This window comes from Micropterus salmoides, unplaced genomic scaffold, assembly GCF_014851395.1.
Source record: "Micropterus salmoides isolate LMB-PRFRI ecotype aquatic unplaced genomic scaffold, ASM1485139v1 Ms_hic_scaffold_16, whole genome shotgun sequence".
NCBI lineage: Eukaryota > Metazoa > Chordata > Actinopteri > Centrarchiformes > Centrarchidae > Micropterus > Micropterus salmoides.
Window position 1 is genome coordinate 26,319,139 of NW_024040707.1, and position 57,487 is coordinate 26,376,625.

General features: G+C 41.0%; 2 protein-coding genes across 2 annotated transcripts; one reads left to right on the plus strand and one right to left on the minus strand.

Annotated features, from left to right (window-relative positions):
• The first annotated feature begins 6,678 nt into the window (after positions 1–6,678).
• On the plus strand, positions 6,679–42,036 carry snphb (syntaphilin b). Its single transcript, XM_038723129.1, is given in 7 exon segments — positions 6,679–7,022; positions 21,020–21,135; positions 28,855–29,034; positions 29,631–29,738; positions 30,407–30,556; positions 32,196–32,664; positions 32,667–42,036. Coding segments are annotated over 6 exon segments (2,475 nt in total). The 5' UTR covers positions 6,679–7,022; positions 21,020–21,085; the 3' UTR covers positions 34,185–42,036.
• Positions 41,609–57,095, minus strand: sdcbp2 (syndecan binding protein (syntenin) 2). Its single transcript, XM_038723130.1, has 9 exons — positions 56,941–57,095; positions 53,839–53,890; positions 53,222–53,318; positions 48,825–48,925; positions 47,285–47,449; positions 45,759–45,934; positions 44,339–44,510; positions 43,726–43,817; positions 41,609–43,342 (listed from the first exon to the last, which is right to left on the minus strand). The coding sequence occupies exons 2-9, from the start codon at positions 53,887–53,889 to the stop codon at positions 43,288–43,290; spliced, it is 909 nt and encodes a 302-aa protein (XP_038579058.1). The 5' UTR covers position 53,890; positions 56,941–57,095; the 3' UTR covers positions 41,609–43,287.
• Positions 57,096–57,487: the final 392 nt, after the last annotated feature.

Here is a 57,487-nt window from a genome sequence, read left to right on the forward strand (position 1 = left end):
AACAGGAGATATTTTACTTAAATTAGTTACTTTTCAAAAGCAGCAAACAACCAATAAATAGATACCCGTTGGTGAAATCCTTTTCTTTTTTCTCCTGATTGAGTAAAGATTATTAAAACCACTAATGTCTAGCTGTTTTGGTAAATAATTTTAAACCAAATGAAGGTATATATTTCTGGAGCTCAGTGGTAGTGGAATGGTTACAGCCAGCGCATGCTATAAAGTCTGTGATTTGTCCATAATGGTGCAGTGCTGTTTTAGCCTAACTACACACCAGGAGAAGAGATAATGTTGATGGTAATGATGGAAAAACAAGGCTTTCCTTAAGCAATGAGGCTTTGCAGCCAATCGTATAGCCAAAAGATTCATTACTCAAAGCTTCATTTAACACAGTGTTCAGTGTTCATTTAGAAACGAAAGTGTCCTCACTGTGTTTGGGCTTTTGTGATATTACCTCTCCTGGCTTGGATAAGTCTCTCACACAAGGGACACAGGAGGCTGATGTACACAAAAACTGTAGAGCCAAATAAAGAAAAAGATGAGAGTAAACATGTTTTTGCTTTTTCCTGTATTCAAGGGTGGCCCGGTAATTAAGTGCAACAAACCTCCAGCAGTGCTATCAGCAGTGGTGTTTGTGCTCCTTCTGCTCTGGTCCACTGTGCTGTCCAGATTTCTACTTAAAAAAAACATTTGATTGACACAGATTTAGGAAACACAAATATTTATTTAACAGCACAGTGACAGTTGGCAGGGTTTTTTTTTACTGAGATTTGTAGACAATAACAAAAAAAAGCACATAGTCAGCTTTATCCTTTAAATCAGAAATATTATTTATTTATTTCATTATTTTTACGGGATAACGCACAAATAAAATTGAAACTGAGTAAACTAGCAGTTAATTTGCATCTTTTCTCTGTTGTTTTGTGAGTTATGCACACATAATGGCAGCAGATGATAAACTAATTGCATTTTCCATGTTTTTGTTTGTATAAACAAATACAGTATTGTTCTATTGTTCTGTTGTCATCTTTTCTTACCCCTTGGCAGATTAACTATTTATTACATCTCTTTTTCTCTGCTTCATTTTGACACTGTCATATGTCTGTGTTGCATGGGATATAAAATAAATAAAGCAACCAAAAACAGTTTTCTGTCAGAGAATATAGGACCAGTTGTTGTAAAAAATGTTGTGTACATTTATTTGATGGAATATGCTGTTCCCCTCAGGGTTCCGATAAGGAGCACAATATGTTCCCTAAAGGCTACAGAACAGAATCCTTCAGACGCATATTACTGAGAAAAGAGGAACATAAAACCAGAGATGCCATCAGTGTATTGCAATAAGAACACAACAGAAAGCATAATGTGTGAGAGTGAAAGCTTGTCAGGGTATAAAAATCAGCTCATTGTCTTTATTAACGTGATGTTAAAGGGGCTATATGCAGCTTTCAGCGACCACTAACGGTGCAAAATTCCACACACGTAGACAGACTGATCGGGAGACAGCTTCACACAACATGCTGGAAACTCCGTTAAACTCCCACTGCAACATTACAGTAATATTTTCATCAGCTTGATGTTGAACTAATCCACGCTCGTTACATGATAATGTTATATTAACTGCATTGAGCTGATATCATACATTGGCTTCAGCTTGTTTGCCTGCTTTTCAGTAACTGTAATTTGTTAATCTTTCACCAGAGGCTCAGCAATGTCAGCACTGCTAAATGTATTGGATCATAACGAAACCCCCCCCCCCAACTGGTAGGCTACTACCAGCGGTGTGTCCTCTTTCTGAAGGTCTAATGTGCCCACACAGATCTCCCTTTCCCTGCCTCCTGCATGTTTGTACACCTCACACACTCAAAACAGTGCCAGAGCAGGCGCCCTCCATTTGTCTATGTTTTTTAAAAGCAGATGTTTTTTGCAACAAAAGACACAGACCTGTGAGTTGTGATCAAGTTTCTGCTAATATGACTGTTATTACTTAGCAGCAAACCAAAGATTGCTGGCGCTGTAATCTTTGATTAGACTGACAGCACAGCTGACATTAAACATTAAGCAACATTAAAAAACCACAGCGCTTTGCTCTTTTCTAAATTCAACCAAAAAAGGCATTGCTGTGCGCCTCGCGTTTTTGAACCTGCAAAGCGCTTTCTGTCTGATTGGGGCCTGATTCTTCTTTGTCGTTTTATAGCGGTTGGCATTACCGCCACCTACTGGATTAAACAGTGTAAAATATTTACAGTTAATTTTTTTGGATTTCAGATCCATGGTAATGTTATCTGGCTGCTCCTGCCTTGCATCACTATAGAATAGTGTAAACAAATCGCTCCACATTTGCTTTGTGTCATTAAATCCTTTCTTGCAGGCTAAAATCTACACTTTGACATAATAATATTGGTACACAGGATAGTAATGCGTTAGCTGGTGAAGAAATGTGGAAAGCTAAACAATAGTGTTTTTTCTCATTTGGCCTGATGGGCTTCAGCACATATAACTTTATTGTGCTGGAGTTGTTTTGAGGTATTAGCGGACTCCATTTTGGTAGCTGTAGTGTTGTCGTTGCAGTAGGCAAAAGGCTCGGGAGCGCACATGCAGAGAACCTAACCTGATTCCTTCACATAAGAAGCAGCATAGTGGCTGTTCCAAGCAACAGAGAAAACAGGCGTGCAGTTCATTTCTATGTGAGGTTACAGCCCTTTGACAAATATGCAGTAAAAAAGGGATTTATTGATAAGTGACTTCATTGGAAAAACTACATAATGCCCCTTTTAATGAGTTGTATGTATGATGTTTGAAATTTGTACTTTCTCCTTTCAGTCACTGTTTCCTGATTTGCCAAACAGTGAAACAGTGTGAATGACAACTATGACAGTGTAATCATAAAACCAATATGCCTCAGCAGGAGAAAAAGTAAATGGAAAAAAGGATATTTTTAAAAGGCTATTTCAGAAAGACATTCAGGAGCTGCATTTTCCTGTCTTAATATCTTTATACATTTAGAATCTTATTTATGCCTTTATATAATAATCATCTTACCGTTTTGCTTGAAATACGTTTTTCCATTGTTGTTTGTGTGGTCAATTATAATTCAGTCAAGGAAATCCAATTTATTTGTATACTTTCTAATTTCATCTTGCGTTAATTGAATACCACTCAGGAATACAAAGTGTAACATGAAGCCGTATGCTGCCACCTGAACTACTACATTGTGGCTTTTGGCTTCACTTTGTGGCATAAAAACAATACAGGACAAACAGCATGATGTAAAATGCACAAATACAGTAAAAATAAAAAACAAACAATCATAACAAATTGATAGATTTTTGCATTCAACTTTGTAATTGCATTTGGCAAGAAATACTTGCTGTACACACATTTTCAGTAGCTCTTACTTGGCTATAGCGCCTCCCTGAGGGTAAAAGCTGAGTAAAAGTGCGAGTGCAAAGAGTGGGAAGGATCTGGAAAGCTTTATTTCTTATATTTAATTATGTTTCTCACTTGATTTCATCTGGAGCGTCGCTGTAATTTTACTAGCTATATTTACTATTCAATTTCTGTTTATTCCTGACATTCAGATTTCCCATACCATGTGACCATAATGAAGAATAAAATCTTTTGCTCCAGATTCTTCTGCTCCATTTCCAGAGTTTGTTTACTAACATTAAAATAATTTAAATTCCCAAGTAAAAATCTGTCATTCATTCTTTGTGCAGTTAAGGTGGCCATAAATCACTTTTCCAAGATCTTTAAAACTACTGACACTTTCTCCAATGGATCTAGTGTTTGTCAGAGGTGTCAGTTTATCAGCGTGTCTGGTGTTGCTAGAAAACAACAAAGGGGATCAAAGTAGTAACTTGTGGTGCACCTGTGTTTAGATTGTCTCTGAGCCCACCTTTTACTTACAGAAAATCTCTTTTTAATTAGAATTAAAAGCTGAACCAAAATCAGTAAATGAGATTCTAGCATACATGTCTTTCTACAATGTTAACAAAGGTTAAATTTGCACATTTTTAATATATAAAATGACCAACAGCTGATGTTAAAAGCTTACTTAAAACTCTTTCCATACATTTGCAAAGAGATAAGTGCTATTGGCATACAATAATTTAAATTCAAATTAGCTTTATTGGCATGAATGTGTAACAACAATATTGCCAAAGCATCATACAAACTACATAAGAACAATCAACCCCATACATTTCATACAAGTACAATCATTTAACTGATTAGCTCAAAGTTGATAAAATGGACATGATGCAGATCATTTGGAGAAAGTAAAGATGTTGTGACCTCTGCAGGTGAACATTTAGCATTACAGTCCATCAATCCATTCATTTTTTTATTACTTGTTTACACAAATGTTACTAATGTACTGTCTATGACAGAGTGCGTCCTTAATATTTCCACTAGACCACAGCATTGAGAAGAAAAAGAACATACCCAGGCTGAGGTAGTCAAGTCAAGTCAATTTCATACAGTCCAGTATCACAATTTGCCTCAAGGGGCTTTACAATGTATACAACATCCGACATCCTCTGTGGGAAAATCCCCCTGAAAAAAACCCTTTTAACAGGAAGAAAATGGAAGCAAAATGTAGAATGTAAAACATAAGTGAAGAGAATGGACAAGTGAGCAGCTTCAGGTGTGGAGTCTGAGCCACACCGCCTCTCCACCACAGAGACCTGGAAAAAGAGCAGGCCACAAACACAGAAGAGGACATACAGTATGTAGCACACACAGTGACAAAGTAAATGTACTGTTCTCAGCAACTTTTTCAAATGTTTTACATAATTGTTTTTATTGTTAGATTTTCTGAACTACTGAGCAGGCTGTTTCCAGGATGGTCAACTGTACTGTAAATGTTTTGTTAATGAGATCTGTAGCTATGCAGGTCAAGTCAGGTTAACCTCTTAATGGTCCCACGTAATTAAAAGTAATGGGAGATTTATTTATTGGATGTCTTATTTCCTTTGGCCACCAATAACAAAAAACTTTTCCTTGATTCAAATGGCCATAGATATTTTTTTTATAATTTTGAGCTGCTACCAAACAGTTAAGAAGTTCATTTACAGAAAAATTTCACTTTCTGCACTGCTGAAGTGAATTAAAAGAGGCTGTTACATTACACATCTTTGTCTTTCTGTTTTCATGTATAATCAGAAATTCATGTTATAATGACAACTTCATTTACATGGCGCATTTCAAAAAGAAATCTTAGCAACAACCAAATCACGCTTCTCTGTCTGGCAATCTGATGGACAAGTCAGGGTTTGGCGGTTGCCAGGAGAACGGTACTTGCCTGACTGCATTGTGCCAAGTGTAAAGTTTGATGGAGGGGGGATTATGGTGTGGGGTTGTTTTCAGGGGTTGGGCTTGGCCCCTTAGTTCCAGTGAAAGGAACTGTTAATGCTTCAGCACACCAAGACATTTTGTACAATTTCATGCTCCCAACTGGAAACAGTTTGGGGATGGCCCCTTCCTGTTCAAACATGTCTGCGCACCAGTGCACAAAGCAAGGTCTATAAAGACATGGATGAGCGAGTTTGGTGTGGAGAACTTGACTGACCTGGACAGAGTCCTGACCTCAACCTGACAGAACACCTTTGGGATGAATTAGAGCGGCGACTGCGAGCCAAGCGTTCTCGTCCAACATCTGTGCCTGACCTCACAAATGCTCTTCTAGAAGAATGGTCAAAAATTCCCATGAACACACTCCTAAACCTTGTGGAAAGCCTTCCAAGAAGAGTTGAAGCAGTTATAGCTGAAAAAAGGGTGGACCAACTCCATATTAAACCCTACAAATTTCAGCTTCTGTGACCAGAATAAAGTGTGGCTATAACCGAATAAGTCATGTGTTCTGTGACTCCTGCTTTATGCTACACAATACATGTGGATACACTATCTACAAGTAAAGGCAGCACTGTTTTTTAGCTAGCTTTATGTCTCTAGGGATAGCAATGTTGGTCGATCTGTCTGTCTCTTGGTCAGCCTGCAGGTTCACCACTTTGGTCCATCCTGAAATAGCTCAACATCTCATCATATAATCATACAGACATTCATGGTTCCCAAAGAGTAATGACTTTGATGATCCCTTGACCTTTCCTCCCCTCCCTCAACAACTATTCCATTGATTGATATGACATTTTGTGCAGACATTACCGCCCTCCTAACCGTAATCAGTTTGGTGATCCTTTTGACTTTTCACCAAAATTCATATTTTTGATTTGTCCAGTCTGGTTTATGACCAAATTCCCACAAAACTAATGATAATCACATCTGCCTCAACTGAATTTGTGTTTAGAGCTAATAAGCAAATTAAGCTAAGGTAAACATGGTCATTGATATACCGGGTTAGCATCAGAATATTAGTATTGTCGTTGTGAATACATATCCTAACCTATTAGCCTACACACAGTCATAGTGATATCATTTGACTATGGTGAGCAATAGGAATTCATTTTACATATATTAACTCAGGATTTAAATCCCAATGTCATGCTTTAGTCATAACTATATGTTTTGTACCCTTATTATACAGTTTACCATGTTTGCTGTTTAGTCCACCTTTAAAAAAGTGCCCCTGTTTAGTTTTGACCCACCACCTTCATCCCTACAATAACAACAGTCACTTGTCTCTGTCACCCAGTTTTCTCTGTGGGGAGAACAGAGGCAGAGCACTGTAGCACTGAGCTATACAGTGTAGGCCACAGAGCCTTGATCAACAAACTGAGTGGTTTCCCTTTAAAAACAAATCCGACGTAACGTGACGCAGATGCTTCCATCCATATACCCTTGTGTCGCTCTTCACACGGTAGCCATCCAGCGCACCTCCTGCATCCCCCTGGCCCAGCCCCCCCTCCCTCTCCTCTCCTGTCCTCCCCTCGTCCCCGGGTGTGTGAGCCAGGATCACCGCGCCATCCAGCGGAGCTCTTGGCGAAGAACCGCAGGGCAACAATGAAAACCGGGGCGATGGAACCGCGAAAGGACTAACAGCGCTCCGGGAAAAGGGGGCACAGGTAAGTGAGGCCTGGGCGTGTCATTGAAATCATCAGTGCCATTGGCCGCGGCGCCTGTGGAGTAGAGTGCGTGTGGCTAAAGGACTAGGAATAACACATGAATGGAGTAACCGTGCGGGAAATGTGTGGAGCTCGGTGTTTAGCCTATTTGAAGCGGTGCGTATTCCGCAAGGCTCGGGCAATTTCCAGCTGTGTCTGTTTATTTTGGTGCAGCTGATGGAGGGATGCTGCGCAGTGCGCTCCGGCAGATGTTTGCGCGTCTTGAAATCCCATGTTTGAGTGTGTAACTCCCCACGGCCTTTGGGCGTCACATAGGCTACATGTTGTCCACCGGCGTCAGCGTCATAACGGCCTATTTATCGTACTTTTCGTGGTGGATAGGAAGGTATCCGACTGCTTCCCTGGCTTTGCATAGAGAAACAGCTCATTGTGTCTTAGAGCCAAAGTAAGGGACATCCATGTTTGTAGACAGCAAAGTCGTGACAGGTTGCCTGGCGCTGCTGTTTGACCTTGCAGCATTTCTGTTTTTCAGGAACGCACGTCCCAGCTGACAGATAACAGAGGCACATCTGTTTTTGTAAGGCTTTCAAATGTTGCGACTGAATTACTCTAATGGCATCAAAGCTTTATCCAATTTCCACGAGGCTGTATCGTGTTAGCTCAATGCTGATTACATTTTCAAACATTTTTCTTCCACATCAGCCTAGAAGCCTATTTCTTAATATAACACAACCCAAAGTCAGACATGAATGGTATAGGGCTGAGTTGGGTTGGATATTCTGTCAGATCTTCCAACCTTGGCACAAAAACACACAATTTATTTTGACAACTAATACTGACTTAGGGTCTTTAAATGTACTTCTCCTGTGCCCAAAAAACTATTGTCAGAATTAAGCATTTGGATACAACAAAGTGCACCACATACCAAGAGGCACTCTTAAATTAATACATATGAACATGGATGGCACAGACACGTAAAAAGGCCCCGACCCCAGACCAACATAGAAGCAAGACACTCAGACTGAAAAAGATGCTTTACTGTTGTTTTGTGGGTCTTGTAGTCATTTAGACCCATTTGTCCCATAGGCCAATTCAGTAATCGTCTCATGCACATGAGCCTTTATTTATTTGTGCCCACATACAGTATGTACAGTGTCTGAAATGCAAAAGTGAGGAGAGCAGAAACACAACATGCCTTGACTAAAGAGACAAAGCTCTGTGTTGTTGTCTTTGGTACCCGTCACTTTTGCCCTTTGCAGCATGGCCATCTTGTCAGCAGCAGGCTCCTCCATCCTGTCCCCCAGTATTCAGCCAATGGCAGCTCTCCTTCTGCTCACGTTCCACACAAGTGGCGGACTGACCGTCGGCATGGTAACTTGGCAGTAATTTTCACAGCATGGCGTTTGCTCAGATGCACTCGTGGTGGGAAAATCTCTGTACTGTGATAATTATAACCACAAACAGACTTATTGATCCTTAAGAGTGTAATGTCGCAGCAGTGTCCTCACATACTGTGCAACAGTTCATTTCAGTTCTTTGTTTGTGCAAAAGCTCCAAAATCAGGATTGTTTTTCCTCTTTAGTGCAGAGCATATAGCTCTCCATCTCATTTGGACTGTAGCTGAAGTGCTAATCACAACATTTAACTGCATGGTTGCTCTCGCTGCAGGGAAGGGAACAGCATTTTCATCTAAGTAGTTTAGCCTTTATGAGCGGCAGAACACGACACTTTCAATCTCAGTTGTACGTTAATTGGAGATTGTGTTACTAATAGCTGAGTAGCTGTGAGGGGAAAAGGACACGTGTGTGTGGGTGTACCAGACACAAATATTAGTAAGCTTAGTGTTTAGTTATCCTTCATTGTATATTGTATAGGACAGTGGTTCTCAAACTTTATGGCTTGTTATGTTTGTATGTCTAGGAGTTGTGAGCATGTCATTCAAAGGATGACCCTCCGTTCTCAGATTTTCTTTTTACTGAGGCCTGAGCAGGTCAAGCTTTTACTGTTAAAAAGATCAGAGAAAAGACATGTTCTGTGGAGTAGCAATTGTTTTTTAAATATATATTTTTCTGTGCCTCTTCACTTGTACTTTTGTGATGCACTGATATTAACAAACTAACAACAAAAATTGTTTTGTCCATGCTACGTTTTGTACAACCTTACCAGCAAATGTTTGAACCTGCATTAACAGATCTGACCTCGAAGCTATGTTTCTGACCACCTGATGACTTGTCATCTTTTAGCTCAGGTTTTGATCTCCAACTCCTGTGCCAACTGTGTCTGTTTGATGCTGAGCAGGTAGTGTACAGTCGAGTTGCAGCAATTAGTCCATTAATCGATTAGTTGATTGAAAGATAATTATTTGCCAAATATTTTTAATGTTAATTATTTCAGTAGTTTTTCAAGCAAGAATCTTAAACATTTGCTGCTTCCAACATCATAAATGTAACAATTGATCGTAGTCTTTGGGTTTTGGACTGTTGGTTGGATTAAAGAAGCAACTAGAAGACTTCACTTTGGGCTCTGGGAAATTGGTGCACCAGAAAACTGTCTTTGAGAGCCCCGAGAATGATTTGAAATATTAAAGTTGTGGGCCTGTAAACAAAAACAATGAGCTTACAGCTGTGATAAAGCTATGTAGTGCTGAGGGAAAGTGCAGTCAGTTGATGCTTCTCTGAGAGTTCGTCCCTACAAGCAACTCCTTGCACATACGAGTAGTCATGTGATCCATTGTTTATGTAAAATTATTGGTTATAGCCACTTTAAGCATTTTTCACCCTTTAACCTCAAATATCTGTTTTTATCTAGGACTTTTAAAGACCAGAAAAAGGACGGCTAAATTAAATGCTAATGATGCTCTGTGTCTGCTGGATGTGTAAATAGGTGACTGTTTCCTAACATGTTAGCCATATACTAAGAAGGTACGGTACTGTCTTTAACATAAAGAAAAGGATAGAATATGTATTAGTCAATCAGTGCATTCTCATCCAGAATGGAGCCTGATAGGCAGAGAGTGGAAGAGATTAATGTGTGTTTTGTCTTCAGTCTCCTCCCACATTTTATTAATGTGATTGTGAATATTGATTTGCTGTTTTTATCAATGCTCTTTGCTTGTCTTGTCTTGAGAAAAATAGTTCACACAGACTATTAGCATGATCACTTAGGCTGTAGCGCTCTGGCATGCTTTCAATCGCTGCTGCTTGGCTCACTGATGACAACCCCATGGTGAAAGATATTTTGAGCATTTGACCTGATTAAGTGCAGATAATCCAGAAGTTAAACTAACTCCATGTGCTTTTGTCAGAATTTGTAGCCTAATTTGGGCTAAATCTTGTCAAAATTGTAATAAAACAAATAAACAAGACGATCTAGACTCAAACCACAGTTAATAATTTTTTAAGTTTTAGTAAATATTGCTATATCAGATTCTCCTCTCCTTTTTTCCTTTCAACACTGTGTTGATTGATGGTCCAGTAAGAGCTGGCCCGTATCTTTATTGCTGATCTTAGCTAAGCTAGTCTGCATCTGCTGCAGAGTGACTCTGCAGGATTGGCCTGTGTACTAAAAACTGAAAACCTAAAGTCACTGTTTGTGCTCTTTACTGAACATTATTTTCAGCCCGCATTTAATGAGGAGAGATTAGATGAATGTCTGAGCATGCTGGACTCTTCTGTAGCGATACCCTACCTCACACTTATGTGTATTCATGGACTGCATGATTGTCCAAGAAGCAAGCTACAGAAGCTTGAAGTAAGTGTGTTGCGCTCCAGTCTGCTCTTGTGGCTTAAGTTTTCCATTAAATGTGTAGCCACTTTGGTGGCTTTTTGGGTAATTGACATATCAGCCTTCACCGCAAAACCTACATAAACCAGTATGCATTGCTCATGAACAGCTCAAAACCAAACTGACTGAGTGTTGGGGAGAGAGTATATTGTTGTGATATACACTGCTCAAAAAAATAAAGGGAAGACTTAAAGAACACAATGTAACTCCAAGTCAATCACACTCCTGTGAAATCAAACTGTCCACTTAGGAAGCAACACTGATTGACAATCAATTTCACATGCTGTTGTGCAAATGGAATAGACAACAGGTGGAAATTATAGGCAATTAGCAAGACACCCCCGATAAAGGAGTGGTTCTGCAGGTGGAGGCCACACACACTACTGAGCCTCATTTTGACTTGTTTTAAGGACATTACATCAAAGTTGGATCGGCCTGTAGTGTGGTTTTCCACTTTGATTTTGAGTGTGACTCCAAATCCAGACCTCCATGGGTTGATAAATTTGATTTCCATTGATAATTTTTGTGTGATTTTGTTGTCAGCACATTCAACTATGTAAAGAAAGGAGTATTTAATGAGATTATTTCATCCATTCAGATCTAGGATGTTATTTTAGTGTTCCCTTTATTTTTTTGAGCAGTGTATGTATGAGATCTTTATCATGTACTATGCAGTGTTTTTGCTTGCTTGACAAAGCTAGCTAACATCCACAGCTGTGCTATCTGTGCCTCTCTTGTTCTGGGTGGCAGTGATTGTATTTAATTATCTTTTCAAACCTTCACTTGTCAAACACATTGGCACAGTGAACGTCCACAGTGAAAATTACTGAAACGTTGTGACCGAGTGGGCAACTGGAGCTCAAATACAACCAGTCTGCTCTACCTGGCAGCTCTGTTTTTGTCATCCTGGCAGGGGACAGTACTATAAGAACACTGCCTGTCAGCATTGCCAGACATGCTAGACACTAGCACTGTTTGGGACTGTCTTATCCACTGCATGGCAGTGAAAGCTACAAGAAGTAGCTGTGCACTGTTCTTTTTCAGAGGTGAACCGGAGGCAGAAATGTGTTAAACCAGCCAGTTACTGTACTCTTCTTCTTGAAGATTTCTCACTTATAAAAACAAAATACTGTTGTGTTTCTGATAAAGCATAACTCTCACCTCTTCCTAGCTTGTCCAACTTTGCTTTTGAGTGTAGGCTCATTAGTTCGACTTTGTGGCAGACTGAGGTACACCCACCACTCTGGATCTTGTTAACCATAGTGTTGCAATATGCCCTCCAGCTTCAGGGGGCAGTAATGCACCCATTTTGGCTTTGTTTTTACAAAGCTTCAATGTGAAGACTCACCTTTTGATATGTGGATTGTGGAAAGCTGCTAGTTGCTTAGTAGTGTCAACATAAGACATGCTGCAATATCCCAAAAAATATAATATATTTACTAGTTCACCGAAAAAATGCTCATTATCAGAACAATTAATTCAAATTCAAAATCACAAACTTTGGAGATACATGGTTTTCACTGGACTGGAAGGGTATGAAATTTTGTAATCTGAAAAATAACCAGTAGCTAAAGCTGTCAGACAAATGTAGAGGAGTTTAAAGTTCAATATTTAAAATAAAAATGTACTTAGTTACATTTCACTACTATATACTCTTCACCGTTAACCTTTTGGGCTTCCGTTGTTGTTTCCAGTAAACTTGATCTAACTAATCTCATATTAGGCAGTTTTAGGCTTAGTATCACTTGATAATGTGAATTATTTTGCATGCTGCCCAGTAGTACTGAGATTAAAAAGATTATTTTATTTTTTGAATTAATGATGGCTGAAATCCATTTAGCTGCTTCAGGTTCCTGGTAATGTACATGCTGGCTCACTGTAACACTGTCATGACTTACTGGGACACTTGAATAGAACATAGCCATCGTTAATATTATTAGTAACCCCTGTGCTGTTCCAACTATGACAAGTCAAAAAATCTGCAGAAGAAAAGACTTACATGCTTGAAGCTTTTATCTGTAACTTCCTGATGTCTCTGTTTAATGTGAAACAAAGGAATCCCATGTGTCTTTTTGTTTTTTTTCCCCTTAGAATTGCCATGGACTACAGGGGCCAAACCTAGCTACAGCAAACAAAAATGGTCACCAGCCAATTGTTTTAGTTTTATCACAGTAGGCTCTGAAGTTTTTTCACTTGTTTTAATTGTCTCATTTCAACTGTTTACACCAGGTATTGGTTTACCAAACTAAACAAGATCTTTTGATTAAATGAAAGGAAATGTCTGCTTCACAATTAAATATTTAACCTCATCTTCTTCTTGCACAATTGTGGGTATTTATAGCACCTAGAGCAACATATCACACATTTGTGCTTCCCAGGCAGCATGGAAACAGTTGACTGTGCAGTATATCCAGAAAAGAGAATGAGTCATCATCCTGTAGTCAGATAGAGAAGCTTTGCCTTAGAGTGATGCAGCTTTGCATTCAGCCCGCAGATGTATTATTTGAATCAGATGAAAGCTCTCAGCTTATGGAGTTTTGGACATTGTGTACAGAAATAGAAATGCTACAAGCTTGTTTGTAGTAGCAGCTTCCTTTGCTAACCTTTCTTAGACCAGGGAAACACAAGTTGTATGTCAATATTTAGAATATAGAATTTGTTATATGAGCTAATGAAGTTGCCCTGGATAGAGTCCAAAAAGGTTGATCCTGAGGAGGTAATTAACTTTTCACCCATATCATCTAGACCTAGATTAAAAATGTAATTATAAATGCAGAGTTAGAATTTGCTTAATTGTTTTAGATTAAAATTGTATTTAAATATTTATGAGGCATTAATGCAAGGGTAGCCAAACTTATTTGATTGTGGTCCATATACAGAAATATTTAAGAAGTCAAATTCTGACATTTTCAGCATTTGTTCGCTATCTTTTCGGTTCCGCCATGTTGAAAGCAACATTGTGGAGTAATTTTATCTTAAACAGCTTTTCATTTTGATGGTAGACTTACTTGTAATAGGGTGAATGACGCTGACACTCCAGGCACATAGTGTGTCGTGCCGAAAAGTGATGTTTGGTAGGCCTATGGCTAATATCTTTGTTTATATTTGGAAAACTGTCTGTAGCCTAATTAACATGACTTACTGATGACTTGGATATAAAATGAAGACAATTTTGCAATTATCTTTATGACTCTGCATGATTTTACTTGCTGTGTAGGCCTACCAACCAATCCACTCTTTTTTACATGTTAAAATACCTTTAAATGGCCAATACAACTCATAAAATGCAGTATTTTACTTGCCATAAAAACTGACTGAAAGGTTATTTCTGCCCTGAAATAAGTTGATTTCACGGTTTTGTAGTAGCCCGGCGTCAAAGTCCACGGGAAGCGTATCAGCAGCAGAGCATGCAGCCTGCCCCATGTTATTTACTTTGTGCTTCTACTACCTTCTTCACAGCCGTCTGTGACACCCTTTTGCTCCGTCACTTCAGGCTGCATTTTCCCACCACGTAAATCTTAAATTGATGTTAGGAAACTTTCTAGATAACTCACTCGGACATCAGTAACATTACTCACTTTTGTGTCAGTTGGTGTCTAGCATTGGTGGCTAATTTTCCACCCAAGTTTCAAGCAGCATTATGCTGGGCTGGAGCTGGGCCAGACCCGGGCAAGCGGGCGGGCTCAGCAGCCGCAATGGACATAACTTAAGCTAATGGGAGAGGTGAAGAGACAGAAGAGGACATTGCTGGAAGAAACTAAGAACAGAACAAAAGAGTGACCAAGCAAGAGGCTCCCTGACGCTGGCAAGAGCTTCATGAAATGAATGGTTGCAAGACAAATGCCGAGTTGGCATTCTTTCTGTGTACACATTGGATTAGTAAGTAATATTGCTATGTATTGTGTTGTCACACTTGCTAGTTTTTGATCAAAAGAAATGTATTACTAAGTAAAGTAAAATAAATAACATTTAGCTCATTTAGGAATCATTTCATGGAAATAATGTTGTCACTCAATGTTCAACGTATTTACACACTTTGCATGCTCTAGGGACCCAGGTCTTCAGTAGGCTACACGACAATCACTCCACTTTACATAACAATCACTAACAAAGGTACCTCAGACGACAAGAAACAGAAAGCACAATCCAACTTGAAGTTCACCACAGTGTATTGCACAGCCACTGCTCAACACAAAACCAACAGTTCAGCCACCATGAATGAGTCCTTATCTCAGTTAAAATTTCCACAAGAGTCCATAACTCAATAAAATGCCTCTTCTGGATCCTAGCAAGCAAACAAAAATACTTATTTTGAGTCCAATACAAACGTTGGCCACCTAAAATAAAACCAAATGATTCCTCTTACGGCTAATAGACAAGCTTAGTGATCCCCCAATAACACCTGAGTTACGTCCTTGTAGTCCAGCTGGTGCACAGCTGGCAAGCATTGGCTGATCTCTCTCTCTCTCTCTCTCTCTCTCTCTCTCTCTCTGTGTCTCTGTGTGTGTGTGTAATGAAAGAGTGTTTGTGTTTAAAGAAAAAAAAGAAATATTAAAAGAAATAAATAAAACAGTAAGCGTTTGTGTGTGTGTTAAAAAAATATAACAATTAAAATAAAATAAATAAATGAAATTTTTTTAAGAATTAATTGATTAAAAAATAATAAAAAGAAATCAGTATCAAATGTAAAAACAAAACAATTACTAAAATATAAAATGATCAAAATAATAATAATTTGAAAATCTGTACAATTATTTATCAGTCTGAGGTTCTACTGCTTGTCCTCACTTCATGGCATGAGGAGACATATTTTGCAGCAATTATTTCGCATTTGGGCATTTCTCCCAGTAAATAGGGGAGTTTCTGAGTGTCTGATATGAATTCGAATTCGGGGTATATTTGGGAAATGTTTGCAAAGTGTTTTTGTATTTGTGTTTTATATTTAGAGCATGAGGTTAGAAAGTGCAGGTCTGTCTCTACCTGTCCTCTGTCACACTGGGAGCAGAGTCTCTCCTCTTGTGGTAGCCAGCTCTGTCTGTGGCGACCCTTTTCTATGGCCAGGCTGTGTTCACTCAGTCTGTATGTTGTTAACATTTTTCTTAATTTGGGACATTTTATTGTACTCAGGTAATTAGCCAGTGTGAATTCTCTTTTTAGGGTCAGATAACATTTTAATTTACCTCAATCAGCCAATGATGTCATTAGAGTTTTTACAGTTTAAGCTGATATTTTTTATTTTTTTTTACAAACTTGGACAGAGCCAGGCTTGCCTTTTCCTCACCACTTCCAGTCTTTATGCTAAGCTAAGCTAACCACCTGCTGGATATAGGTTTAGATTTGTCTAACTCTCTGCAAGAAAGTGAATATTCATATAGTAAAACTACGGTATTCCTTAAATGGCAGAAAATATTTTGTGGGTGGATCTGCAATATTATAAATAAAATGTAAATTGTAGTTTGTTGAAAAAGAGAACATTATCCCCTCCCAGCTCTGGCAGTTAGGTTTATTAACACAGAAAAGCAAAATTTTGTAATTTCTGTTATCTAAAACTGTAAACGATGAATGAGGGAAGCAGATAGTCAGCTTGGTAAACAGTGACAGGTTGCTAATGTACAACTCATCACAGCAGCCTGACTCAGCACAATGTTGACCATGACATATAACATAAACACAAACACAGAGGGATAGATAACATACACAGTAGGTAAACATTTGAATATATCCATGATTCACTGCCTCAGTGATCAGTATCCAAACACCAGACAGGAAAACTGTTGAAAAGGACCAGCAGGGCTTTGGAAGAGCACCCAGCACACAAGCAGATCCATAAACACAGTCAGTGAGTCTCCTGGATTAACAGCAGTGACTCAGTGTTGCAGACTAACAGTCTGCAAACCACTTTTTGCCAACATTTTCCTGTTTGTCAGATGGGAATGCACAGGGTATTCAAGGAGACCCTCAAGCATAGCTGGTGTGAGTCACACTTTCCCACACTCACATACACTCCCTCCCTTCCACACCAACCTATACGGTGCAAGTTGTGAGTTGCATTACCACTGCAGTCTGCTCTGTGCGGATGACGAGGGGAGCTTTTTTTAACCCTCAAGTCATCTCTTTGCCACTGTTTTATACAGCATATGGATGTTCATGCAAAAACATGCATGCACACTCCAACTTTGCAGAACATGTGTTTTAGATATACAAAGATAAGTCAAGATCATAAGAGTGTACATAGCAAGGACACACTTACACAAGAGAGACCACTGTGTGTCCTCTGCTCTGCTGCAGACACAGAGGCGGATGAACAATGACTGTGCGTGTCCAGATTATCACACTTCACAAAATGGAGCGGTCCATCTAACATTCCTTCCTTATCTTCTATCCACTGTATCCACTTTCTCACCTTCATAAAGGTCCCTGACACGTGCTCCCTCCACCTCTCTCCTCTCCTGCTCCTCCCGACTTTGTCCCTCAAACCCTCTTTCTCTTCTTTTTTTTATTGAATTTTATTTTGACCTGTGTATGTTTTATATTGATTGTTGTAAACCATTTTGTCACCTGCATGAAAAAGTGCTATATATAGCTGTTATTTCTCCTTTTTCACCCCCCTCTCTCTACCTGCTCTGTGTAAGCTGCTTGCGTGTCGCCCTCACTAAGGCTGTCTGTGGCTGGGGATGGTGTTACATAACAGGCCTAACTTAATAAATCCTGTATGATGTGCTGTGATGTGATTTGATCTGCTGTGACATTGGCCAGAGCTGGTGAACACGCTGCCTTCCCGAGCCTACATCACACTGTGTAGAGTAAAACTGTTAAATCGCAATTGATGAAACAATATCATGATAATTATATTACACAATAAATATTCACCCATGTGAATGGGATTCATTTGTTTCTTAATTGTCACCAAACCGTCACGTGCCCTGTAGCTCTGATTGAAACAGCTTCAGCCGCCAATCAAAGTTATATAATGGCTGCAGATTTGCTCCTTTTCATCTCCCCTGCTTCCTGCTCTGTGATCGTGACTATTCAGTTAGTTTGTTCATCTTTTTATAGACTGATTAAGCAGATTGATAATTGATTGAAACCAAAAGGCATTAATTAAACAGGATTTAAAGGCATTAGGCTCTTTAAATCTTACACTGTCCGTTGGGATGGATGTGAGGCAGCTTGCTTGTGTTCATTTGTTGTCCGTCTGAAATTTTTAACTTGGATTATTTCTAATGTATTTTAGATTCGACATAAGTATGCATTAACATGTTGGCCAATTCAGCCCCAAAACATTATATACTGTGGAACTGTAGAAATGTTTCTCTTCATAACAGAAGTCAATTAATGAATCAGGGCATTGAGGATGACTGTGCAGAATGTTGATCATCTGTCTATATAGCAGTGAGCCTGGGGGCCAAATATGGCCCTTCAACAGAAATATTTGGCCTCTTAATGGAAACCTGAACTTTCCCTTTCACAGTTTATACCAAAGCAATCACAAACTGTTTTATATAGATCTGCTGGGGATTACAATGTCAATATGTGGTTCATTTAAATCTTCATAAATATGGCTTGCCATCATGTGCAGAGTGGTATGCAAATGGGTACTGTCTCTCCACTAGTCAATTTGAACAGTACATGGTGCTGAAATGAAATCTAGTTAAAAAGGGAATAACACAGATAATGCACTGCTCTAAAAAATAAAGGGAACACTAAAATAACACATCCTAGATCTGAATGAATGAAATAATCTCATTAAATACTCCTTTCTTTACATAGTTGAATGTGCTGACAACAAAATCACACAAATTGTCAGTGGAAATCAAATTTATCAACCCATGGAGGTCTGGATTTGGAGTCACACTCAAAATCAAAGTGGAAAACCACACTATAGGCCGATCCAACTTTGATGTAATGTCCTTAAAAAAAGTCAAAATGAGGCTCAGTAGTGTGTGTGGCCTCCACGTGCCTGTATGACCTCCCTAAAACGCCTGGGCATGCTCCTGATGAGGTGGCGGATGGTCTCCTGAGGGATCTCCTCCCAGACCTGGACTAAAGCATCCGCGAACTCCTGGACAGTCTGTGGTGCAACGTGGCGTTGGTGGATGGAGCGAGACATGATGTCCCAGATGTGCTCCACTGGATTCAGGTCTGGGGAACAGGCAGGCCAGTCCATAGCATCAATGCCTTCCTCTTGCAGGAACTGCTGATACACTCCAGCCACATGAGGTCTAGCATTGTCTTGCATTAGGAGGAACCCAGGGCCAACCGCACCAGCATATGGTCTCACAAGGGGTCTGAGGATCTCATCTCGGTACCTAATGGCAGTCAGGCTACCTCTGGCGAGCGCATGGAGGGCTGTGCGGCCCCCCAAAGAAATGCCACCCCACACCATTACTGACCCACCGCCAAACCGGTCATGCTGGAGGATGTTGCAGGCAGCAGAACGTTCTCCACGGCGTCTCCAGACTCTGTCACGTCTGTCACATGTGCTCAGTGTGAACCTGCTTTCATCTGTGAAGAGCACAGGGCGCCAGTGGCGAATTTGCCAATCTTGGTGTTCTCTGGCAAATACCAAACATCCTGCACGGTGTTGGGCTGTAAGCACAACCCCCACCTGTGGACGTCGGGCCCTCATACCACCCTAGGTACCAGGGTAGGCTTGTTTTGCTATATTCTTGGGGACCACTATACTTGTGGGGTCCAACCACAATATGGAATGGAAAATGCTGGACCCCAAACACAAGTTTAAAGGGCTTTTTGAGGGTCAAGACTTGGTTTTAGGGTTCAGGTTAGAATTAGGTTAGGCATGTAGTTGTGATGGTTAAGGTTAGGGGCTAGGGAATGCATTATGTCAATGACGGGTCCCCACAAAGATCCTGCCACAAGGCTATTTGTGTGTATAATACGCCATCAGCAGCAAAAAGGACTTCAATGTGTCCTGTGTACTCCAGATATTTAGAAATTTCGTTTTTAGTCTTCAATAGGGATCAGGCTTCAAAACAGTGTGCAAAATATGGCGGGTCCTGGCCCTCTTAATTAACCCCTAGGACCCCCTGAAAACTTCTGAATCAAATTTCAAATTATATGTAGGTTCGTTTCACAGACTCGACAACAATATTCAACTTTGTTTACATTTGTTCATAGGCTGTGTAGTAGTCCCATAATTAGAGGAGTTCCCCTTTAAAACGAGCACTGTGAATAAGACGTAGCATATAAGACTCATACACACAGACACACAGTTCCCCCATCTGGCATCGGTTCATTCTTTCTAATCTCATCAAAGCTGTAATACTGTAAAACCTGAAACGATAGAGAGCAGAGGAACAAGGCTTGAAGAATTAAAGCAGATATCAGATAAGGATAAAGTTATACAAGAGGTAGCTTTATAGTATTAAAGAGGCTTTTAATCAACCTATGTGCCAATTCACTGGCAGAGAGACAACACAGCATGTAGAGGTGTGACAGCAGGAAAATGACTTACAGCAGGTGCTTTGCATTTGTTCACATACACAAATGTGGCACTCAAGAGCCCACTAAGTTGTGTGTGATGTATTATTGATATGAATAATCCTACTAGTTTCCCCTCCATTTGCTTCCTCCTTCTATCGTTATCTCACAATTTGCATTTGGCCTTTCCAGCAACCTAATGCCAGGATGAACTTTGTTAGGCCACAGACAGGGGTAATGATTAAATATTTATTAGACGCTCTGTCCTCATCTCTCTGCACATGAGAGCTCTCACGCAACGTCACACGCATGAACAAACGCACACCTCACAAGACAAACGGACAGATATTTCTCCTCACATACAGATGCAGATGCAAATGTCACCTTTGCTCTCTTCTGCCACTCTCAGTGATATTTGGTCCGAGATGAGAATGATAAGTGATGATTGGTTAGTTCTTCCACATGGCTGGAAGGTGATTGTCTGCTGAACCCTGATGCCAGCTAAGTGTCAGCTTGAGTCAGCAGCACCATGCTGCATGCTGAGGCCTTCAGAGCAGTCAGCAAAACTCATCCCGTGTGTGTGTGTGTGTGTGTGTGTGTGTGTGTGTGTGCGTGTGTGTGTGTGTGCGTGTGTGTGTGTGTGAGATCTCAACAAACACGTTTTTTTGTTATTCTCAGACTGTCATTGCTTTTGTTGACCGCTCTCTCTTCTTCCTGGGTGTCTGTATCTAAGTGCATGTGGTCCCTCACTGGTCATGTCTGTTTTCCTCCAGGCTGAAGACCAGAGACAAAGTGAGGACAGAAGAAGCTAGAGGTTGCACAAGAGGCTGTCCGTCCACATGTCTGCCCCTGCTCCAGGCAATCGGAGGTCTGGGTTGGGCTCTCGCCGGTAGGTAGTCAATGAGGACATGTTAGCGGTGTTGTTTTATTGTGACAGTGTTCACTTTTTATTCAGTAGTCAGTGCAATGTAAGATAACCACAGTTGAAAAGAATGTACATGTAGTTTTATCCTCCATTATTGTATATTGCTGTGTGAAGGGACCAGAACCTGTTTTTATCAAATGTCTTAGAGTAGGACATCAGTCCAAACTGGCCAAAAATTCTTACAGTGATGCAATGTAACTTTGGTCCTACGTTTGGGACAAGAAGTAAAAACATTTCAACTTTCGTCTCTTATGATATTTAGTACACACCAGAATATGAAGGCAGAAACGTGTGTGTTGAGTATATTGACAATGAGTTTATTGATAGATACCTTTTTGGGGAAAAAAATAATCATTTTTGTGACTGACCTTGTGGAGGTTTCAAAAGAGAATGCATGCTAATAAAATAAAGAGGAAAATGTAGCTTGGCAGCAGTGATGATTTGAGTCTATAACAACCACAAATTACAGCAGAATAGAAAGAAACCATGATAGCATTTACAACATCTCCAAAAAAGCACATTTTAAATAATTTCTGCATGCTCATATTGTTACCCAATATAAGGATACATTACGGAAGAAACAAAATGTTCCCTACCTATAAGCACACAGAAGTTAACAAGGAGTGCTGTTGAAAGGGGTATTGGACAGTGGAAGAGAGGATTCAGTGTTCTCCATGGAGTGTGCACAGCCCAGCTTTGCAACATCATTGGCACACATACTGTACAATACTGCACAATATATGCAAGATGCAGTATTAATATAGGTATTATAAACCTATAGATACGCCAAGTAGCTGAGTTAAGTCACCTTCTACTTTTAACCGGCATTTAACTGGCTTACTTACAGGCTACACATAAATGCCTATACATAAAATGTTGGCATACAACCACTGTCTTATGTCCTATGAAAGGTAAACTGTCAGAAAACTATAAGACAACATCATCATTTCTCTCAGCGGCTGAAAGTTTTGTAAAATACTCTAGGGTCTCACTCTCAAGACCAGTGTTTATGGTCTTAGGTTAACTTTCAGCATGACTCCAAGGAGTTATTCTGAGATGCTTGATAAATACAGACCCAGGTGGATTTTCAAAATGTTCTCTTCCTTTTATCAGCCTTTGTAAAGTGTCAATGATTTTTCTGCAGCTCGGTTATGTTGCTCCTTGCCAGATCTTCTCCTGATCTTTCCAGAAGTAGTAAAATTTTGTAAACGACTACTGCGTGTGCTGTGTATGTGCATGATTATTACTAAACTTAACACTTTCTGAGCACAGCTTATCTCCAATTGAACCGGTTGTTTTAAGAACTCTTATCCAACTCTGTCCCACTTTTTAATTAGGGGCCTGTTGTAAACAATGGCTTTATGATGGAACAAATCATTTATTAAAGCTTTATCAGTGTCAGGTATTAACCATTTATAAGAACATATTTTGGGTTGCCAGGTTGTGAAAAATCTCTCTGGCTGGTGTTTATCCTCCTCCAGCAGGACACTTAATAATAATAAATGTGAGTGCGGACAAGGATTATGAATTGGATCCATTGTGGAACAGGGAGCCAGTGAAGGTCCTGGAGGTGATGTGGTCACGGTTGAGTGAGGAAGTTGGCTTGCATCTGTGATTTTATTTCAGGGAGGCAGTTTGTCAGAGTGGAGGGAGTTGTAGTGGTGATGGATTTTGTAGAGATGTAGAGCTGGACGTCATCAGCATAGCAGCAGAAGTGGGGACCATAATGGTGAATGAGGTTACCAAGGGGGAGAATGTACAGGACAAATAGGAGCGGACCAAGCACCAAACCCTGGGGGACACCTTGGGACATGGGAGCAGTAGAGGAGGTGCAGTTGTTGATATTGATGATTTTGAAATGTTGTCTATTTGTGAGAGATGGTCTTAGTCACGAGAGGGCAGTACCAGTGATGTTGAGGGAGCATTCAAGGTGGGAGAGAAGAATGGTGTTGTCGATTTTTCACAGCCTGGCAACCCAAATTTTTTTCTAACCTAAGGTATATAACTCATATATAAAGCATTAGTAAATTAGTTTAACATCAATAAAATAGTGACTTACAACCTAAAAACTCCAAAGGGCTGCCATTTTGGAAAGTGTTACCCTCAACTCTTACTCAGTGCTCTCTCTCTCTTTCTCTCTGTTGCAGTCATGGTTGTGCCAGGATTTTACCCCTATTAGTTTCTGTACTTTTTTCAGTTAGCTCTAATGATCCTGCTGGAGGAGCCGTGATATTATTCACAAGAAGATGGGTTTAAAATAAAGTAGATGCAGTCAGCCACTTCCCACAGGCTGACCAGTGAACAGCAAGTTTACTGCAACCTGAACATGGTATATTAAGTATATTGATGTGTTTCCTCCTACAGCTGCTGGACTTCCTTTGCCTGTTTACTGGACAGTAGTTAAAGGATAAGTGTTATTGAGGTTTCATTGTCTACAGGGACCAGTGATGACATTTCCCACATCCATTAAGTCATATAGGCTCTGACTTTAATGTTCTGACTTTGCAGTGCAAATGATGCAATAATGTTGCATACAGAATGTATGTTTTATACCTAATTTACACTATATGATTGCTGGGTACTGATTTATTAATGTGTACCAGTTTTGAAAACAGTGGTCACTACTTAAATACACTGGAGAGACATTTTGGTGTTATTAGCTGGAGAGCTGAAAAATCACCACCTAAGTAGGTTTACTGTATATTGCCCCAAATCCACTTATAACTGTGTGTCAAGTGAGTTAAATTGTTTTTAACAGTAGTCTCATCCTGATGCAGCAAACCACAGGTTTATGTGTGGGTCACAGACAGATAAATGCCCTCCTGAACTGAAACCAACATGTCTGGTTGTAGTGGTGTTATTGGTAAGATGTAGCTACGGTTCAATCTGTGGCTGTGGTGTCCTCCTCTCTCTCGTCTCTTTTCCTCAGATTCAACCCTCTGAAGGTGCTGCAGCCCAAACGCCGCTTGCAGCAAATACTGGCGTCCTCGCCCGTCCCAGTGCCCAAGCCGGCGTCCGGGTCGGGGACAGGGACAGGGACAGCTGCGCCAGGGGCCACAGCGCCGGTGGCCATTCCTGTGCCCACGCTCCCTGCGTGAGACTTACTTCAGTTACAGTCTCAGAGAGCATGCTCCGTAGCGGTAGCTGCAGCTCCGCCATGCATTGTAGCCACTGAAACAAGACCAACGACAGCACACAGGCAAAAATTACGCTACCTGTCTTAATTAGACATGGTTTTCCCTCAATTCTCCAATTGTCCGTTTGCTATGCACCGCCCCCTTAGTTACTGTTACTACACTTGTTTAGCTTTACGTCCTAGAATGGCACATATGATGTTGGCGGATTTTCCACCAAAATTCACAGCAATGTTTTTTTAACAAAGGGTCCTTGATTTCCAACAGGTAGACAAAAGCAGTGTACCCCTTTCTATCAATTTGCCGGCTGAAATGACAACTGTAGCTGTAAAGTTTTATCAACTGTATCAATAGCTAAATAGCTAAGACTCTATCTCAGGCCGACTTCATGCTAACAAACTGAGTCATGTCCCAGATAAAAAGTATTTACATATCCTCACAGGTTGATGATTCATGTAAAAGACATGGAAATAAAGAAGCATTTTAAGAACTAACCACTGTGCTTGGCAAATGTAACAATATCTCAGGCTACACCCACACAACCAGATTTTTGTTTTAAAACACAGCACTTTTGCTACGTTTACACCTCCCGTCCAGACTAAAACAACAAATCCGAACACCTAAAACAGTGAAGTCTGGAAACGCTGACAAACCCGTTTTCACTTTAAAACTCCAGGCTATCTTATTGTCAGTCCATGCACAAAAAAAAGACCTGTTTAGACCGAGAGCGCTAGTAGCTAGCTAGGTAGCTAGCTATGTTAGTATAAAAGGCGTTGACAGCTCCCCAAAGCCCCTTACCCTAACTCTAACATCACAGGGGTGTGTGCATAAACCTAAGTCAGCAATTGTAGGCATGTAAGTCAGACTGATATCGGCCTGCTAGCAGCTAAGGTTAGCCTCCTTTGTGTTACTACATTGTTAGATTGTTGTAATTGTTATAAATTAAAAATGTACTGTTGAATAAGGTTTTTCTTATCTTAAGTATATTCCTATTACCATTGATCATATGAAATAGTTTCATCTCCAGTGATTAAAAACATTTTGTTATCTTAATTTTAAAGATTTAGTTGGATCATTTTGACTAGGTACATTTGCGGTAAACTTCTTTGACTGACAGAACCACTTCTGCTCATGTGCAGAACAGATCTGGCAGGCAGTACAGATTTGGCACTGACAGCCACTTCTAGTGCATTTTCAGTTGTTTTAATATAGATGGAGATCCGTTCTGCAGCTAAAATGTTGCCGTGGACGGAGATCTTTTTTTTTTTTTTTTTTACTCATTAAGTTTTTTTAAAACACAAACGTAGTAGTGTGGATGTAGCCTCGATTAACGCTGACTGTGGATGCTGTATTGTAAACTTCCCCATATACACTGAAGAGCAGGACAGAACTGTTGATGTTAGCCTAAACTCTAATAACATCCATGACCAGCTTCCACACACTGGGAAAATACCCCACCCATTATTGTGGCCTAGTTAACTAGCACCATGACCTTTGAAGAACAGTCAGTTACTAATGTATAGTAAACTTGCTAGCTAGGTAAACACACTGTTTAATCCATTCCTTGAAAGACAAATAACAAAATGACCATCCAAACTCTTTAAATGCAGAGTATCTTATTCATTTGAGCCCTTATGCAACATCCAAGAAGAAATCTAAGGCTTGACAGGCCTGCCATGCTTACAGGCAGTTGCTAAACTATGACGGCCAATGACTGTTTGAGGGCGGGGTTTAGTGAACGGTCAATTGCTGCAGTGCTGATTTGAGTTTGAAATGTAACAAATGTCCTTCAGACTTTGCAGTGAAGTCAGAGTTTCACTATACAATAACAATGAGATCCCAACTGGAGCTTTCATTGTTCATATTCAGCTTAGAAGTTGGCATCAGCAAATGCAAACAGCACAGACTTGTGTTTGGGGAGTGTGTGTTGTTGGGTCACATCACCCCTGAGTCTATTGATGTTCCGGCAGGAAAAAACAGAGGAAACCCTGATGTACACTCATGCACTAGAAATGGAGGATTTGCAACTCCATTTGGTCCTGGTTCTATGTCAATTTTCATTAGCATCAGGTTGTGTTTAGCGGCTACATGCAAGGTAGTAATAGTGCTGATGTTGTGCTGTGGAAGCATACTGTGATCACAAGTGATCACTGGTTCACCACAGCTGCTCAATCCACAGCAGAGAGTCGGTGAGACACCGACATTGCCTGGAATGAGAATGTGCTTTTTGGTTTATTTTGGTTTATTTCAAAATTAGATATGGTTTATCTAAAATGGTTTCAGCTTCTCGAGCAAAGTCTCTGTCTCCACCAGACACAAACCACAGAATAAAGTTATATTTCTATACTGCAGCCACTCACATTTACCAACACTTGACTCCTGGGCAACTCTCAGCACCTACAGCCCACCTACGGCTACCTCCACCACATTGTCACCCACCACCCACAGTCCAGTCACAGGTTCCATCCCAGCAGATGGATGGGAACGACTGTCAATCCTGAAACACTTGTGTACTGTGTACCCTCTTGAGGCTCACTGCTTCAGCTGCTTCCTGCCTGTTTCTGTTCTGTCTTGGCTTTTGTCATATATTGATCTTTGAAAACTACTGAGTAGTCAATATCTGGCCTCCTCCCTTATTGTATCACACAGGACACGTTTACTCAGCACAACTCTTGCTAGAAAGTTGAGTAAGTTGGGGTAGCATGAATAAAATAAATGTACATGTATGGATGTTCACAAAGAAGTAAGAATTACACATATTGTGTGTCAAATATTAGTGACCATTTGTAATGTTGAACACCTGCAAACTGTGTCCAGTGAGTTATTTAACATATTTTGCCCATTTAATTGGAATTGTGCTTCCAGCAGGTTGTTATTGCTTTAACATCGATATACAACCTCAGACTTAAATTGACTTAAACTTTTTCAGAGCAGCAGCTTAATGCTAAAACCAAATGTCAAAAAAACTGACTCCATAACGACAAGCAAAGGTTTGCTGGCATTAGGTAAGATTTTGCCACTAGAAGCTACTGGTCAGACCAGACCATGTGAGGCCAAAGCACCCTGAGTGTATTTACTTGAGCAACAGTGTGTTTTATGGCTTATGAATTAAACTTTTCATTTGTAAGATTGAATTTTTTATTTTTTTATTTCACAAGTTACATAGTCTCACTTGAAGTTGATTTGGATTTTTGTTTTTGTTATACTTTATCAAGTATAAAGACACTGAGTTGGTTGCAACACTGTGTCCATGTTTTGGATTTCAGTGAAGTGGCATGGAGTTACCGTGTCCTGTGTGAAAATCCCTCATGGCTGCTCTGATTGGTCCTGCTTGTCCCTTCCTCCCTCTGTAGAGGCCAGTGATTGGGCAACAGACATGTCCTTTTAAAGTAGCAGGTCATTACAACATTTAGTATGTCAATATCACTGATCATAAAACCTTACGATATCAGCAAGGAATGTCTTAGAAGAAGTTGCCCATCACAGATCATCGTTCCTTTTCCTGGCTACCACTGATATAACTGCACTGTGCTACTCAACAACTTTGTTTTCTTTAGCAGGATAGTAGCAATAGTTAAATGTGACATTTGTATATTTTACTTAAGCCCTACCTGCTTCCAGTCTCTAGCTACACATCTAACAGACCGAAATGAGAGAGTCATAGATCTCGGCACAAAAGCGAATAAGCATAATTACCAAAGTGTTGTAATACGTTCGCACAGTGCAGGATGAGGTTGTCTATATTATGGGCAGAGGAACAATCAGAGAGCAACTTGTTCATAGTTACTTTCAGCAGTGGGTATTCTACAGAAGAAGAAGAAGAAGAAAAACATATTTTTTTGGCAGTGTGTGGAGAGAAAGACAAACATTTCACAGCTGGCATCATTTTGACAATCAAATGGACCTGTGTGTCCTTTAAAGCCCATCCAGATTTTAGCAAGCAAATGTAAAATGTCCTGATATTTGTGATGTTGCGCTGTACTGTCATGGATATTATTTTGGTTTGTATCAGATGTGTCAGAGGTTGAATTTATGTTTGATTATGATTGTCTTTAATGTCTACCTAAAGCTTGTTTGGTGGAGTGAGGAAGGCACTTAGGAATAAATGCTAAGGCTTTTGCTGCTGCTCCCCTCTAATCACCTCAGAACATTTTATCTCTTGTGAATTGTCTTTCAGGATGCAGAGCGTTAGCTGTGTTCTGTGCCAGTAAAGGCATCATAGTTGCTTTGCATAGATGTTTCATGTGGGAAGCATAAGAGAAAAGCCTAACTATTAAAGCAGAGCTATCTGTATTTCCTTTTGTAAAGCTTTTAGAGAGCCACATCTCTTGGGCCCCTTCAGTGTTTGTGAGTGCTTGTTGATATCTAGCATCTGCCTGCCCGCAGCTCAGGCGCTGAATGAATTAGACGAACCCTAAGAAATGCTATGTGCCGAACAGCTTTGTCTCGCCTCAGTGGTAAAGTGTGCACACACTTCACATTGTATCGTTCTGGTGTGGTCCTGTGCTGTCCTCTGTGATTTAACACCCTGTTGTCTCTGCCTGGTCAGGTTTGACTACTGCAGGTTCATAGAACTAGACTACGTTCCCATGGAGACAGGCTATATGGTCTCAATGCGCCCGACTAAAGGCTATGCATCGACCAAGTCGCCGACTAAAGGATACACTTCCACAAAGTCTCCGGATCGCCACAGCCGTTCAACAAACTCTCCCTCAACCCCTCGTTCTCGGTCTGTCCCTCTTCTTTCCACCATCAGTGTTGACTCTCTGACGCATGGGAATGATGAGACCCTTTGCACTGTTAATGTTTCATGATGTTACAATAGAAAACAATGGGAGAATTGTTTCCATAGCATCATGTCTAGTCTGACCTGTTACTCCCTTCTTCTTTTCTCTTTGTTCTTTCCTCACTTTATTTCTTTTGATGAATGCTTCTTGAAGTTATATCATCGAGTGTGTTTTGATTTTTGGTTTCTGTTTTCATCTTTGCAGAGCACATCATCTTTTTGAAAAATCACTGTCAGTGCCCAAAGGAGCGTGTGTCCTTGTTTGGAAGGCACAACTGTTGTCTGTTGGCACTGACTTTTTTGTATTTGTAATGTGTCTGTGTATACTTGTGCCTTTTTGTGTACACGGTGTATTGGCATGTTAGTGGACCTGGATTAACATTTGCTCTATTCATGTGTATTTTGAATTGTGTGTTTGAACAGAATGATGATGGTTTTGCTCAACAGCTAACAGAATTGACAGTCACCTCATTGTCTGGAGTGTGGATTCATAGTGTTACCAGGAACAGATTAACATGTTTCCTCTTACTTTGGACCAGGCGGACGCCGGCTGCACCCAGTAATAGAGATCCCTATGGCAACACCTCCATCAGCAGCAGCAGCAACTCAGGCTCTTGTAAAGGCAGTGATTGCAGCCCCACCAAAGGGTAAGACATCAGAAACTCCATGGCCCATTCAGTAATTCAAATAATTAGAAGCTTCTCCAACTCAGTGTTCTTGTCTAAAACACTCCCTAGAATGATTAATTCCACTCTTTTTATACCAAACATGAAAGGTGCAAATAGAAATTGAAACTTTGTGATTTCCGCGCCTCAGTGAAAATCAGATCTTAATTCCTGTTACATTTGGCTTGATTTGAATCCTACAACACTTATTTCTATTCCCATTCCCTAGCTGTCTTTTTATTAGCCTGATAATTTGACTAAACTGCCATTTCATTTTCACTTCATCATCTAAATCGCTGAAAAAATGATGTGGGTGGCAATACAGAGGTCTGGAAGCAGGCTCTAAATGTAAAGTTTTTCCCTGTTTCTTTTTAACACGAGCAAAATGATTTACCCTCCTTGATTTCCTCAAAAGTGTAGTACTTTCAGTATTTTTAATCATTTTTTTTATATAATAATAGTGGATCAAACAACTGCATGTAATGTATAAGGTGTTGCTCGTAGTAACAAACCTACAGAGAATGATCACCCCACTCTGCAGTTCCCCTCAGCCCTATGGAGTGTTTTAGTGTCTTTTAACTCACTATTTTGGATTTACTGCCCAGTTGTAAAGAACTCTGATAAACACCTCTCATATGCTTTTGTACTAGACGTCTTCAGAAGTACACGTCATGCACAGACAACCATGGTATCCGGCCCCCTCCACCAGAGCAGTACCTCACACCCCTGCAGCAGAAAGAGGTGTGTATCCGACACCTGCGGGCCAGGTTAAAGGAAACCATCAACACTCTGCAAGACAGGTGAGATACTGAAAAAGAAATAGAGATTATCAATATTGACCAGAAAGTCAGTTCTTACATTTTACTTGTTCCCTACAACCCCTATTCCAATGAAGTTGGGACGTTGTGTAAAACGTAAATACAAACAGAATACAAATTTGCAAATCCTTGTCAACCTATGTTCCATGGAATACACCACAAAGATATTTAATGTTCAAGCTGATAAACTGTAGTGTTTTTTGCAAATACTCACTCACTTCAAATTTGATGCCTGCATGTTTACCGCTGTGTTACATCACCTTTCCGCGTTTAACAACACTCAATAAGCATTTGGGAACTGAGGACACTAATTGTTGAAGCTTTGTAGGTGGAATTCTTTCCCAGTCTTGCTTGATGTACAACTTCAGTTGCTCAACAGTCCGGGGTCTCCGTTGTCGTATTTAGTGTTTCATAATGCGCCACACGTTTTCAGTGGGAGACAGGTGTGGACTGCAGGCAGGCCAGTCTAGTACCCGCACTCTTTTACTACGAAGCCACGCTGTTGTAACACGTGCAGGATGTGGCTTGGCATTGTCTTGCTGAAATGAACAGGGACGTCCCTGAAAAAGACGTTGCTTGGATGCCAACATATGTTGCTCCAAAACCTGTATGTACCTTTCAGCATTAATGTGCCTTCACAGATGTGCAAGTTACCCACTAACAGCCCCCCCCCCCCCCCCCCCCCATACCATCACAGATGCTGCCTTTTGAACTTTTCGCTGATGACAATCCGGATGGTCATTTTCCTCTTTGGCCCAGAGGACACGATGTCCATAAAACAATTTGAAATGTGGACTCGTCAGACCACAGCACACTTTTCCACTTTGCGTCAGTCCATCTCAGATGAGCTCTGGCCCAGAGAAGCCGGTGGTGTTTCTGGGTGTTGTTGATATATGGCTTTCACTTTGCATGGTAGAGTTTTAACTTGCACTTGTTGATGTAGTGACGAACTGTGTTAACTGACAATGGTTTCCTGAAGTGTTCCTGAGCCTATGTGGTAATATCCTTTACACATTGATGTCGGTTTTTAATGCAGTGCCGCCTGAGGGATCGAAGGTCACGGGCATTCGATGTTGGTTTTCGGCCTTGGCGTTTACGTGCAGAGATTTCTCCAGATTCTCTCGTCGTATGTTGAGAAACGTTGTTCTTAAACTGTTGGGCTATTTGCCACGCAGCTGTTCACAAAGTGGTGAACCTCACCCCCATCCTTGCTTGTTAATGACTGAGCCTTTCGGGGATGCTCCTTTTATACCCAATCATGACACTGTTTCCAGTTCACCTGTTCACCTGTGGAATGTTCCAAACAGGTGTTTCCTCAACTTTCCCAGTCTTTTGTTGCCCCTGTCCCAGCTATTTTGGAGCATGTTGCGGGCATCAGATTCAAAGTGAGTAAATATTTGCAAAAAACAACAACGTTTATCAGTTTGACGATTAAATATCTTGTCTTTGTAGTGTATTAAATTGAATTTAGGCTGAAAGATGCAAATCAATGCATTCTGGTTTTATTTACGTTTTACCCAACGTCCCAACATCATTGGAATTGGGGTTGTAAATATTACCCTAATATAATTTATTTATTCCTTATTTCTCCTTTGTCTCTTCTTCATTTTCACCCTCTCAGGGACACAGAGATAGATGCACTGAGAGGCCAGCTTTACAGGATGCAGGAGGACTGGGTTGAGGAGGAATGTCACCGTGTAGAGGCTCAGCTGGCCCTAAAGGAGGCTCGTCAGGAGATACAGCAGCTCAAAGAAGCTGTGGACACTGTTCGTGCCAGGCTCAGTGATGCTGGGGGACTCAGCGGGGACATAGGGGTCCAGAAGTACTTCCAGGACATCAATACTCAGAACCACAAGCTTGAGAACCTGTTGCTTAACATGGAGCTAGCCCAGGCTGGATTAGCCAAGGAGGGGGAAGCCATACCAGGCTGCCGAACCCGTGTTGGGGGTTCGGCACCGGCATCAGTATCAGGGGAAAGTCCAGGAGGAATACCCAAACCAGCTGTAGGAGGGAGAGGGTCTTGCTCTTGCGATGGTTCCCCAGCCCGATCTCTGACCCGGAGCTCCACCTACACTAAGCTGAGTGATCAGGCGCTGGCGGACCGGAACGGCAATGGGACTTTCCTTGTTTGTCAGGTGATGGGACCCAGGACAGTGGCTTTGTGTGCTGTGGGGAGAGCAGCATCCCCAGCCGAGCCGACCTGCTGCTGGAGGCCGCCTTCCTCTCTGAGGAAACGGCATCTTTACTCAACTCCTACACGCAGACCTTTTCCCACTCTCTGCCCAACTCTCTGCCCAACTCTCTGCCCAACTCTCTGCCCAACTCTCTGCCCAACTCTTTGCCTCACACTTTCTCCCATACCTTACCTCATTCTTTCCCTCATAATTTGTCCCACTCTGTGCCCCACACTATGCCGCACTCCTCCACCTATGAGAAGCTGTGCACAGGCGAGCGGTTGGTGCCCTTTCGTTGTGGCCTGGGTGGAGGGGGCTGTATGAGCCATCCCTGCCTGTCCCACCACCACCTCTATCTGCACCCCCTGCGGGAGATGGGCATTCAGACGGAAAGCTGCCCCATCCCTGCAACAGCAGGTGGCCCCTCTGATTTGGATACCATTGCGGAGCAACGCACTTTTCGCTCCCAGGCCTGCAGCCCCACCTCCACCTGGATGTCTGATGAGGGGGAGGAGGAGCTGGACTCTATCACCACAACATCAGCAACCACAGCAACGGTCATGAGTGCAGCAACAGAGCCGATCCCGGTCTCCAAAACACCTCTGGTCCATCCCATGCCACGGTCTGCTACTGTGGCGTGTTCAATGGAAACTCCCCTGTGTGGGGGGGAAGAGGGAGTGGAGGAAGAGGAAAAGCAGGAGAAAGAGAAGAGAGAGAAGGATGCTGCAGCAACAGAGAAGCAGGAGGAAACAACAGGGATCCGACTGGCAGATGAAGGGCTGCAGGCACAGATTAGCTCAGTGGGAGGAAATGAGGTGGAAGTTCAGGGTGCAGTGGAGGAGGCAGCACCAGAAAAACTGTGCGATTTAGCAGAGACATCAGCTGGGAAGTTTGGAGGATGCTGTGGAGAAAGCAGACAGGGTAGGACAACACTTGAAAACCTCAGCGTAGAAGACATAGATCTGCCAGCAAGATCAACCCATGTAGAGACAGCAGAGCTGCATCCAAGTCGGCCTGGATTATCACCAGAGATAGAACAGCCTCACACCTCCCAGCCGAGGAAATCAACCTCCCATGAGGAGATAGCTGGTGTCATTGTAGTGGAGTTGCATGATGAGGACGATGAAGATGAAACTGAAGAACAAGGTGCCACTGGGGGCGACACAGCAGAGGAGGGAAATTTGTCTGGCTCTGGGACAATTCAGAAAAGCTACTGGAGTCGTCACTTCCTGGTTGATCTGCTAGCAGTGGCCATCCCTGTGGTGCCAACAGTTGCATGGCTCTGTCGCGGTCCAGTCCGTGGTGGACAGCCCATGTATCATATAGGGTCGCTGCTGCGAGGCTGTTGCACTGTGGCGCTGCACTCGCTGCGCAGGGGAGGTGGGTTGAGGCATTACCCCGCAGGCGGGGGAGACCTGGGCGGATCACTGATATAAGAGAGAATCTGTTCAACACCTCTGTTATCCTTAACTTCGATCTCTCCTGTATAGGTCTAGGTCCTTAGCTTGTAGGAAAATACCTGTAATGTGAGGAGAGCAAGAGGAACAACCTCCCGTCTGCCATTTCTCATCAAGATTAATAGCAGAGGGGAGCATCGGGAACAGCAAATGTGCATTTATGACTAAGATTTCTGACTGGTAAACTCTGTTCTGTTTGGTCCTGCTCCTTAATGTCTCTCACCCACTGGTCCTTGCTGTTGCTACCAAGATGTCTGCTAATACAAATGACTTGTGCAAAACTAAATGAGCTGTTTGAAATGAATGATCTATGCTTGGATGTTTAATGCTGATTGTTTTGTTTTTTAATGCAGGGAAATGTGAAAGGGTCATTGATCTGTCAACCTACCAGTCTGACTCAATTCTGACATGTTCACGTGTAGGTGACCGAGTAAATGTATAACCAAATGGTCTCGTCTGCAGAAGATGAGCTATACTCTGATTACTGACCAGTGACAGAGGAAAAATCTGCCCTTACTGAGAATTCAATCGTTTCCTATGGCTGCACACAGTGTGGGCATATCTTTGAGTCTTTGACACCTTCAAGACTAAAAACACTGAGCTTGTCTACTAACGAGAAACAACAACATAGACACAAAATTATGTTCATTCTAAGGGTAGAAACACACCAAAACAAACCGCAGCAAGCCTGCCAAGATCCATGAACCAATGCCATGAAGATAAGATAATGCTTTATTAATCTCACAGCAGGGAAATTTGCAGTGTTGCAGCAGCACGAAGCATCAATAAAAAAGCAAGATATAATAAATAAACAGACTCGACAGTTTAAATCACATTATTGCAGTTTAGTATTTGTTCATATTGCAAAGTCAGGTTTGGTGTGTGGTCTACTGGGAGCAGTGTTGATTGTAAAATCTGACAGCCGCAGGAAAGACCTGCTTTATCTCTCCTTAAACCACTGCGGGTAAAGCAGCCTGTCACTGAATGAGCTGCCCAGTGCTGTTAGACTGCATTGGGGTGGGACATGTTCTCAGTCTGGGATGAAAGCTTAGCCATCATTCTCCTCCTCCCGCCACCTCCACTTGGGCTCTAGCTCTGTCCTGGGTTGAGGGTCATCCTTCCTGTAAGCAGTCGAGATGCTGCTGTCCTAGCAGACCACTCCATATGGCTGATGCCACCACAGAGTCAAAAAAGGTCCTCAGGAGAAAGAGTCTGCTCTGGCCTTTCTTACGTAGTGCATTTGTATTGTCAGTCCAGTTTATTATTCAAGTGAACGCCCAGATACCTGTATGTTTTCACCATCATGTCCACTCCATGGATGTTTATTGGTATAGGAGGAGTTTTTGCACCTGTGGAAGTCTATCACCAGCTCTACAGTTTTACTGTATTGATCTGCAGGCGGTTCCACTGGCACCAATCCACAAAGCCCTGGGCCAGTTCTCTGTACTCTCTGTCGTCCCAATCTGTCTGAGGCAGACAGTTGAGGAGTTGTCCTAGAACTTTTGCAGGTGGTGGTTAGCTGACTTGTGCATGAAGTCTGCAGTGTAGAGTGTGAAGAGGAAGAGAACCAAGACAGTTCCCTGCGGGTCCCCATTGATGCAACCATGACAGACACAGAGGGCATTCAGAGCAAAAACAGCCCTGTAAGGGGCTGTGATGGTGGGGGTGTGTTGTTTCAGATTCCAGTGAGATATGAAATAGGATCTAGGAAATTCAGTTTGAGTAACAGATTCATAAGTTTGAAGGCTTATGAGATGCCAAAACACTCACAGCAATTTGCATAACATTTTATTACTCTGATCGATGATCGTGAGGTAACCAGTAGAAATATAGCATTCTTCTTAATAAGTAATCTACCAGAAGTGTATGCTTGTGCATGTGTGACTGGCCAATGCAGTGCGGCTAAAGTTGAGCCAAGCTTGACGTTTTGGCAAGACAACCCTTCGTTTTTTGCCACAGCATTGGCACCTCAGCTGCATCTGACCGCTGCCTAAGGAGCCAGCAGTTGATTAGCTAAGCAAAGCACTGGAAGCAAGTTTGAATAGCTTGGTGGAAGTTAGGTGATGGAACTATTTCTTGTTTGTAAAACTTTGATATTTCACTTTTGGCAGGAAAATGTAAAAAGTGCATTTCTTTAGTAGATTTCCAATGTTGTGGCTGGCTGTCGTCTTGACTGATACTGTGCTGTGATAGAAATAAAACTTCACTGCCCATCTTCCCAATTCTAAATAAAGTCATTAATAAGGTGAGGTCCTGCGAGGGATTTGTTGCTTCTCATATGAAATGAATGGGCTCTTGTGGCTCCATTTAGCTGACATTGGCGGTGTGTTTCTACCCTGAGAGTATACATTACATCTCCAGAAATCCAGAAACAAAGCTGATTCAGATGCCAAACCTTAAAGTTCAGTGAATCCACAAAGTTCGTCCCCAGATAATCAATCTGCAAATCTACAGATTAATCCAAGTGAGCAAAAAAATGCAGCACATTTTATGACTCTAACCAAACTGTTAATGTGTTTTCTCCAGGTCTTCTTAATTTGCAGCATCCCTCTGGGTTTTGACTGTGCAGTTACAGCCACAGCCTACACATTTTCTACTCCTTGACTGTTTCTGTCAACCATTAAATGCATAGTTAGACATTTTGGAAAATGTGCTTTTTTGATTTCTTGCAAAAAGTTAGATGACAATATCAATACCACTCTCATGTATGTAGGCCTACTGTATGTACACTAAATATTAAAGCTATTGCCAGCTTTTAGCTTAGCTTAACATAAAGACACGATGCAAGGGGAAACAGCTAGTCCCAGCTATGTCCAAAATCCACATATCAGCACCTTAAATCTTGTTTGTACAATCCATGGCAACAAAGTGTAAAAATAACTTGTTTTGGGGGGGAGTTACATGCTGGGACAATTTCTTTCTTTAACAACACTTCTCTTTTATTTGTGTTCCTTTTTTCATATCTTTTCATCACACTCTTTGTTCTTGGTTATCAGGCTATGAGAGAGCATAATGAGAACAACATGGGCATTATGATTTAGGGTGGACTTTTCCCTGCACTTGGCCATATGGTTGGTTCTTGTGTCTTGAGACTTGCATTCAGAGCAAACTCTTGAACAATTGAATTACTGAAAAGAATAGAACTCAATTTGAGTTACTTTAATTTCACATAACACACATAGAAAATATCGTTGATTCATCAAATCTAACAGGAAAGTTACAATTGTTTGTAGATACTCACTGGCTCAGTTTGACACTTTGATGTAGATCTGATTGAAGTGAGTCGTGCTCAGTCTGTATCTGTGCTGTATATTTCTGCTAACTTAATGCTCTCGTGGTGTAGTTTAACTGTCACTCCAGTAGTCTGTATTTTCAAGTCCACTGTGCAAGAGTTAGTAACACTGCAAATAAACCGAACTTTATTTGTTTAACAGATCATTCTGCAAAGCATTTCTAGACATGGAGTACTACATGTCAGTTGACACTGAAAATCAATAAGATGTCTGGATTGTAATCACGTTTAGGAACAGGGCATTTCCTTTGTGTGAATGTGGCATCTGATGGCAATTTCTCCTGTTTGCTTTTCTTGCGCTGATGTTTAACTTTGTGTGTAATAAGGGCAAATAAGAAACCTGCAACTGTAAAATCAAAATTTCTGTCAGAGACTCATGAGCTAAATGTGGATGGAGAAACAGCCGACCAGCAAAAATCGTCTGACACCAACTGAATTGTTTAGTTCTTCGGTGAAGAAATAAGCAGCATGAATCTTTTTTTTGTTAGTATTTGGTTAGCATAATTTGCACTATTATTCACTTTATGAAGTTTAAGCAATTACTTGAAGTTGAGATTGTATGTGAAAGTGTCGTATGTCCACTGAGTTCTGACTGATTGTTCTGTTAGTCTGCAGTGTCAGTTCAGTTTGATATCCTGCTGATAAGGCAAAAATGAAACCAGTTTAACTAAGATAATAGACATTTCTGGCAGAGCCTTAAAAAGAGAACTCTACATGCCATGATTTCTGTGAATACTGTAAAGCAGTTGCCTGTCATCCATGATAAGAGCTATTGATCTCAGCTCCTAAATTTGACCACAGTATGTATCTACAGGCCAATAATGGACATTTAAGTCTAAATGGTGTTGAAAAAACACACTCTGGAATAGAAAAAGTTGTGCTTGTGCTACATGGTCAAATTCTGTAATTGTCAGACATCAGTGACAATCATTACAATCCCTGTCTGTGTTTGGTTTTCACTTTATCGATGTGGAGGATCCAAAAAAGCAGTGGCGATTATCAGTGCGTTGAGATCCATGAAACGACTGAATGAATGCCTTAGACAGACAGGACTGTCTTATCCTCACTTAAACTTTCATCCATAACCTTTCCTCATCATCACTTTCATTATCATGGGTTGTGCACTAGTCTGTATGAACCACCTCGTGACTGTATGAACCACTTTGCAAAAGTGGATTAGGAGGCTAAAACAGTTTTCATATATTCCACAAAAAAGCCATATATTCCTGTGAGGGAACAGGTGTGAGAATGTGTGAGGCGGCCTCCTCCTCTCAATATTAATGTATTGTGAAACAAAATCTCTGATGATGAAAGTCATGTAAATGATAACTGCTGTATATCAGCATTGTACTGGATTTCAGTCGATCAAACTCTCCCGCTATCATTAAACACAGGCTATTGTACAAACCTCTTGTTGCACAGAGGGTGACAGAGGAAAGGAAAGAGTAGATATAGGGAAGTTTAGGAGTTATGCCTTGTTCTGAATCACAGAAATCATCTCAACCCCATTAAAGGGAAGATTTGGCGCCATTAATGTCCAGACAATGTTGATGATAAATGTAGTGAATTGAAGCAATAAATTCCACAGTGTTTGCCATATTGACAGTGGAAGCAGAGTTCTCCTGCTCTCTGAGTAATGCCAGCCGTGCCTCTATGTACCAGGATGCATTGCGTGCATGCCCACCCAGCAGGCTTCCGTATAATAACAAAGGTATCACTAGCTGAGCTAGCGTTGCAGTGTAAAGTTCCACAAAAACCAACATGAAAAAACAGTTACCTGTATCCATCCTACTACCTTCGTTATTTAGGTGGCTTTAAATGAGGCTGAACGTCCACAGTTTCTCTTCACTGTCCCTCAATATTACAACATTAGTCCAACATCGTCCCAGCGTGTGGGAGTGATACCATAGCCTATAACTTTGTTGACCAATACATAGCTCACTTAAAGGTCATCTGCCCTCCTGGCCCTGCTGGGCTTGGTTGTCTTTTCTAATTTCTATTTGGGATCCTGAAGGTCTCAAGCACACATCAGTCCAAGTTTGTAGTAAAACTTTCTTGCATAACTTAGCAATGCACATATGGGCTCTCTCGGGGTTGGTGCCTGCGTCAACATCCAACAAAAACAAAAAATCTTCTTTATTAATGTATATTGTCTGCTGTGTAGCAGAAGGGAGTTACAAACTCAATTTCACTCCATAACCTGTTGTATTGTGACAAAATAAATCTACCTACCCACCTAGCAATGCACATAAGGGCTCTCTCTGGTGCCGGCGTCAACATCCAAAAAAAACTGCCCACACTGAAATTAATTGCCGCAGATTGATTCAGTTTCTGTTCAGAGGGCAATTTGAGCAAAGGCACCACCAGTCGCCGTCTGCTCTCGGCTGCTCGGACACACTTTTTCGGCCTTATACTCAAATACAGCTGAATCTGTGATTCAGCCAAAACACTGTAAAATATATCCTCTGCCCTCATATTTTGGGATGCCATTTTAGCTGTTGGACACGGAGTTAGTTTGCTGCAATACAAGTGAAGAGAGCAAGTCAGTTTTGTTTTTGAGCGGCATCGAGCATGCCCCCTTGGCTACCCAGAGGCAGAAATTAGAAATCCAAGCTGAAATCGTCTTTAGTTCTTCTGTGTCCCCAACTATGTCACAGTCACGTCAAATGATGGTGCTGGATGAAGGAAGAACTACGTGGTGAACTCGGTTTTGTCAGTCAGTATAGCACACACAATTTCTTGCTTCAACAGACTGCATTTACCATCAATAACAATTAACTCTATGCAGTCGCACGCAACAGTCTACACTTTAGCTGCATTATGTGGTCATGTATGTGAGGGTCTGATACCTTTATTACTAAACTGCAGTGCATTGTTATTATTGTAGTAAGGAGGCACAAAGTACTGATTTTTTTTTAATCTTGTGTGCATATCACTCATGATCTTGTGCCCAGACGTCATCTTGTATGCCGAGATTAAAACTTTTATTCTGGATTTGGCGGGCCTCCATATTCAAAAGCTTTTTGTCTTTTGCTTTAATATGTTTGCAGGTGTTTCTAACAGGCCTGTATTACACATTTGTCTTCACTTACTAGTCCTAATAGGGTTTGGTGAACATAATCACATCCTTGGAGTGATTTAAACCCTATATTTTTCCATTCAGTAGGTAACAAACATTATGGCCTGCAGTGTCCTTGTTGAGGACTCTTACACTGCAGTAATTTGCCTTCTTTAATGCTTCAGTTCTAGCAGGGTGTGATTAATTTATTTATTATAAGTTTAATCTGAGTTTCCATCGATCTATCTCTACCATAAGGCACTTTATCAAAACCCATTCCAAGATTATCACAATGTGAAGGAGGCCAATTATTACCGCGAGTCTCTCTGCAAGAATGTCATTGCACCTCACAGCGAACATGTTTTCTATTTCTGTCCCATTATACACCTGAACTTCCTGCTGTGTGAGGTTTAGTCAGTGTAGTTAGTTTGCGGGCGGAGGGGGGTGACTGAGTGATTATATACTGCGTATATCCTTAGACACACATGATGCTGAATATTTCTTGGGGGAGACAGGATGAGGTGGGGGGTGTTTGGGGTTGTTTTTTTTGGTCAATATTTGAATGTGTATTGTTATTATATGCTTTATTCCTTGTCTGACTGTCTATATGTTCCATAGCCTATGTAATGATAATTAGAATATACGGAGGTTATAGAAAGTCCTATAACATCCTACTACTGTGGATATTCTATGCCTTGTAAGAATTTAGCTGACATCACTAATATATACAGATAACATCATGTAAATTAACTATTTTAATGGCAATAGTAGTGTGTACAGTAAAAGACATCAGTAGGTTACTTGTCCATTCACACTCCCACCACACTGTATAAAGGAAGACCAAAAGCCCCTATATTAAACAGCATGGAGGAAACGTGTGTTGTCTTCATCTGTGTGTTTGTCTGAATCTGGTATCTCTGGATGTTTTTTCTTTCTTGATATGACAATTTGTTGGTGTATTTTTCCCCCAACCACACAGAACCACACAAAAGAATATAATGTTAGCATGAAGATACATGTCCAGAGGGGAATACAAACACTACCACGCTAATGTGAACAGAAAGACTGTTTATTTGTTTTACAATATTATCTTGGTTACATTCGTATATAAACTTTTAGATTTTTCTAATTTTCTTACAGAATGACAGTGATGTTTATCAGATTGCATACCTAGAAAATTAAAGGAATACATGCATCCAAACATGAACAGCATTAAAAGGAGCAACTTTATATAAGAAGTAGAAATTCACAACTGTGAGCTCTCCTCATTCTCGCTGCGCTCATCAGTCAAGGAAGGAATATTACAGAGGGACGTCCTCTAACACTTCGCAGAGGAGAGCAATGTCAATGGCTTAACACGTGAGGTGGAATTTTAATACGTTCAATTTGAGGTGATGAATCTAGTGCCAAATTTGAGCAGTTTCCTTCGTTTAACATAAGTTATATGTTTTCATGAGTTTTCTGATTAAAATGAGGCACCACAAACACAACAATAAAAAGTACAACTGTTGAACGTAACTAAAAATGGACACAGGAAAGATAACCTCTTACAAGGTAGTGGAAAGTGCACTTAGTGGGTCGGCCCAGCACAGACCCTGTCCAAACAAATACCAACAATTCCCTTGAAAATGATATGGTTTGAAGACCATATACAACAAACCTGACCTCCAGATAGCCAATCACATAGTTCATTTTGATGTTGCTGACTTGTGCTCTTCATTGCCTAACAGCTCTTGTGGTGTTTGTGGACAGGGTTAGGTCCCAGCTGCAAAGGGTAACAAACATCTACTGCTGCCCTGCTTTCCCTACACTTTCCCCTGGAATGTGCACAGTGTTTCCAGTACCTATAAATTCAACACATCAGAGTCTCATCATGACCTTAGCCCGCAGAGACAGAAAATGTGATACAATGATACATTGCCATCTCTTGAAGAAGGTGGAAACTGCCTTGCTGTAAATTACGCTAGAATCTGGGAAGCATAAAAAAAACAAAAAAAAAACAAAACCTTATCTCAATGCCAAAAATAACACTAATTTTCACCAATGTATGGTATAAACTAACTAACCTATTAGGTTTTACTGGCCAAGTAAAAGTGACACTGGAATCAGTCAGCATACTTTTTCACATGAGGCCCCAGGTGTTCATTCAGCTCAGATTTTTAATGTTCACACACATTAGGGGCTAAGTGCAGGGACTGGGAGCACAGCCGTGATCTACATGATAGGGCTCTGATGACTGACCACTGGCTTTTACAGCATTTTGACAAGATGAAACGTCATGTGCCAATGATTCACCTTCACAATAAAGAGGAAGCTCTGGACTCATGATAGTGTGCATGGCTTTAAAAAACAAACAAAAACATTTTGTACGGTTCTTGATCTCAAGTACAAAACAAGAAAATAAAATATGTAATACTTAGACTATGAGGTTAACATATAAAACGTACTAGAAATGTCAACAGAGTTGATGAAAATGTAGAAAAGGTAGAGAATATATTCAATGACTGAAGAATAGAAAAAAAGGCATTTTTAAGATCATGTTAAAGATGAGAAATGGCGACGATGATGATTGTGATGCAGGAGGTGGTTTGGTATGAAGACAGAAAGCGAGAGAGAGAGAGACAGAGAGAGAGAGAGAGACAGATAAAGATATGAGGAAAAGAGAGAAAGAGCAAAGAGAGATCTCTCTGTATTGTAGACACCCTGACAGTTGACAGTCCTCCTCCTGGTCTTCACACCTCTGGGACAGAGTGATCCATGGCTGACCGCAGGAGCCCGGTCGACATCCTGGAAAAAGAAATCCCATCTGTAAGCTTGTCAGTGAAGAGCATCATGTAAAACCTTCTTCACACTGGGTTCATTTAAGGTTGCGTTAAAACCTGTAGTTTGGTTTAGTTGGTCTGGACCAAGGAATAAAATTATAAACTGTTGCCTTTTAGTTCTGGCCTACTTTGTTTCACACTGACTTATAACTAACAAACCAATAGCTCAATGAATGGAGCGTTCTGCATTAGCATCAGCGCTACATGGATCCGCGTGGGAAAATCTCATTTTGGTGACTGACAGCAGGTCATGCAGCACTTTAATGCACCGTATGTGTAGATACTGTGCCAAAATATTATTAATGATAAGATATTGACATTAGATTAACTAAAATGTTGAAGTCCTACCTCTTAATCATGTGTTCATAGATGAACTTGGGCATTATGGTGATGGTCATGGCGGTCGGAGAGGTGGCCAGAATGTCCTTGATCTGAGAATCCTGGAATTTTCACACAGGAGCAGCGAAATGTGAGAATTTAATAAATCACCATTAAACTTTAGCCAAACAAAAAAAGCCTTTATTACAGAGCAGAATGAAACTACACGCCTACAAAAGAAAACACCGCTCTAAAAGCAAACTATGGCCACATTACTGATGCAACCTAAACACCTTTTCACTTCACGTGTGTACAGACTTGGAGCTGGTGAATGCTGCACTTACTTAAAAACGCTGCACGTTCCCACGTTATACTACATTCGGCCAGTATGTAAGCAGCCGTCCCAATGCAAAACTCAAGTTAGCCACCAAACATTTAATAAGCATCACATATTTTCTGTATTTAGTCCAATTTTGGATCATTTTTAGCCCATGTTTATCCACAATGCAACATCAATGGAGTTCATCTCATCTTCAGTATACACATTACTTCCTCACATAATGACGACTTAGTTAACATTTTATATCCATCAGTAACCAAACTGTTCGATGAAAAGACTCATATACAGAAACAAGTGTCTGACCTTGAGTCCAATGACGTTTTGCCCATTAATTTCACAGATGTAATGTTCAGTCAGCAGGCCGTTGCGGGCGGCAGAGGCATCCTTGACCAGTGAGGTGATTTTACCAGACTTGTAGATAAAGCCGACGTGGCCTGAGCTGTCTTTGTGCATGGTGACGGTGCGCTGAAATGGCCTAGAGAGGCACACACACACACAGAAAGGATCAGGAATCCACTAGTATGTCTGTAAATTTATAATTATAAAACTTGGAAACAGAACAAAAAATGCTATATGATAATGTTTATGAAAACAAAACAGGAGAGCTGGGCAGCAAATAAACAGCCAGCAGAGGGAGCCAAACATTTCAGCTTCTACTGAGAAACCATGTTCAGAAAACAGATGACATTCACCTGTTTAAATATTACAAAGATATATAAATATATAGTCATTTACACTCAAAGCTTTTAGGCAAATTGGTGATGTTCATGTTCATATCTGAGATCTGCTTGCCGGATATGAGTTACAAGGCCCTTAGCTCATCAGGGAGCGGCCTTTTCCTCAGATAAACTCAAAAGCTGGGAAAGTGAAGTTCAGCAATTACCTGTCCTGACCTTTTCCTTTTAACTCTAACATGCTGTTATAGATTTAAGTTCAAAAGTGCCGTGTACATACATTTAAAATCTTGACCATTAGAACTTAATATGAAAGGCAAATATAATTCAGCTGTTTGCACATGGACAAATGGATCCTGAGTAGTTTACAAAGCAATGTTAAACCGCAATTGCTCCATGTCATGGGAAAGACAAAGATACAGATGAGGTTTACACATTGGAAAATAAACCACGGAGAACACAATAAACCGATCTATGTTTCCTTTCTATATTTCAACGCACATTATATTGTAATCTGGAGGCTCACAATGCACTTCAAACATTCTCAATACTTTGCTCTCAAACCCAGTCTATGAAGAAAAGAAAGTAACAGTTTAAAGCGGAGCTATTAAAAGTATTAAAAAACAAAAATGCGACTAAATAAAAACATAACTGCAGAAATGGACGGAAACTAACAAAATGTATAACATTTTCATCAACAAATTAAACTAATTACAGTTTTAATGCATCTACTGAATCATACTGTACACTTCTGATTATTATTTATATAGAAAAAAAACACATTTACAGACTAATTGAATCTACAATCAGACAGAAAGTTAAACAAGAAGCTGCGACAACACAGCTAGGACACACCACAAAAACAGGCAAGCCTGCACACTGACAGCTGTTTAAAAGGTAATGTAAACATTAAAATAACATGATGTTGATGATGTGCATGTAATGTTAACGTTACTTTCAGTTGGCTATCGTTGACGTTTGCAGGCTATTGGTAGGACTGATTGCAGGATTTATGTAGTCTGTCTGTATGTAAATGGTGTAAACCTCACCTGTCCCTGACAACAAGCTCAATGCGAGTCTCGGCCGCAATCTTCAGGGCCTTGTGGGCCTTGTCTACACTCCAGCCGGCACAGTTCTGCCCGTTGATTTGAAGGACCTGGTCCCCGAAACGCAGTCCGGCCAGGGCCGCAGGGGAGTTAGCCTGCACCAGCTGGATAAACACTCCCTGAGAGAGGAAAGATAAAGCATTCAAAAATTAGTCCAAGGAATGAAGGAAGAGAGAAGAGAGAGAAGACAGATGCCGCTATCAGAGAGAAAACAAAGGAAAAACCTCAAGAGGAGGGGCACGGAGAGGAAAGAGGAGATTAAATGTTCATTAAGAGAAAAGAGATGTTGCTAGATATTTGAACCAATAGAACTTTGATGCCTTTAACAACTCTTTCAAAATAGTTAGTAATTGTCATTAATGTCAACGCAGTCTAGTGAAATGATTTGATGGGAATGATGTCCTAATTTTGAAGATTCTGTTAAGTGCGCTGTGTCATTTCAGCAGTACATCGATCACCAATCAATACACTCAATCTTCTGTTTTTACTAACTCATTTGCAAAGGCTTTCAAAAGCAACTCAGTACAAAATGAATAATTAACTACGTTCACAAGCTGGCCTGAGTATCACAGGAGATCATTTGTTGTTTGTGTTTTTCTTACAGCACATTAATGCTTACATGCTCTTAGTACTGATAATAAACATTACCCAGTGCCTGTTTTAATTGCCATGTTACAAGTTACTAATGCAGATGTGTCCCAGTAATATTACATGTCAATAAAAACGGGTCTGTGACATGTTGTAGATCATTTAAGGGGGTTTATAACATCATGAGAAGCAGGTGTGATCAACATCCCTTTATGCTCCAGATACAGAGTAAAACAGGTTTAAAGGTGGGTTATACAATTCTAATCTAATACACTTCTTTTTGTCAAATGCAGCGAATATCTCCTCACGGTGCGCTAGCTGTCTGTTCTGTGTCAGCTGAAAATAAATCCGGTGTTTGTACACAGCCCTGGCTCTGTAAATGGGAAACAAACAAAGTGGCTTGGACCGAGCCATACAACACTATTCCAGCCATATTGTGTGTCAGCTAACGTTAAATGACTTTCCCACAGACATTCAGCTTACTTGTGATGTTAGATATAGTAGCAGGAGAGTGTCTCTGTCTGGAGCTGTTGTGCTGCTCTGGGACCATCTATTCCTCTCTGCGTGTTAGCTTCGCAGCAGCAACTGTAGCAATAGTTTGCTAACCCACAAGCTAACGTTGTATCACCTGCAGTGTCGTTGTTCGCTCTATATCATGGTATTTGTCATGGTGTTGGATTTCTCCAGAATCACATACCCCACCTTTAAAGATTCACCAAGTGAAGCAGAATCAGATCTCAACACTGATCTTGTGTGGAAGATTAGAAGAGGGGGGTGTGGATTTCCTTAGTCATCAGTATGCCGTCAAAGGAGTGTTAATTATGAATATTTATTTATTAACAGAGCAGGTTTCCGTCAAAGAGTTTATGATGCTGACTCACGTTGTCGATGGCCCTGAGACGGAGTCCCACCTTCCCGTCCTGGTCCTTACAGAGGATAATCTCCCGCAGCCCTGGGCGGATCTCTGCCCTCCTGATGCCGACGTCTGCCCCCGTCACCGGCCGCACCATCCCCCCAACGCCTGAGAGGGAGGGCACTGCCACTTGCTAAGGAGAGGGGAAGAAAGCCAGACAGCAAAGGAGGTGAGAACGTGAAAGAGGTGGGTTGAGAAAGAAAAAGAGGCAGATTGAGGGGGGGGTGAGGAAGAGGTGTGAGGAAGAAAGGATTAAAGAGGCACGTTGCATTAAAATTCAGCTCGAGATTAAAAGCAATGCTGCATCAAATAGAGGTGCGTGGGAGGATTCAATTTCATCTCCTCCTTCACCGGTGAACGAGATCAGGAATGCTTTAGGCACTGCTCTTGAAAACTTCATCATTAACATGCTTTGCACAAACAACAAAACTAATGGTAGAGGTGAAGACATCAGCAAATGGCAGAGAACACAGATGGTTAAATGCCAGCTGAGAAGCAAGGGTGCTGCGAGAGTCTTGACATCTGCGGGATCCGCATGTACACGACCTCGCACGCACATTTGGAGGGGAGTGAAGAGCTCACACCCTCCCACATACTGCTCCAGGCCTGCAGTGAGTCACTCAGTAATGTGGGTCTCCAGGAACAGAATACTGTTGCGCTCTGATATATCTACTCAAAACAGATTTATAAACATGGAGGGCTGATGGTTTGAAGTGAGAGGCTTTAATGTGACCTGAATTTTAAGAAGTTGTTTTTAACATGGGTCTAATTTTTTTTCACTCTCTTCGTTCCATCCAAAAATTATTATTTTTGGATGGAACGAAGATATCAAAGGGGAACTCAACCAATTTGACATATCATAGTCTGTTCACAGGTGAGAGTACTACTGCACATGAAGAAAAAGTTGCATAAAACCTTTTGTGGCCCCAGAGGGAAGTCTGTTGGGCCTGAAGACTACAAGTTTGAAAACAAAAATAATCTGTCATTGATCTGGTTGCATTGTGGGTAACGTGGGTGCCAGGTTTGACGCGGGAAGAAGAATGCAGAGGATCCAAAACACAACATCTTTGGTTTCTCTCCTTTGTTTTTAATTGTCCATTGTGAGTCTGACAGCGTCAGGAGTGCTGTGCCAAACTGCTGGAGTAGTCTTTTAATAATGCATCCAAGCGGCAACCTCTGGGGCTAAAAAATAAAGCCATGTCCATTTGAGGCTGGATTTTTATATTACTCACTTATTTAAATTACATTACGGCTTAAAGTTATGCATAAGGGTGTGGATGTTTTGAGTGACAGGTGGGTGCCGTCACAGGTAGCTAACCGCTAGCTGTCTGCTAGCGCCCACCTCTTTGACCATTTTTGGATTAGACAGGAGTTAGGTGGAGTCAGGCGGTGCCTCCACACTGACCTTCACGATAGCTCTTCAGAACCTAGGGGTGACGCTACAAAGGCGACGTCCATGTTTTATACAGTGATTAACACACATCCCCAGGACACACACAAACACTTACATTGTCAGCCACAGGCATCAAGGCCAGGTTCCTCTGGACTTCATCACTGTTAAGGGCCAGACCCATGTAGTCTCCCAGCTCCTCCAGGTTCGGGTACAAGCCTGGTTGAATGGAGAGGAGAGGAGTGGAAGAAGGAGGAGGAGGAGGGTGGTGGTGAAAATGGAAGCCAAAGAAAGATGGAGGGAGGCCAAGCAGGTGGAAGAGGTGGAGAGTGAGAGACAGGTGGTTGGTAGGATAGAGAGACCAGAGGAGAGAGAGAAAAGGAACAAACACAATGTTACACGATGAATAAATTATACATAGAGGTAGGGTTTAAACAGGACATACATACTGTATGAGTTACCCTACCTCCTACCCAGGGTATCGATCAAGACAAGCCATTTAATCCCCATCTGATGCTGCATTTTATGTTTTAAATTCATAGCTGTGAAGCTGTTATATTAGCTGCACCTACGGAGCCTTTTTAGCTCATTATTTTTTACACTTTATATTTTATTCATGCTGTCCATCACAGTAGGGTCACGCTTGAGCTACACTGAGCCCTCCATTGGAAGAATGCTGATAATGAGCAGTCTGTGTAGCAATGCAGTAAAACTTTTCTGGCATCAGTATTCAATTCCTTGCTAAGATGGAAAGGCCACTGTAATTGTTAGCTAATGTACGGTCTGTGTGTCCATTTGTCCTCTATGTCTTCCCGTTTCATCTATTTGAATATTACACAGATATACACATAAAAATGTTTTTTATGCAAATCGATGATGCCTTGAGGCATGAGTCATGAGGCCCTCAGCTGGTCTGACAGTGGCCTCTTATCTTTTGCCCAAGTAAACTCAAAACAAAGTATTTTTCTTTAAGAATCCAGAATATTAGTCAAGCTTCCTCAAACACACTATTATTGCATTTAGAAAGATAGAAAAAACTAAGGACATGTAAGGAAGGTAGTTAGAGGTACGAAAAGCACAAGTTAAATCAGCCAGTGGCTACAAAGTGGCATGCATACATGACAGCCAGGTATTTAGAAGTTACTGCCTACATTGGTCTTAAGTGCTTGGAAAGTACTTGGGGTACTTCATGTGCAGTATCCAAGGAGATGTCTATGAAGATTCTCAGTCATCCAGGTCATAGTTATCCAACAAGGGTTAAAATGAAGGGCAACTGGACTTGGTTGAAGCTACTGGAAGACGTTTCGTCCCTTATCCAAAGGACTTCTTCAGAGTTCTGAAGAACTGAAGAAGTCCTTTGGATAAGGGACAAAACGTCTTCCAGTAGCTTCAACCAAGTCCAGTTGCCCTTCATTTTAACCCTCGTTGGATATCCAAGGAGAATGCTAGTATATGGTTTAGCTCAGACAAAGCCTAAAGAGTCCTGAATATTGGAAATGCCTTTCCACCATTTTACATAAGCAACAAGAGCTGGGGGGTGAGTTAGCGTTTCCACAAAGTTTGGTGTTGGAGTTTGTGTTATTCTAAATTTTGACACCACAATTTTCATTTTTACTGCAAAGTATATCGGTTCCAATTAGGGCTGTGCAATAAAACAATAATGATAATTATCGCAATATAATTTTCCTCAATAACAATATAACAAATGTTCAATATATCGTCAATAAATAATTATGATGATAAATGATGTAATGCACTTAATTTTAGATAGATATTTTACATATTTATTTTGTTGAGGAAAAGGGACTAAGAAAAGATTTACTAATCATATTTTTTGAAAAAAGATTTTTTTCACAATTGTTTTGAAAGTTCTACTTCAGATTTGTGAAGCGATCCGCCGTTTGTCATGTTCTGACCATAAAGAAAAGTGTACAACCACAATTAACCATCTGGTTTCTTCAACTTTCACTCAGGAGCAAAAATCAACCTTTAAACTTGAAAGAAATAATGATTTGATACTTATCCTGATAAATATCAATATCGAATGATATTAAATGTTTTTATCATGATAGAATTTTCTCCTTAATTACTAATAATCTGTATCGTATTTGACCTAAAAAGAACACATTGGTCGACGGCTATTGTAAACAGCCAGATCAACTACATGGTCCATATAAAAACATAAAAAATAATTTTGGCATTCTTACACTTACACACATCCATGTCTTGTATGTATTATCATGTATTATGAGACGGATGATTAATAACACAAGTAATGTAAATATCTCAACACTAGGATGTATCATCATAGTGCCAAGTTTAGTATCAGAAACATCAAGCTACTGCAACAACACAAAGAAAGCTTGTTAAAGATAACATCATAGCTAACTTTGCCCCAAACATATTACTTCCTCATAAATGTGGAAATAAATTCCCAACTTTGAGAGGTTTATAGTTGGCTGTGTGAACTGATCAGGACAGAGTGTTTACTATGGCCGGCGACCAGAAGTTAAGAGACAAGGGCGGAAATGGAACAAATGAGGCGGGGTGGGCCACACAAGGTCAATATACCAGGCAGCATGACAAAAGTCAAACATACAGTACCATGGAGTAGCTCGGTGATTGTGATAACAGTCAATACTTTTATCTATCAGTGAGTTTCTTTGTTTCAACAACAATGACATGTGCAATGAGTGGATCAGGTGGAGTCAAGCACTCAGAAATCACCTACTGTACAGTTAAAGGTGACAGGGTACAGAAACGAAGAGAGAGAAAAACACCTACACATTGTTGGCCAAAAATAAAAGAAAACTGCTAATCATGATTCATCCTGTACTCCTACACTACGCCCTGATAAAAAAAACATAAAAGGTGTTTCATTACTTCAGAAAACGGAGAATGCCTAGTCTTTACAGTTTCACTCTCTTTCTTTTTTCCTCATTTATGTTTGTGTGCTCTCCTGTTTTATCGCCGTCTCTTTCATTCAACTCTCCCACACACGCCTGCTCCATATCTACCCCCGTGAGGGATGGGCATTTCTAGCAAAAAATACTATTCGACAGTCACTCGGAAGACTAGACCATTCTTCGAAGAACCTGAGCACGTAGCACATCTCACAGGGCTGGAGCTGATCTGAAAACGCCACACACACGTTTTACCGGTAAAAACAAAGGAAAATATTTTATATTAAGACAAGACCATGGTCACATAAACTATATAATTTAATGACTATTTGAAAATCATGACTAACCCCTAACGCACATAGGTAAATAGGTAGCAAAAACAAACAAAGCAGTACATATTATAGCAAACCACGAATTACATGTATTACGCATATTGCACAAATAGTGATTACATTACACATTCCCATACTACGCCATACTCCATTACACAATCCCTGCAGCCTCAAGCAGCATTATTTAACATTTTAATTGAGGTAGGCACAGTTAAGAGTTTACTTTGGGGTACTCTTCATTGTCTGCCAGAGGGTAAGAGCTCATACTCATCAGCCTCACACCGCCGCATAAAACTCTGTTTCAGCAGTGTTATCTAAAAATGTAAAAATGTGGTTCCTGGGGGGGGCTGGTCGTCTACTAATTTATGTACAATGTAAAAAGAACTGGTGAGCTGACACAACCCTGATTGATCTAGATTCTGAAAAGGTATTGTTCACCCTGACATACTGGATTCGGTTAGTCAAAAAGTGTTTATGTCAATCAGGTCGTCCCCCTTTTACCTCCCTCTCTGTTTCTCTGCACCACTCTAGGAGAACAAACTCCTCCTGTCTCTCCTCTAGCTCACGCATACACCCCTGGGTCTCTAACCTCCTCCCTCCCTCCCTCTCTCTCTCCCCATCAACTCCTCCTCCTCTCTCTTTCTCCCATCATGCCCTGTCCCACCACAACTGCCAGGGCCAGTCTCCATGGTGACTCATAGCTAGCTCTGCTGAGGTAAAAACAAAAGACCAAAAGCCCACAGGACTTTTCATCCAAACAGAGAAAAGAGAAACTGAATGAGTGAGTGGGAAGAGGGGGAGAAGTGAGTGAAAATAAGCAGAAAGGTTGTGTTCTGTGATCTCTAAAGGGCCCCTTATCCATCTTTTACCCACTTTCCTCCTTTCTCTCTCTTTTCTGCCATCTCAGTCAGGCTTACTGCAGAGTTTGTGTCTAACAAGCTCAGGAAAACATAAACCCCTGAGCAGAAATACCACGAGAGAGAAAGAAATTGACTCACAAACAGAGAGCCGGAGTGGGGGCCCCATAACTCCTCCTCCCATCCCAGTCCTCCCACTCCACCCATCTTTATCCATCCCTTATACTACAGGTCTGTTCTTCAGGCTCAGAACCACATAGACACCAACAAATACCCAGCATGAGAAATAAGGGAAACAAGTCAAATGACATCTTAGAGAAATAAGAGTTTCTGCTGGTTTTCCTGAGTTTTAGACAAGTTTGTGACACAACAAAGGGTTAAAATACTCTCTAAAAAACACTCAACAGTATATGTGAGACTCACTTGATCCTGGCATCCCAGCAGTGGCAGGCTGGAACTGGTAGGTTCCCTCAGTTATGGCTGGCATGGGGGTGGTGGTCTGGGCAAACTGGGCCTGAGCCTAGAAAGTAATGAGATACACCAGTCAACTGGAAGTGCACTGGGACTTAAAATGGTAAATACTAGATGAAAGGCAACTGCCATCAGTACAACACAAATGAGAAGAAAGGGTTGTTAAGGAAACATGCGTACATGTCTCAAACAGTGAATTAATGGTTTTAGCAGTGTACCACTTCAAAACTAAACACTTTATTGTGGGCCCAAGCAATACAACTGCTAGTAATCACATTAAGTGATTGCACAATATTTATTTCTCTACAACAGTCTACAAGAGGCAGCAACTTAAATCTTCACATGATATGGAAACGTGGCAATGACAACGTTACTCCATGACCCAGTAACTTTCTGCTGAACTCAGGAAGACTCTCAAGAGACAGATTAAAACAAAAGAGGCCAACACATCCTGACTTTTGGTACTTTATGTATTTTATGGGTAAAAAAATAGAATAGACTGCAGAGTACAGAGCTAATAATCTTAAAATAGACGTCTGCCTAAAATCAATTCTCCTGTACACACTTACCTTGATGACCTTGTCGACCTTGAGGTCCTCGAGGGATGGATACAGGGACATCCTAAGGACAAAACACAAACAGCTGTGAGTGGAGGACCTTGGGAAAGGGAGGTCTCACAGCACTATTGACCGGGATAACCTATATTACCTTAATGGCACACATTTTCTTTAACCTCCATTAAGCTATATTTTATTAAAATTTAATCAGATGACTCTGACACTAGTGCTGCTGATTTCACTGAGAATCAAACCAACTCTTTATCTGTATGCAACTTCCGGCCACTTTCTGCTCACATCAAATGGCACTGATATGTGACATAAATGACTCACTTCTTATCTGATCTTGTTCTACCTCTGGATGAAGGGCGTGTGTGTGTGTAGTGACATATTGCTGTAAATGACGAGCATCACCGTACCGGATGAATGGAGGACAGATGGTACGCAGGCAGAAGTAGGATAAGAAGTGAGAAGTACGGAAAATTTAACATCTTTCCGTTTTATTCGTTGACTCGCAAGCTCAACTGCATTGTGTAACTGCTCTTCCACACTATTTTCATGCTAAAGCATTCTGTTGAAGTTCAAACAATAACATTACACTTAACGAAACTTGGGTCTGTACATACATGTGACTTGTGTGAAGTACAGGCTGCCACAAAACATTATACATAAGTAAACATGGGTTGAGGGAAAAACACAAGAGCACGAAAGCACAGACAATAGTTAACAGCTGACAGGGTCCAATGAGGTTGTAAACTATAATAATAATAATAATAATAATAATAATGGTCTCCTCAAACCAATCTAGACTCAGAAGAACTCATTACCATGTCACACAAACACAAAAGCAGCCTGAAGAGGAAATGAAAGGTAAGAGTCAGTTAGGTGAGTGAAATTATGCACACTGCACAACAAGCTGAGTCATGCTGTTGCACATTGACAGTGAATAAAAACAAGTATGTCTGGGTCTGACATATGTTTGTGTAAATCCAATTCATTCATTCATTTGTTTTGATATATGCTATTCCCTGTGCCCTGGTAGTGATTCGGAACGAAAGAAGAAGAAGATAGTGGCTGCTTCTCAAGCATGCAGATCTGCTGGATCCCATCCATTTGTGACATTTTTGGCTTGAAAAACTTCCTAAAGGACTACTAATTTATGGTCTAATCGTTGCAGCTCTTCTACCAATACAGATTCCAATACATCAACTCAGACGCCGCATATTCTAATACTGAGTACCGATTCGATACTCTTTAATAACAACAATGACTCAGAAACTGAAATTAATCTGGATTGGTCATGCCAGTATTACCAGTTCAACAATAATCCCAAAACAATTTCTTAAAAAGCAAACTGATTTCACTTAAGTCAAGTCATAAGAACAGAAGCATCATTTCTTAACCAATTTCCTCACCCCACTGTGACAACTGTGTGTCACAATCACAAGACATGTGAATACATCCCTTATTCAATAAGTAACAGGAAAACAAAGTGATGAGGACGACAGTATAATATAAAAACACCAGAGGTTATGACCAACCTCCAGACAGACTATGGAAATACAGAAAAAGTTGCTTCTGATGTACAAAACATCACGCTGATGCCATTTGCACATAGTAGTAGGCTATGTGGTCAGATATTCACTTTGACACCAGTACGCGAGACATACTCACTCCCTAAAATAAGCAAATCACCACATCACAGTACTGCAACATCTCACTCTCCCAGCTACTCCAGCCACTACTCTATTCTGCCGTCCTCAGTCCTCACAGACAAGAGTCTCATTGTGTTAGTGGACACAGAGAGGCATTTTAATACCTTCTAGTGTTTACTTTTCAGCTGTGTTTGTTTGCTCGCTTTATATTCCTCCCTCATGTGAACTAGCTGGCCACAGGCATAAGTGAATAAGCCTGGAAAAAATGAGTGTTTGGCCAGCTCTTGCAATAGCATAATTTAATCCTTGAGTCATTTCTACAACTGCAGTTCAAATGAAGTGGACACTTGATTCTCATTCAAATGTAAAAGAACATTTTCTACATGGTAAATGGACATTTTTGTAGCGATTTTCTACATTAACGGACAAAGTGCTTTGCAATGCATCTCATTCGCCCATTCACACACAACGATGGCTGCCATGCTGGGGCTGCAGGGAGCAAGTTGGGGTTCAGTGTCTTGCTCAAGGACACTTGGGCAAGAGGAGCCGGGGATCGAAGCACCAACCCTGTCATCAACTGAAGACCTGCCCTACCACCTGTTTCCAAATGTATATAAAGAGAAAATATGTGACAGAAACGGGGTAAAAAGCTTGGCGAGTGTCCCATAAATGCATTGCTTTACTGAGGACAGTTTAGGCTTCGCATCACTGTTTGCTATGGAAACTGGAAAGGAAAAAGAGGGCTAACTTGAACGAATTGGTTATATACAAGAATGTGGTCCTCTGGGCAGCTTATTCCGGTCTATTGACATGGCTGGGAAAGAGACAGAGGGAGTGGGAAGGAGGAGGAGGAGGGCTGACAACAGTAAAAAGGAACAGGTCTGTACTGCTTGGAAATGACCCACACCCTTTCTACTGTACCTATTAAATGGGCCACATTAACGTTATATGAGCTGCAGACAAAGTACCACTTTCCTTTATAAACAGGCACCGTGAGCTGCTGTATTACCACTATACAACAACACGGGAACTGCATTTAGCTCTGCGATAACACACTGGGCTTAATTGATGTGAGCTTAATAGATTATCCTTTATTTATTTTGTATTATTTAGGTCTGTGCACACGTTGTAGTGAGGAACAACTGTTTCCATCATGTGACTGGGTGAGTTAACGTTACGACATGAAATGCTCCAAATCAACGTTAGCTAACCTCATTACAATGTAAGCAGGCAGACAGATGTGGTAGTTAGCTGAAACAGAGCTGATTGAAAGCTATATGACTTAAACAGACTAAACTAGTGCCCTTTAGCTGCGCCGCAAAGCAGACCGTCTTTGTTCCGACATAAACAGCAGGGAAGATAAGAGCTAAGTTAGCCGTAACGTTAGCTTGTTAAGTAACCTGGATGTTACCGCTAGGCAGGGTTTGGTACAACAAAGGTTTGGTAGAGACAGTCTCACCTTTAACGTCTTGGTTGTAAAATCAGCTTAAACACACAAGAAGCTCGGAACAGCAGCAAACTCCTTTATTTCTCTATTTGTCTCTCTCCGTCGCTCGGGCGCTTCGTCTTTACTGAAGCAAGGGGGATTTCTGGAGAGTGATGTCACTGCTGGCTTCCTGGTCGTGCAAACCACGTCAATCAATGTTGACGTCGTAAGCCACGCCCCGTATCGGTCACATGAACTTTGATTCACCATAACCATTTTACATGAAGCAAAACCTTATAATAATCAGCATGAGCTACTGGGCATATTTTGTCTCAGCAAAACGGTATTTTGAGTCGTGTACTTTGTTTTGGGCCGAAGGTAGGCAAAGGTAGGCTAGACGAAGTACCACATCTTCAGAAATCCAGCAAAACATAGCGAAAACTGGGAGTGTTTTCAATAAATGTATAACCCTCTAACCAACTCCCAATTGTTATTTTTCATGTTCAAATTCTTCTTTGTGCAGTGGCTACACAATAACATTCTTAGCATGTTGAATACATATATTTATATATATATATAC

Coding starts and splice junctions, on each gene's coding strand:
- sdcbp2 (XM_038723130.1), bottom strand. CDS start 53,889: ATGTCCCTGTATCCATCCCTCGAGGACCTCAAGGTCGACAAGGTCATC. Junction 53,319..53,838: donor AGGTCGACAAGGTCATCAAG/GTAAGTGTGTAC, acceptor ATTACTTTCTAG/GCTCAGGCCCAGTTTGCCCA. Junction 47,450..48,824: donor TGATGCCTGTGGCTGACAAT/GTAAGTGTTTGT, acceptor CCCTCTCCTTAG/CAAGTGGCAGTGCCCTCCCT.